The 66,745-nt window shown below is 31.9% G+C and overlaps 4 protein-coding genes across 5 annotated transcripts; all 4 read left to right on the top strand.

Annotated features, from left to right (window-relative positions):
* The first annotated feature begins 31,054 nt into the window (after positions 1-31,054).
* LOC143254097 (acetylcholinesterase-like) lies at positions 31,055-35,891 on the top strand. Its single transcript, XM_076508870.1, has 3 exons — positions 31,055-31,192; positions 33,395-34,901; positions 35,608-35,891. The coding sequence occupies exons 2-3, from the start codon at positions 33,415-33,417 to the stop codon at positions 35,789-35,791; spliced, it is 1,671 nt and encodes a 556-aa protein (XP_076364985.1). The 5' UTR covers positions 31,055-31,192; positions 33,395-33,414; the 3' UTR covers positions 35,792-35,891.
* Positions 35,892-39,856: 3,965 nt separating this feature from the next.
* Positions 39,857-41,848, top strand: LOC143251501 (uncharacterized). The gene is made up of 2 exons (XM_076502780.1): positions 39,857-40,762; positions 40,981-41,848. The coding sequence occupies exons 1-2, from the start codon at positions 40,666-40,668 to the stop codon at positions 41,202-41,204; spliced, it is 321 nt and encodes a 106-aa protein (XP_076358895.1). The 5' UTR covers positions 39,857-40,665; the 3' UTR covers positions 41,205-41,848.
* A 398-nt stretch (positions 41,849-42,246) lies between these two features.
* Positions 42,247-48,430, top strand: LOC143254098 (acetylcholinesterase-like). Of its 2 annotated transcripts, none has more exons than XM_076508871.1 (3): positions 42,247-42,672; positions 46,003-47,506; positions 48,150-48,430. In XM_076508871.1, exons 2-3 carry the CDS (start codon positions 46,023-46,025, stop codon positions 48,331-48,333), a joined length of 1,668 nt encoding a protein of 555 aa, XP_076364986.1. In that variant the 5' UTR covers positions 42,247-42,672; positions 46,003-46,022; the 3' UTR covers positions 48,334-48,430. The 2 variants fall into 2 exon arrangements, with proteins under 2 accessions (XP_076364986.1, XP_076364987.1); XM_076508872.1 differs by lacking the exon at positions 42,247-42,672 and adding an exon at positions 45,579-45,626.
* A 4,035-nt stretch (positions 48,431-52,465) lies between these two features.
* LOC143251502 (uncharacterized) lies at positions 52,466-54,637 on the top strand. Its single transcript, XM_076502781.1, has 2 exons — positions 52,466-53,183; positions 53,403-54,637. Exons 1-2 carry the CDS (start codon positions 53,087-53,089, stop codon positions 53,624-53,626), a joined length of 321 nt encoding a protein of 106 aa, XP_076358896.1. The 5' UTR covers positions 52,466-53,086; the 3' UTR covers positions 53,627-54,637.
* The last annotated feature ends 12,108 nt before the right edge of the window (positions 54,638-66,745 follow it).

Raw genomic sequence — 66,745 nt, forward strand, 5'->3', positions numbered from 1 at the left:
ATAAAATACAGTTGTTAAAGACAGGATAGAAATGTTCATATGTTAGCTATTCATTCTTCTGATAAAATACAGTTGTTAAAGACAGGATAGAAATGTTCATATGTTAGCTATTCATTCTTCTGATAAAATACAGTTGTTAAAGACAGGATAGAAATGTTCATATGTTAGCTATTCATTCTTCTGATAAAATACAGTTGTTAAAGACAGGATAGAAATGTTCATATGTTAGCTATTCATTCTTCTGATAAAATACAGTTGTTAAAGACAGGATAGAAATGTTCATATGTTAGCTATTCATTCTTCTGATAAAATACAGTTGTTAAAGACAGGATAGAAATGTTCATATGTTAGCTATTCATTCTTCTGATAAAATACAGTTGTTAAAGACAGGATAGAAATGTTCATATGTTAGCTATTCATTCTTCTGATAAAATACAGTTGTTAAAGACAGGATAGAAATGTTCATATGTTAGCTATTCATTCTTCTGATAAAATACAGTTGTTAAAGACAGGATAGAAATGTTCATATGTTAGCTATTCATTCTTCTGATAAAATACAGTTGTTAAAGACAGGATAGAAATGTTCATATGTTAGCTATTCATTCTTCTGATAAAATACAGTTGTTAAAGACAGGATAGAAATGTTCATATGTTAGCTATTCATTCTTCTGATAAAATACAGTTGTTAAAGACAGGATAGAAATGTTCATATGTTAGCTATTCATTCTTCTGATAAAATACAGTTGTTAAAGACAGGATAGAAATGTTCATATGTTAGCTATTCATTCTTTCTGATAAAATACAGTTGTTAAAGACAGGATAGAAATGTTCATATGTTAGCTATTCATTCTTCTGATAAAATACAGTTGTTAAAGACAGGATAGAAATGTTCATATGTTAGCTATTCATTCTTCTGATAAAATACAGTTGTTAAAGACAGGATAGAAATGTTCATATGTTAGCTATTCATTCTTCTGATAAAATACAGTTGTTAAAGACAGGATAGAAATGTTCATATGTTAGCTATTCATTCTTCTGATAAAATACAGTTGTTAAAGACAGGATAGAAATGTTCATATGTTAGCTATTCATTCTTCTGATAAAATACAGTTGTTAAAGACAGGATAGAAATGTTCATATGTTAGCTATTCATTCTTCTGATAAAATACAGTTGTTAAAGACAGGATAGAAATGTTCATATGTTAGCTATTCATTCTTCTGATAAAATACAGTTGTTAAAGACAGGATAGAAATGTTCATATGTTAGCTATTCATTCTTCTGATAAAATACAGTTGTTAAAGACAGGATAGAAATGTTCATATGTTAGCTATTCATTCTTCTGATAAAATACAGTTGTTAAAGACAGGATAGAAATGTTCATATGTTAGCTATTCATTCTTCTGATAAAATACAGTTGTTAAAGACAGGATAGAAATGTTCATATGTTAGCTATTCATTCTTCTGATAAAATACAGTTGTTAAAGACAGGATAGAAATGTTCATATGTTAGCTATTCATTCTTCTGATAAAATACAGTTGTTAAAGACAGGATAGAAATGTTCATATGTTAGCTATTCATTCTTCTGATAAAATACAGTTGTTAAAGACAGGATAGAAATGTTCATATGTTAGCTATTCATTCTTCTGATAAAATACAGTTGTTAAAGACAGGATAGAAATGTTCATATGTTAGCTATTCATTCTTCTGATAAAATACAGTTGTTAAAGACAGGATAGAAATGTTCATATGTTAGCTATTCATTCTTCTGATAAAATACAGTTGTTAAAGACAGGATAGAAATGTTCATATGTTAGCTATTCATTCTTCTGATAAAATACAGTTGTTAAAGACAGGATAGAAATGTTCATATGTTAGCTATTCATTCTTCTGATAAAATACAGTTGTTAAAGACAGGATAGAAATGTTCATATGTTAGCTATTCATTCTTCTGATAAAATACAGTTGTTAAAGACAGGATAGAAATGTTCATTCTTCTGATAAAATAGTTGTTAAAGACAGGATAGAAATTCATTCTTCTGATAAAATACAGTTGTTAAAGACAGGATAGAAATGTTCATATGTTAGCTATTCATTCTTCTGATAAAATACAGTTGTTAAAGACAGGATAGAAATGTTCATATGTTAGCTATTCATTCTTCTGATAAAATACAGTTGTTAAAGACAGGATAGAAATGTTCATATGTTAGCTATTCATTCTTCTGATAAAATACAGTTGTTAAAGACAGGATAGAAATGTTCATATGTTAGCTATTCATTCTTCTGATAAAATACAGTTGTTAAAGACAGGATAGAAATGTTCATATGTTAGCTATTCATTCTTCTGATAAAATACAGTTGTTAAAGACAGGATAGAAATGTTCATATGTTAGCTATTCATTCTTCTGATAAAATACAGTTGTTAAAGACAGGATAGAAATGTTCATATGTTAGCTATTCATTCTTCTGATAAAATACAGTTGTTAAAGACAGGATAGAAATGTTCATATGTTAGCTATTCATTCTTCTGATAAAATACAGTTGTTAAAGACAGGATAGAAATGTTCATATGTTAGCTATTCATTCTTCTGATAAAATACAGTTGTTAAAGACAGGATAGAAATGTTCATATGTTAGCTATTCATTCTTCTGATAAAATACAGTTGTTAAAGACAGGATAGAAATGTTCATATGTTAGCTATTCATTCTTCTGATAAAATACAGTTGTTAAAGACAGGATAGAAATGTTCATATGTTAGCTATTCATTCTTCTGATAAAATACAGTTGTTAAAGACAGGATAGAAATGTTCATATGTTAGCTATTCATTCTTCTGATAAAATACAGTTGTTAAAGACAGGATAGAAATGTTCATATGTTAGCTATTCATTCTTCTGATAAAATACAGTTGTTAAAGACAGGATAGAAATGTTCATATGTTAGCTATTCATTCTTCTGATAAAATACAGTTGTTAAAGACAGGATAGAAATGTTCATATGTTAGCTATTCATTCTTCTGATAAAATACAGTTGTTAAAGACAGGATAGAAATGTTCATATGTTAGCTATTCATTCTTCTGATAAAATACAGTTGTTAAAGACAGGATAGAAATGTTCATATGTTAGCTATTCATTCTTCTGATAAAATACAGTTGTTAAAGACAGGATAGAAATGTTCATATGTTAGCTATTCATTCTTCTGATAAAATACAGTTGTTAAAGACAGGATAGAAATGTTCATATGTTAGCTATTCATTCTTCTGATAAAATACAGTTGTTAAAGACAGGATAGAAATGTTCATATGTTAGCTATTCATTCTTCTGATAAAATACAGTTGTTAAAGACAGGATAGAAATGTTCATATGTTAGCTATTCATTCTTCTGATAAAATACAGTTGTTAAAGACAGGATAGAAATGTTCATATGTTAGCTATTCATTCTTCTGATAAAATACAGTTGTTAAAGACAGGATAGAAATGTTCATATGTTAGCTATTCATTCTTCTGATAAAATACAGTTGTTAAAGACAGGATAGAAATGTTCATATGTTAGCTATTCATTCTTCTGATAAAATACAGTTGTTAAAGACAGGATAGAAATGTTCATATGTTAGCTATTCATTCTTCTGATAAAATACAGTTGTTAAAGACAGGATAGAAATGTTCATATGTTAGCTATTCATTCTTCTGATAAAATACAGTTGTTAAAGACAGGATAGAAATGTTCATATGTTAGCTATTCATTCTTCTGATAAAATACAGTTGTTAAAGACAGGATAGAAATGTTCATATGTTAGCTATTCATTCTTCTGATAAAATACAGTTGTTAAAGACAGGATAGAAATGTTCATATGTTAGCTATTCATTCTTCTGATAAAATACAGTTGTTAAAGACAGGATAGAAATGTTCATATGTTAGCTATTCATTCTTCTGATAAAATACAGTTGTTAAAGACAGGATAGAAATGTTCATATGTTAGCTATTCATTCTTCTGATAAAATACAGTTGTTAAAGACAGGATAGAAATGTTCATATGTTAGCTATTCATTCTTCTGATAAAATACAGTTGTTAAAGACAGGATAGAAATGTTCATATGTTAGCTATTCATTCTTCTGATAAAATACAGTTGTTAAAGACAGGATAGAAATGTTCATATGTTAGCTATTCATTCTTCTGATAAAATACAGTTGTTAAAGACAGGATAGAAATGTTCATATGTTAGCTATTCATTCTTCTGATAAAATACAGTTGTTAAAGACAGGATAGAAATGTTCATATGTTAGCTATTCATTCTTCTGATAAAATACAGTTGTTAAAGACAGGATAGAAATGTTCATATGTTAGCTATTCATTCTTCTGATAAAATACAGTTGTTAAAGACAGGATAGAAATGTTCATATGTTAGCTATTCATTCTTCTGATAAAATACAGTTGTTAAAGACAGGATAGAAATGTTCATATGTTAGCTATTCATTCTTCTGATAAAATACAGTTGTTAAAGACAGGATAGAAATGTTCATATGTTAGCTATTCATTCTTCTGATAAAATACAGTTGTTAAAGACAGGATAGAAATGTTCATATGTTAGCTATTCATTCTTCTGATAAAATACAGTTGTTAAAGACAGGATAGAAATGTTCATATGTTAGCTATTCATTCTTCTGATAAAATACAGTTGTTAAAGACAGGATAGAAATGTTCATATGTTAGCTATTCATTCTTCTGATAAAATACAGTTGTTAAAGACAGGATAGAAATGTTCATATGTTAGCTATTCATTCTTCTGATAAAATACAGTTGTTAAAGACAGGATAGAAATGTTCATATGTTAGCTATTCATTCTTCTGATAAAATACAGTTGTTAAAGACAGGATAGAAATGTTCATATGTTAGCTATTCATTCTTCTGATAAAATACAGTTGTTAAAGACAGGATAGAAATGTTCATATGTTAGCTATTCATTCTTCTGATAAAATACAGTTGTTAAAGACAGGATAGAAATGTTCATATGTTAGCTATTCATTCTTCTGATAAAATACAGTTGTTAAAGACAGGATAGAAATGTTCATATGTTAGCTATTCATTCTTCTGATAAAATACAGTTGTTAAAGACAGGATAGAAATGTTCATATGTTAGCTATTCATTCTTCTGATAAAATACAGTTGTTAAAGACAGGATAGAAATGTTCATATGTTAGCTATTCATTCTTCTGATAAAATACAGTTGTTAAAGACAGGATAGAAATGTTCATATGTTAGCTATTCATTCTTCTGATAAAATACAGTTGTTAAAGACAGGATAGAAATGTTCATATGTTAGCTATTCATTCTTCTGATAAAATACAGTTGTTAAAGACAGGATAGAAATGTTCATATGTTAGCTATTCATTCTTCTGATAAAATACAGTTGTTAAAGACAGGATAGAAATGTTCATATGTTAGCTATTCATTCTTCTGATAAAATACAGTTGTTAAAGACAGGATAGAAATGTTCATATGTTAGCTATTCATTCTTCTGATAAAATACAGTTGTTAAAGACAGGATAGAAATGTTCATATGTTAGCTATTCATTCTTCTGATAAAATACAGTTGTTAAAGACAGGATAGAAATGTTCATATGTTAGCTATTCATTCTTCTGATAAAATACAGTTGTTAAAGACAGGATAGAAATGTTCATATGTTAGCTATTCATTCTTCTGATAAAATACAGTTGTTAAAGACAGGATAGAAATGTTCATATGTTAGCTATTCATTCTTCTGATAAAATACAGTTGTTAAAGACAGGATAGAAATGTTCATATGTTAGCTATTCATTCTTCTGATAAAATACAGTTGTTAAAGACAGGATAGAAATGTTCATATGTTAGCTATTCATTCTTCTGATAAAATACAGTTGTTAAAGACAGGATAGAAATGTTCATATGTTAGCTATTCATTCTTCTGATAAAATACAGTTGTTAAAGACAGGATAGAAATGTTCATATGTTAGCTATTCATTCTTCTGATAAAATACAGTTGTTAAAGACAGGATAGAAATGTTCATATGTTAGCTATTCATTCTTCTGATAAAATACAGTTGTTAAAGACAGGATAGAAATGTTCATATGTTAGCTATTCATTCTTCTGATAAAATACAGTTGTTAAAGACAGGATAGAAATGTTCATATGTTAGCTATTCATTCTTCTGATAAAATACAGTTGTTAAAGACAGGATAGAAATGTTCATATGTTAGCTATTCATTCTTCTGATAAAATACAGTTGTTAAAGACAGGATAGAAATGTTCATATGTTAGCTATTCATTCTTCTGATAAAATACAGTTGTTAAAGACAGGATAGAAATGTTCATATGTTAGCTATTCATTCTTCTGATAAAATACAGTTGTTAAAGACAGGATAGAAATGTTCATATGTTAGCTATTCATTCTTCTGATAAAATACAGTTGTTAAAGACAGGATAGAAATGTTCATATGTTAGCTATTCATTCTTCTGATAAAATACAGTTGTTAAAGACAGGATAGAAATGTTCATATGTTAGCTATTCATTCTTCTGATAAAATACAGTTGTTAAAGACAGGATAGAAATGTTCATATGTTAGCTATTCATTCTTCTGATAAAATACAGTTGTTAAAGACAGGATAGAAATGTTCATATGTTAGCTATTCATTCTTCTGATAAAATACAGTTGTTAAAGACAGGATAGAAATGTTCATATGTTAGCTATTCATTCTTCTGATAAAATACAGTTGTTAAAGACAGGATAGAAATGTTCATATGTTAGCTATTCATTCTTCTGATAAAATACAGTTGTTAAAGACAGGATAGAAATGTTCATATGTTAGCTATTCATTCTTCTGATAAAATACAGTTGTTAAAGACAGGATAGAAATGTTCATATGTTAGCTATTCATTCTTCTGATAAAATACAGTTGTTAAAGACAGGATAGAAATGTTCATATGTTAGCTATTCATTCTTCTGATAAAATACAGTTGTTAAAGACAGGATAGAAATGTTCATATGTTAGCTATTCATTCTTCTGATAAAATACAGTTGTTAAAGACAGGATAGAAATGTTCATATGTTAGCTATTCATTCTTCTGATAAAATACAGTTGTTAAAGACAGGATAGAAATGTTCATATGTTAGCTATTCATTCTTCTGATAAAATACAGTTGTTAAAGACAGGATAGAAATGTTCATATGTTAGCTATTCATTCTTCTGATAAAATACAGTTGTTAAAGACAGGATAGAAATGTTCATATGTTAGCTATTCATTCTTCTGATAAAATACAGTTGTTAAAGACAGGATAGAAATGTTCATATGTTAGCTATTCATTCTTCTGATAAAATACAGTTGTTAAAGACAGGATAGAAATGTTCATATGTTAGCTATTCATTCTTCTGATAAAATACAGTTGTTAAAGACAGGATAGAAATGTTCATATGTTAGCTATTCATTCTTCTGATAAAATACAGTTGTTAAAGACAGGATAGAAATGTTCATATGTTAGCTATTCATTCTTCTGATAAAATACAGTTGTTAAAGACAGGATAGAAATGTTCATATGTTAGCTATTCATTCTTCTGATAAAATACAGTTGTTAAAGACAGGATAGAAATGTTCATATGTTAGCTATTCATTCTTCTGATAAAATACAGTTGTTAAAGACAGGATAGAAATGTTCATATGTTAGCTATTCATTCTTCTGATAAAATACAGTTGTTAAAGACAGGATAGAAATGTTCATATGTTAGCTATTCATTCTTCTGATAAAATACAGTTGTTAAAGACAGGATAGAAATGTTCATATGTTAGCTATTCATTCTTCTGATAAAATACAGTTGTTAAAGACAGGATAGAAATGTTCATATGTTAGCTATTCATTCTTCTGATAAAATACAGTTGTTAAAGACAGGATAGAAATGTTCATATGTTAGCTATTCATTCTTCTGATAAAATACAGTTGTTAAAGACAGGATAGAAATGTTCATATGTTAGCTATTCATTCTTCTGATAAAATACAGTTGTTAAAGACAGGATAGAAATGTTCATATGTTAGCTATTCATTCTTCTGATAAAATACAGTTGTTAAAGACAGGATAGAAATGTTCATATGTTAGCTATTCATTCTTCTGATAAAATACAGTTGTTAAAGACAGGATAAAATGTTCATATGTTAGCTATTCATTCTTCTGATAAAATACAGTTGTTAAAGACAGGATAGAAATGTTCATATGTTAGCTATTCATTCTTCTGATAAAATACAGTTGTTAAAGACAGGATAGAAATGTTCATATGTTAGCTATTCATTCTTCTGATAAAATACAGTTGTTAAAGACAGGATAGAAATGTTCATATGTTAGCTATTCATTCTTCTGATAAAATACAGTTGTTAAAGACAGGATAGAAATGTTCATATGTTAGCTATTCATTCTTCTGATAAAATACAGTTGTTAAAGACAGGATAGAAATGTTCATATGTTAGCTATTCATTCTTCTGATAAAATACAGTTGTTAAAGACAGGATAGAAATGTTCATATGTTAGCTATTCATTCTTCTGATAAAATACAGTTGTTAAAGACAGGATAGAAATGTTCATATGTTAGCTATTCATTCTTCTGATAAAATACAGTTGTTAAAGACAGGATAGAAATGTTCATATGTTAGCTATTCATTCTTCTGATAAAATACAGTTGTTAAAGACAGGATAGAAATGTTCATATGTTAGCTATTCATTCTTCTGATAAAATACAGTTGTTAAAGACAGGATAGAAATGTTCATATGTTAGCTATTCATTCTTCTGATAAAATACAGTTGTTAAAGACAGGATAGAAATGTTCATATGTTAGCTATTCATTCTTCTGATAAAATACAGTTGTTAAAGACAGGATAGAAATGTTCATATGTTAGCTATTCATTCTTCTGATAAAATACAGTTGTTAAAGACAGGATAGAAATGTTCATATGTTAGCTATTCATTCTTCTGATAAAATACAGTTGTTAAAGACAGGATAGAAATGTTCATATGTTAGCTATTCATTCTTCTGATAAAATACAGTTGTTAAAGACAGGATAGAAATGTTCATATGTTAGCTATTCATTCTTCTGATAAAATACAGTTGTTAAAGACAGGATAGAAATGTTCATATGTTAGCTATTCATTCTTCTGATAAAATACAGTTGTTAAAGACAGGATAGAAATGTTCATATGTTAGCTATTCATTCTTCTGATAAAATACAGTTGTTAAAGACAGGATAGAAATGTTCATATGTTAGCTATTCATTCTTCTGATAAAATACAGTTGTTAAAGACAGGATAGAAATGTTCATATGTTAGCTATTCATTCTTCTGATAAAATACAGTTGTTAAAGACAGGATAGAAATGTTCATATGTTAGCTATTCATTCTTCTGATAAAATACAGTTGTTAAAGACAGGATAGAAATGTTCATATGTTAGCTATTCATTCTTCTGATAAAATACAGTTGTTAAAGACAGGATAGAAATGTTCATATGTTAGCTATTCATTCTTCTGATAAAATACAGTTGTTAAAGACAGGATAGAAATGTTCATATGTTAGCTATTCATTCTTCTGATAAAATACAGTTGTTAAAGACAGGATAGAAATGTTCATATGTTAGCTATTCATTCTTCTGATAAAATACAGTTGTTAAAGACAGGATAGAAATGTTCATATGTTAGCTATTCATTCTTCTGATAAAATACAGTTGTTAAAGACAGGATAGAAATGTTCATATGTTAGCTATTCATTCTTCTGATAAAATACAGTTGTTAAAGACAGGATAGAAATGTTCATATGTTAGCTATTCATTCTTCTGATAAAATACAGTTGTTAAAGACAGGATAGAAATGTTCATATGTTAGCTATTCATTCTTCTGATAAAATACAGTTGTTAAAGACAGGATAGAAATGTTCATATGTTAGCTATTCATTCTTCTGATAAAATACAGTTGTTAAAGACAGGATAGAAATGTTCATATGTTAGCTATTCATTCTTCTGATAAAATACAGTTGTTAAAGACAGGATAGAAATGTTCATATGTTAGCTATTCATTCTTCTGATAAAATACAGTTGTTAAAGACAGGATAGAAATGTTCATATGTTAGCTATTCATTCTTCTGATAAAATACAGTTGTTAAAGACAGGATAGAAATGTTCATATGTTAGCTATTCATTCTTCTGATAAAATACAGTTGTTAAAGACAGGATAGAAATGTTCATATGTTAGCTATTCATTCTTCTGATAAAATACAGTTGTTAAAGACAGGATAGAAATGTTCATATGTTAGCTATTCATTCTTCTGATAAAATACAGTTGTTAAAGACAGGATAGAAATGTTCATATGTTAGCTATTCATTCTTCTGATAAAATACAGTTGTTAAAGACAGGATAGAAATGTTCATATGTTAGCTATTCATTCTTCTGATAAAATACAGTTGTTAAAGACAGGATAGAAATGTTCATATGTTAGCTATTCATTCTTCTGATAAAATACAGTTGTTAAAGACAGGATAGAAATGTTCATATGTTAGCTATTCATTCTTCTGATAAAATACAGTTGTTAAAGACAGGATAGAAATGTTCATATGTTAGCTATTCATTCTTCTGATAAAATACAGTTGTTAAAGACAGGATAGAAATGTTCATATGTTAGCTATTCATTCTTCTGATAAAATACAGTTGTTAAAGACAGGATAGAAATGTTCATATGTTAGCTATTCATTCTTCTGATAAAATACAGTTGTTAAAGACAGGATAGAAATGTTCATATGTTAGCTATTCATTCTTCTGATAAAATACAGTTGTTAAAGACAGGATAGAAATGTTCATATGTTAGCTATTCATTCTTCTGATAAAATACAGTTGTTAAAGACAGGATAGAAATGTTCATATGTTAGCTATTCATTCTTCTGATAAAATACAGTTGTTAAAGACAGGATAGAAATGTTCATATGTTAGCTATTCATTCTTCTGATAAAATACAGTTGTTAAAGACAGGATAGAAATGTTCATATGTTAGCTATTCATTCTTCTGATAAAATACAGTTGTTAAAGACAGGATAGAAATGTTCATATGTTAGCTATTCATTCTTCTGATAAAATACAGTTGTTAAAGACAGGATAGAAATGTTCATATGTTAGCTATTCATTCTTCTGATAAAATACAGTTGTTAAAGACAGGATAGAAATGTTCATATGTTAGCTATTCATTCTTCTGATAAAATACAGTTGTTAAAGACAGGATAGAAATGTTCATATGTTAGCTATTCATTCTTCTGATAAAATACAGTTGTTAAAGACAGGATAGAAATGTTCATATGTTAGCTATTCATTCTTCTGATAAAATACAGTTGTTAAAGACAGGATAGAAATGTTCATATGTTAGCTATTCATTCTTCTGATAAAATACAGTTGTTAAAGACAGGATAGAAATGTTCATATGTTAGCTATTCATTCTTCTGATAAAATACAGTTGTTAAAGACAGGATAGAAATGTTCATATGTTAGCTATTCATTCTTCTGATAAAATACAGTTGTTAAAGACAGGATAGAAATGTTCATATGTTAGCTATTCATTCTTCTGATAAAATACAGTTGTTAAAGACAGGATAGAAATGTTCATATGTTAGCTATTCATTCTTCTGATAAAATACAGTTGTTAAAGACAGGATAGAAATGTTCATATGTTAGCTATTCATTCTTCTGATAAAATACAGTTGTTAAAGACAGGATAGAAATGTTCATATGTTAGCTATTCATTCTTCTGATAAAATACAGTTGTTAAAGACAGGATAGAAATGTTCATATGTTAGCTATTCATTCTTCTGATAAAATACAGTTGTTAAAGACAGGATAGAAATGTTCATATGTTAGCTATTCATTCTTCTGATAAAATACAGTTGTTAAAGACAGGATAGAAATGTTCATATGTTAGCTATTCATTCTTCTGATAAAATACAGTTGTTAAAGACAGGATAGAAATGTTCATATGTTAGCTATTCATTCTTCTGATAAAATACAGTTGTTAAAGACAGGATAGAAATGTTCATATGTTAGCTATTCATTCTTCTGATAAAATACAGTTGTTAAAGACAGGATAGAAATGTTCATATGTTAGCTATTCATTCTTCTGATAAAATACAGTTGTTAAAGACAGGATAGAAATGTTCATATGTTAGCTATTCATTCTTCTGATAAAATACAGTTGTTAAAGACAGGATAGAAATGTTCATATGTTAGCTATTCATTCTTCTGATAAAATACAGTTGTTAAAGACAGGATAGAAATGTTCATATGTTAGCTATTCATTCTTCTGATAAAATACAGTTGTTAAAGACAGGATAGAAATGTTCATATGTTAGCTATTCATTCTTCTGATAAAATACAGTTGTTAAAGACAGGATAGAAATGTTCATATGTTAGCTATTCATTCTTCTGATAAAATACAGTTGTTAAAGACAGGATAGAAATGTTCATATGTTAGCTATTCATTCTTCTGATAAAATACAGTTGTTAAAGACAGGATAGAAATGTTCATATGTTAGCTATTCATTCTTCTGATAAAATACAGTTGTTAAAGACAGGATAGAAATGTTCATATGTTAGCTATTCATTCTTCTGATAAAATACAGTTGTTAAAGACAGGATAGAAATGTTCATATGTTAGCTATTCATTCTTCTGATAAAATACAGTTGTTAAAGACAGGATAGAAATGTTCATATGTTAGCTATTCATTCTTCTGATAAAATACAGTTGTTAAAGACAGGATAGAAATGTTCATATGTTAGCTATTCATTCTTCTGATAAAATACAGTTGTTAAAGACAGGATAGAAATGTTCATATGTTAGCTATTCATTCTTCTGATAAAATACAGTTGTTAAAGACAGGATAGAAATGTTCATATGTTAGCTATTCATTCTTCTGATAAAATACAGTTGTTAAAGACAGGATAGAAATGTTCATATGTTAGCTATTCATTCTTCTGATAAAATACAGTTGTTAAAGACAGGATAGAAATGTTCATATGTTAGCTATTCATTCTTCTGATAAAATACAGTTGTTAAAGACAGGATAGAAATGTTCATATGTTAGCTATTCATTCTTCTGATAAAATACAGTTGTTAAAGACAGGATAGAAGTTAGCTATTCATTCTTCTGATAAAATACAGTTGTTAAAGACAGGATAGAAATGTTCATATGTTAGCTATTCATTCTTCTGATAAAATACAGTTGTTAAAGACAGGATAGAAATGTTCATATGTTAGCTATTCATTCTTCTGATAAAATACAGTTGTTAAAGACAGGATAGAAATGTTCATATGTTAGCTATTCATTCTTCTGATAAAATACAGTTGTTAAAGACAGGATAGAAATGTTCATATGTTAGCTATTCATTCTTCTGATAAAATACAGTTGTTAAAGACAGGATAGAAATGTTCATATGTTAGCTATTCATTCTTCTGATAAAATACAGTTGTTAAAGACAGGATAGAAATGTTCATATGTTAGCTATTCATTCTTCTGATAAAATACAGTTGTTAAAGACAGGATAGAAATGTTCATATGTTAGCTATTCATTCTTCTGATAAAATACAGTTGTTAAAGACAGGATAGAAATGTTCATATGTTAGCTATTCATTCTTCTGATAAAATACAGTTGTTAAAGACAGGATAGAAATGTTCATATGTTAGCTATTCATTCTTCTGATAAAATACAGTTGTTAAAGACAGGATAGAAATGTTCATATGTTAGCTATTCATTCTTCTGATAAAATACAGTTGTTAAAGACAGGATAGAAATGTTCATATGTTAGCTATTCATTCTTCTGATAAAATACAGTTGTTAAAGACAGGATAGAAATGTTCATATGTTAGCTATTCATTCTTCTGATAAAATACAGTTGTTAAAGACAGGATAGAAATGTTCATATGTTAGCTATTCATTCTTCTGATAAAATACAGTTGTTAAAGACAGGATAGAAATGTTCATATGTTAGCTATTCATTCTTCTGATAAAATACAGTTGTTAAAGACAGGATAGAAATGTTCATATGTTAGCTATTCATTCTTCTGATAAAATACAGTTGTTAAAGACAGGATAGAAATGTTCATATGTTAGCTATTCATTCTTCTGATAAAATACAGTTGTTAAAGACAGGATAGAAATGTTCATATGTTAGCTATTCATTCTTCTGATAAAATACAGTTGTTAAAGACAGGATAGAAATGTTCATATGTTAGCTATTCATTCTTCTGATAAAATAAAAGACAGGATAGAAATGTTCATATGTTAGCTATTCATTCTTCTGATAAAATACAGTTGTTAAAGACAGGATAGAAATGTTCATATGTTAGCTATTCATTCTTCTGATAAAATACAGTTGTTAAAGACAGGATAGAAATGTTCATATGTTAGCTATTCATTCTTCTGATAAAATACAGTTGTTAAAGACAGGATAGAAATGTTCATATGTTAGCTATTCATTCTTCTGATAAAATACAGTTGTTAAAGACAGGATAGAAATGTTCATATGTTAGCTATTCATTCTTCTGATAAAATACAGTTGTTAAAGACAGGATAGAAATGTTCATATGTTAGCTATTCATTCTTCTGATAAAATACAGTTGTTAAAGACAGGATAGAAATGTTCATATGTTAGCTATTCATTCTTCTGATAAAATACAGTTGTTAAAGACAGGATAGAAATGTTCATATGTTAGCTATTCATTCTTCTGATAAAATACAGTTGTTAAAGACAGGATAGAAATGTTCATATGTTAGCTATTCATTCTTCTGATAAAATACAGTTGTTAAAGACAGGATAGAAATGTTCATATGTTAGCTATTCATTCTTCTGATAAAATACAGTTGTTAAAGACAGGATAGAAATGTTCATATGTTAGCTATTCATTCTTCTGATAAAATACAGTTGTTAAAGACAGGATAGAAATGTTCATATGTTAGCTATTCATTCTTCTGATAAAATACAGTTGTTAAAGACAGGATAGAAATGTTCATATGTTAGCTATTCATTCTTCTGATAAAATACAGTTGTTAAAGACAGGATAGAAATGTTCATATGTTAGCTATTCATTCTTCTGATAAAATACAGTTGTTAAAGACAGGATAGAAATGTTCATATGTTAGCTATTCATTCTTCTGATAAAATACAGTTGTTAAAGACAGGATAGAAATGTTCATATGTTAGCTATTCATTCTTCTGATAAAATACAGTTGTTAAAGACAGGATAGAAATGTTCATATGTTAGCTATTCATTCTTCTGATAAAATACAGTTGTTAAAGACAGGATAGAAATGTTCATATGTTAGCTATTCATTCTTCTGATAAAATACAGTTGTTAAAGACAGGATAGAAATGTTCATATGTTAGCTATTCATTCTTCTGATAAAATACAGTTGTTAAAGACAGGATAGAAATGTTCATATGTTAGCTATTCATTCTTCTGATAAAATACAGTTGTTAAAGACAGGATAGAAATGTTCATATGTTAGCTATTCATTCTTCTGATAAAATACAGTTGTTAAAGACAGGATAGAAATGTTCATATGTTAGCTATTCATTCTTCTGATAAAATACAGTTGTTAAAGACAGGATAGAAATGTTCATATGTTAGCTATTCATTCTTCTGATAAAATACAGTTGTTAAAGACAGGATAGAAATGTTCATATGTTAGCTATTCATTCTTCTGATAAAATACAGTTGTTAAAGACAGGATAGAAATGTTCATATGTTAGCTATTCATTCTTCTGATAAAATACAGTTGTTAAAGACAGGATAGAAATGTTCATATGTTAGCTATTCATTCTTCTGATAAAATACAGTTGTTAAAGACAGGATAGAAATGTTCATATGTTAGCTATTCATTCTTCTGATAAAATACAGTTGTTAAAGACAGGATAGAAATGTTCATATGTTAGCTATTCATTCTTCTGATAAAATACAGTTGTTAAAGACAGGATAGAAATGTTCATATGTTAGCTATTCATTCTTCTGATAAAATACAGTTGTTAAAGACAGGATAGAAATGTTCATATGTTAGCTATTCATTCTTCTGATAAAATACAGTTGTTAAAGACAGGATAGAAATGTTCATATGTTAGCTATTCATTCTTCTGATAAAATACAGTTGTTAAAGACAGGATAGAAATGTTCATATGTTAGCTATTCATTCTTCTGATAAAATACAGTTGTTAAAGACAGGATAGAAATGTTCATATGTTAGCTATTCATTCTTCTGATAAAATACAGTTGTTAAAGACAGGATAGAAATGTTCATATGTTAGCTATTCATTCTTCTGATAAAATACAGTTGTTAAAGACAGGATAGAAATGTTCATATGTTAGCTATTCATTCTTCTGATAAAATACAGTTGTTAAAGACAGGATAGAAATGTTCATATGTTAGCTATTCATTCTTCTGATAAAATACAGTTGTTAAAGACAGGATAGAAATGTTCATATGTTAGCTATTCATTCTTCTGATAAAATACAGTTGTTAAAGACAGGATAGAAATGTTCATATGTTAGCTATTCATTCTTCTGATAAAATACAGTTGTTAAAGACAGGATAGAAATGTTCATATGTTAGCTATTCATTCTTCTGATAAAATACAGTTGTTAAAGACAGGATAGAAATGTTCATATGTTAGCTATTCATTCTTCTGATAAAATACAGTTGTTAAAGACAGGATAGAAATGTTCATATGTTAGCTATTCATTCTTCTGATAAAATACAGTTGTTAAAGACAGGATAGAAATGTTCATATGTTAGCTATTCATTCTTCTGATAAAATACAGTTGTTAAAGACAGGATAGAAATGTTCATATGTTAGCTATTCATTCTTCTGATAAAATACAGTTGTTAAAGACAGGATAGAAATGTTCATATGTTAGCTATTCATTCTTCTGATAAAATACAGTTGTTAAAGACAGGATAGAAATGTTCATATGTTAGCTATTCATTCTTCTGATAAAATACAGTTGTTAAAGACAGGATAGAAATGTTCATATGTTAGCTATTCATTCTTCTGATAAAATACAGTTGTTAAAGACAGGATAGAAATGTTCATATGTTAGCTATTCATTCTTCTGATAAAATACAGTTGTTAAAGACAGGATAGAAATGTTCATATGTTAGCTATTCATTCTTCTGATAAAATACAGTTGTTAAAGACAGGATAGAAATGTTCATATGTTAGCTATTCATTCTTCTGATAAAATACAGTTGTTAAAGACAGGATAGAAATGTTCATATGTTAGCTATTCATTCTTCTGATAAAATACAGTTGTTAAAGACAGGATAGAAATGTTCATATGTTAGCTATTCATTCTTCTGATAAAATACAGTTGTTAAAGACAGGATAGAAATGTTCATATGTTAGCTATTCATTCTTCTGATAAAATACAGTTGTTAAAGACAGGATAGAAATGTTCATATGTTAGCTATTCATTCTTCTGATAAAATACAGTTGTTAAAGACAGGATAGAAATGTTCATATGTTAGCTATTCATTCTTCTGATAAAATACAGTTGTTAAAGACAGGATAGAAATGTTCATATGTTAGCTATTCATTCTTCTGATAAAATACAGTTGTTAAAGACAGGATAGAAATGTTCATATGTTAGCTATTCATTCTTCTGATAAAATACAGTTGTTAAAGACAGGATAGAAATGTTCATATGTTAGCTATTCATTCTTCTGATAAAATACAGTTGTTAAAGACAGGATAGAAATGTTCATATGTTAGCTATTCATTCTTCTGATAAAATACAGTTGTTAAAGACAGGATAGAAATGTTCATATGTTAGCTATTCATTCTTCTGATAAAATACAGTTGTTAAAGACAGGATAGAAATGTTCATATGTTAGCTATTCATTCTTCTGATAAAATACAGTTGTTAAAGACAGGATAGAAATGTTCATATGTTAGCTATTCATTCTTCTGATAAAATACAGTTGTTAAAGACAGGATAGAAATGTTCATATGTTAGCTATTCATTCTTCTGATAAAATACAGTTGTTAAAGACAGGATAGAAATGTTCATATGTTAGCTATTCATTCTTCTGATAAAATACAGTTGTTAAAGACAGGATAGAAATGTTCATATGTTAGCTATTCATTCTTCTGATAAAATACAGTTGTTAAAGACAGGATAGAAATGTTCATATGTTAGCTATTCATTCTTCTGATAAAATACAGTTGTTAAAGACAGGATAGAAATGTTCATATGTTAGCTATTCATTCTTCTGATAAAATACAGTTGTTAAAGACAGGATAGAAATGTTCATATGTTAGCTATTCATTCTTCTGATAAAATACAGTTGTTAAAGACAGGATAGAAATGTTCATATGTTAGCTATTCATTCTTCTGATAAAATACAGTTGTTAAAGACAGGATAGAAATGTTCATATGTTAGCTATTCATTCTTCTGATAAAATACAGTTGTTAAAGACAGGATAGAAATGTTCATATGTTAGCTATTCATTCTTCTGATAAAATACAGTTGTTAAAGACAGGATAGAAATGTTCATATGTTAGCTATTCATTCTTCTGATAAAATACAGTTGTTAAAGACAGGATAGAAATGTTCATATGTTAGCTATTCATTCTTCTGATAAAATACAGTTGTTAAAGACAGGATAGAAATGTTCATATGTTAGCTATTCATTCTTCTGATAAAATACAGTTGTTAAAGACAGGATAGAAATGTTCATATGTTAGCTATTCATTCTTCTGATAAAATACAGTTGTTAAAGACAGGATAGAAATGTTCATATGTTAGCTATTCATTCTTCTGATAAAATACAGTTGTTAAAGACAGGATAGAAATGTTCATATGTTAGCTATTCATTCTTCTGATAAAATACAGTTGTTAAAGACAGGATAGAAATGTTCATATGTTAGCTATTCATTCTTCTGATAAAATACAGTTGTTAAAGACAGGATAGAAATGTTCATATGTTAGCTATTCATTCTTCTGATAAAATACAGTTGTTAAAGACAGGATAGAAATGTTCATATGTTAGCTATTCATTCTTCTGATAAAATACAGTTGTTAAAGACAGGATAGAAATGTTCATATGTTAGCTATTCATTCTTCTGATAAAATACAGTTGTTAAAGACAGGATAGAAATGTTCATATGTTAGCTATTCATTCTTCTGATAAAATACAGTTGTTAAAGACAGGATAGAAATGTTCATATGTTAGCTATTCATTCTTCTGATAAAATACAGTTGTTAAAGACAGGATAGAAATGTTCATATGTTAGCTATTCATTCTTCTGATAAAATACAGTTGTTAAAGACAGGATAGAAATGTTCATATGTTAGCTATTCATTCTTCTGATAAAATACAGTTGTTAAAGACAGGATAGAAATGTTCATATGTTAGCTATTCATTCTTCTGATAAAATACAGTTGTTAAAGACAGGATAGAAATGTTCATATGTTAGCTATTCATTCTTCTGATAAAATACAGTTGTTAAAGACAGGATAGAAATGTTCATATGTTAGCTATTCATTCTTCTGATAAAATACAGTTGTTAAAGACAGGATAGAAATGTTCATATGTTAGCTATTCATTCTTCTGATAAAATACAGTTGTTAAAGACAGGATAGAAATGTTCATATGTTAGCTATTCATTCTTCTGATAAAATACAGTTGTTAAAGACAGGATAGAAATGTTCATATGTTAGCTATTCATTCTTCTGATAAAATACAGTTGTTAAAGACAGGATAGAAATGTTCATATGTTAGCTATTCATTCTTCTGATAAAATACAGTTGTTAAAGACAGGATAGAAATGTTCATATGTTAGCTATTCATTCTTCTGATAAAATACAGTTGTTAAAGACAGGATAGAAATGTTCATATGTTAGCTATTCATTCTTCTGATAAAATACAGTTGTTAAAGACAGGATAGAAATGTTCATATGTTAGCTATTCATTCTTCTGATAAAATACAGTTGTTAAAGACAGGATAGAAATGTTCATATGTTAGCTATTCATTCTTCTGATAAAATACAGTTGTTAAAGACAGGATAGAAATGTTCATATGTTAGCTATTCATTCTTCTGATAAAATACAGTTGTTAAAGACAGGATAGAAATGTTCATATGTTAGCTATTCATTCTTCTGATAAAATACAGTTGTTAAAGACAGGATAGAAATGTTCATATGTTAGCTATTCATTCTTCTGATAAAATACAGTTGTTAAAGACAGGATAGAAATGTTCATATGTTAGCTATTCATTCTTCTGATAAAATACAGTTGTTAAAGACAGGATAGAAATGTTCATATGTTAGCTATTCATTCTTCTGATAAAATACAGTTGTTAAAGACAGGATAGAAATGTTCATATGTTAGCTATTCATTCTTCTGATAAAATACAGTTGTTAAAGACAGGATAGAAATGTTCATATGTTAGCTATTCATTCTTCTGATAAAATACAGTTGTTAAAGACAGGATAGAAATGTTCATATGTTAGCTATTCATTCTTCTGATAAAATACAGTTGTTAAAGACAGGATAGAAATGTTCATATGTTAGCTATTCATTCTTCTGATAAAATACAGTTGTTAAAGACAGGATAGAAATGTTCATATGTTAGCTATTCATTCTTCTGATAAAATACAGTTGTTAAAGACAGGATAGAAATGTTCATATGTTAGCTATTCATTCTTCTGATAAAATACAGTTGTTAAAGACAGGATAGAAATGTTCATATGTTAGCTATTCATTCTTCTGATAAAATACAGTTGTTAAAGACAGGATAGAAATGTTCATATGTTAGCTATTCATTCTTCTGATAAAATACAGTTGTTAAAGACAGGATAGAAATGTTCATATGTTAGCTATTCATTCTTCTGATAAAATACAGTTGTTAAAGACAGGATAGAAATGTTCATATGTTAGCTATTCATTCTTCTGATAAAATACAGTTGTTAAAGACAGGATAGAAATGTTCATATGTTAGCTATTCATTCTTCTGATAAAATACAGTTGTTAAAGACAGGATAGAAATGTTCATATGTTAGCTATTCATTCTTCTGATAAAATACAGTTGTTAAAGACAGGATAGAAATGTTCATATGTTAGCTATTCATTCTTCTGATAAAATACAGTTGTTAAAGACAGGATAGAAATGTTCATATGTTAGCTATTCATTCTTCTGATAAAATACAGTTGTTAAAGACAGGATAGAAATGTTCATATGTTAGCTATTCATTCTTCTGATAAAATACAGTTGTTAAAGACAGGATAGAAATGTTCATATGTTAGCTATTCATTCTTCTGATAAAATACAGTTGTTAAAGACAGGATAGAAATGTTCATATGTTAGCTATTCATTCTTCTGATAAAATACAGTTGTTAAAGACAGGATAGAAATGTTCATATGTTAGCTATTCATTCTTCTGATAAAATACAGTTGTTAAAGACAGGATAGAAATGTTCATATGTTAGCTATTCATTCTTCTGATAAAATACAGTTGTTAAAGACAGGATAGAAATGTTCATATGTTAGCTATTCATTCTTCTGATAAAATACAGTTGTTAAAGACAGGATAGAAATGTTCATATGTTAGCTATTCATTCTTCTGATAAAATACAGTTGTTAAAGACAGGATAGAAATGTTCATATGTTAGCTATTCATTCTTCTGATAAAATACAGTTGTTAAAGACAGGATAGAAATGTTCATATGTTAGCTATTCATTCTTCTGATAAAATACAGTTGTTAAAGACAGGATAGAAATGTTCATATGTTAGCTATTCATTCTTCTGATAAAATACAGTTGTTAAAGACAGGATAGAAATGTTCATATGTTAGCTATTCATTCTTCTGATAAAATACAGTTGTTAAAGACAGGATAGAAATGTTCATATGTTAGCTATTCATTCTTCTGATAAAATACAGTTGTTAAAGACAGGATAGAAATGTTCATATGTTAGCTATTCATTCTTCTGATAAAATACAGTTGTTAAAGACAGGATAGAAATGTTCATATGTTAGCTATTCATTCTTCTGATAAAATACAGTTGTTAAAGACAGGATAGAAATGTTCATATGTTAGCTATTCATTCTTCTGATAAAATACAGTTGTTAAAGACAGGATAGAAATGTTCATATGTTAGCTATTCATTCTTCTGATAAAATACAGTTGTTAAAGACAGGATAGAAATGTTCATATGTTAGCTATTCATTCTTCTGATAAAATACAGTTGTTAAAGACAGGATAGAAATGTTCATATGTTAGCTATTCATTCTTCTGATAAAATACAGTTGTTAAAGACAGGATAGAAATGTTCATATGTTAGCTATTCATTCTTCTGATAAAATACAGTTGTTAAAGACAGGATAGAAATGTTCATATGTTAGCTATTCATTCTTCTGATAAAATACAGTTGTTAAAGACAGGATAGAAATGTTCATATGTTAGCTATTCATTCTTCTGATAAAATACAGTTGTTAAAGACAGGATAGAAATGTTCATATGTTAGCTATTCATTCTTCTGATAAAATACAGTTGTTAAAGACAGGATAGAAATGTTCATATGTTAGCTATTCATTCTTCTGATAAAATACAGTTGTTAAAGACAGGATAGAAATGTTCATATGTTAGCTATTCATTCTTCTGATAAAATACAGTTGTTAAAGACAGGATAGAAATGTTCATATGTTAGCTATTCATTCTTCTGATAAAATACAGTTGTTAAAGACAGGATAGAAATGTTCATATGTTAGCTATTCATTCTTCTGATAAAATACAGTTGTTAAAGACAGGATAGAAATGTTCATATGTTAGCTATTCATTCTTCTGATAAAATACAGTTGTTAAAGACAGGATAGAAATGTTCATATGTTAGCTATTCATTCTTCTGATAAAATACAGTTGTTAAAGACAGGATAGAAATGTTCATATGTTAGCTATTCATTCTTCTGATAAAATACAGTTGTTAAAGACAGGATAGAAATGTTCATATGTTAGCTATTCATTCTTCTGATAAAATACAGTTGTTAAAGACAGGATAGAAATGTTCATATGTTAGCTATTCATTCTTCTGATAAAATACAGTTGTTAAAGACAGGATAGAAATGTTCATATGTTAGCTATTCATTCTTCTGATAAAATACAGTTGTTAAAGACAGGATAGAAATGTTCATATGTTAGCTATTCATTCTTCTGATAAAATACAGTTGTTAAAGACAGGATAGAAATGTTCATATGTTAGCTATTCATTCTTCTGATAAAATACAGTTGTTAAAGACAGGATAGAAATGTTCATATGTTAGCTATTCATTCTTCTGATAAAATACAGTTGTTAAAGACAGGATAGAAATGTTCATATGTTAGCTATTCATTCTTCTGATAAAATACAGTTGTTAAAGACAGGATAGAAATGTTCATATGTTAGCTATTCATTCTTCTGATAAAATACAGTTGTTAAAGACAGGATAGAAATGTTCATATGTTAGCTATTCATTCTTCTGATAAAATACAGTTGTTAAAGACAGGATAGAAATGTTCATATGTTAGCTATTCATTCTTCTGATAAAATACAGTTGTTAAAGACAGGATAGAAATGTTCATATGTTAGCTATTCATTCTTCTGATAAAATACAGTTGTTAAAGACAGGATAGAAATGTTCATATGTTAGCTATTCATTCTTCTGATAAAATACAGTTGTTAAAGACAGGATAGAAATGTTCATATGTTAGCTATTCATTCTTCTGATAAAATACAGTTGTTAAAGACAGGATAGAAATGTTCATATGTTAGCTATTCATTCTTCTGATAAAATACAGTTGTTAAAGACAGGATAGAAATGTTCATATGTTAGCTATTCATTCTTCTGATAAAATACAGTTGTTAAAGACAGGATAGAAATGTTCATATGTTAGCTATTCATTCTTCTGATAAAATACAGTTGTTAAAGACAGGATAGAAATGTTCATATGTTAGCTATTCATTCTTCTGATAAAATACAGTTGTTAAAGACAGGATAGAAATGTTCATATGTTAGCTATTCATTCTTCTGATAAAATACAGTTGTTAAAGACAGGATAGAAATGTTCATATGTTAGCTATTCATTCTTCTGATAAAATACAGTTGTTAAAGACAGGATAGAAATGTTCATATGTTAGCTATTCATTCTTCTGATAAAATACAGTTGTTAAAGACAGGATAGAAATGTTCATATGTTAGCTATTCATTCTTCTGATAAAATACAGTTGTTAAAGACAGGATAGAAATGTTCATATGTTAGCTATTCATTCTTCTGATAAAATACAGTTGTTAAAGACAGGATAGAAATGTTCATATGTTAGCTATTCATTCTTCTGATAAAATACAGTTGTTAAAGACAGGATAGAAATGTTCATATGTTAGCTATTCATTCTTCTGATAAAATACAGTTGTTAAAGACAGGATAGAAATGTTCATATGTTAGCTATTCATTCTTCTGATAAAATACAGTTGTTAAAGACAGGATAGAAATGTTCATATGTTAGCTATTCATTCTTCTGATAAAATACAGTTGTTAAAGACAGGATAGAAATGTTCATATGTTAGCTATTCATTCTTCTGATAAAATACAGTTGTTAAAGACAGGATAGAAATGTTCATATGTTAGCTATTCATTCTTCTGATAAAATACAGTTGTTAAAGACAGGATAGAAATGTTCATATGTTAGCTATTCATTCTTCTGATAAAATACAGTTGTTAAAGACAGGATAGAAATGTTCATATGTTAGCTATTCATTCTTCTGATAAAATACAGTTGTTAAAGACAGGATAGAAATGTTCATATGTTAGCTATTCATTCTTCTGATAAAATACAGTTGTTAAAGACAGGATAGAAATGTTCATATGTTAGCTATTCATTCTTCTGATAAAATACAGTTGTTAAAGACAGGATAGAAATGTTCATATGTTAGCTATTCATTCTTCTGATAAAATACAGTTGTTAAAGACAGGATAGAAATGTTCATATGTTAGCTATTCATTCTTCTGATAAAATACAGTTGTTAAAGACAGGATAGAAATGTTCATATGTTAGCTATTCATTCTTCTGATAAAATACAGTTGTTAAAGACAGGATAGAAATGTTCATATGTTAGCTATTCATTCTTCTGATAAAATACAGTTGTTAAAGACAGGATAGAAATGTTCATATGTTAGCTATTCATTCTTCTGATAAAATACAGTTGTTAAAGACAGGATAGAAATGTTCATATGTTAGCTATTCATTCTTCTGATAAAATACAGTTGTTAAAGACAGGATAGAAATGTTCATATGTTAGCTATTCATTCTTCTGATAAAATACAGTTGTTAAAGACAGGATAGAAATGTTCATATGTTAGCTATTCATTCTTCTGATAAAATACAGTTGTTAAAGACAGGATAGAAATGTTCATATGTTAGCTATTCATTCTTCTGATAAAATACAGTTGTTAAAGACAGGATAGAAATGTTCATATGTTAGCTATTCATTCTTCTGATAAAATACAGTTGTTAAAGACAGGATAGAAATGTTCATATGTTAGCTATTCATTCTTCTGATAAAATACAGTTGTTAAAGACAGGATAGAAATGTTCATATGTTAGCTATTCATTCTTCTGATAAAATACAGTTGTTAAAGACAGGATAGAAATGTTCATATGTTAGCTATTCATTCTTCTGATAAAATACAGTTGTTAAAGACAGGATAGAAATGTTCATATGTTAGCTATTCATTCTTCTGATAAAATACAGTTGTTAAAGACAGGATAGAAATGTTCATATGTTAGCTATTCATTCTTCTGATAAAATACAGTTGTTAAAGACAGGATAGAAATGTTCATATGTTAGCTATTCATTCTTCTGATAAAATACAGTTGTTAAAGACAGGATAGAAATGTTCATATGTTAGCTATTCATTCTTCTGATAAAATACAGTTGTTAAAGACAGGATAGAAATGTTCATATGTTAGCTATTCATTCTTCTGATAAAATACAGTTGTTAAAGACAGGATAGAAATGTTCATATGTTAGCTATTCATTCTTCTGATAAAATACAGTTGTTAAAGACAGGATAGAAATGTTCATATGTTAGCTATTCATTCTTCTGATAAAATACAGTTGTTAAAGACAGGATAGAAATGTTCATATGTTAGCTATTCATTCTTCTGATAAAATACAGTTGTTAAAGACAGGATAGAAATGTTCATATGTTAGCTATTCATTCTTCTGATAAAATACAGTTGTTAAAGACAGGATAGAAATGTTCATATGTTAGCTATTCATTCTTCTGATAAAATACAGTTGTTAAAGACAGGATAGAAATGTTCATATGTTAGCTATTCATTCTTCTGATAAAATACAGTTGTTAAAGACAGGATAGAAATGTTCATATGTTAGCTATTCATTCTTCTGATAAAATACAGTTGTTAAAGACAGGATAGAAATGTTCATATGTTAGCTATTCATTCTTCTGATAAAATACAGTTGTTAAAGACAGGATAGAAATGTTCATATGTTAGCTATTCATTCTTCTGATAAAATACAGTTGTTAAAGACAGGATAGAAATGTTCATATGTTAGCTATTCATTCTTCTGATAAAATACAGTTGTTAAAGACAGGATAGAAATGTTCATATGTTAGCTATTCATTCTTCTGATAAAATACAGTTGTTAAAGACAGGATAGAAATGTTCATATGTTAGCTATTCATTCTTCTGATAAAATACAGTTGTTAAAGACAGGATAGAAATGTTCATATGTTAGCTATTCATTCTTCTGATAAAATACAGTTGTTAAAGACAGGATAGAAATGTTCATATGTTAGCTATTCATTCTTCTGATAAAATACAGTTGTTAAAGACAGGATAGAAATGTTCATATGTTAGCTATTCATTCTTCTGATAAAATACAGTTGTTAAAGACAGGATAGAAATGTTCATATGTTAGCTATTCATTCTTCTGATAAAATACAGTTGTTAAAGACAGGATAGAAATGTTCATATGTTAGCTATTCATTCTTCTGATAAAATACAGTTGTTAAAGACAGGATAGAAATGTTCATATGTTAGCTATTCATTCTTCTGATAAAATACAGTTGTTAAAGACAGGATAGAAATGTTCATATGTTAGCTATTCATTCTTCTGATAAAATACAGTTGTTAAAGACAGGATAGAAATGTTCATATGTTAGCTATTCATTCTTCTGATAAAATACAGTTGTTAAAGACAGGATAGAAATGTTCATATGTTAGCTATTCATTCTTCTGATAAAATACAGTTGTTAAAGACAGGATAGAAATGTTCATATGTTAGCTATTCATTCTTCTGATAAAATACAGTTGTTAAAGACAGGATAGAAATGTTCATATGTTAGCTATTCATTCTTCTGATAAAATACAGTTGTTAAAGACAGGATAGAAATGTTCATATGTTAGCTATTCATTCTTCTGATAAAATACAGTTGTTAAAGACAGGATAGAAATGTTCATATGTTAGCTATTCATTCTTCTGATAAAATACAGTTGTTAAAGACAGGATAGAAATGTTCATATGTTAGCTATTCATTCTTCTGATAAAATACAGTTGTTAAAGACAGGATAGAAATGTTCATATGTTAGCTATTCATTCTTCTGATAAAATACAGTTGTTAAAGACAGGATAGAAATGTTCATATGTTAGCTATTCATTCTTCTGATAAAATACAGTTGTTAAAGACAGGATAGAAATGTTCATATGTTAGCTATTCATTCTTCTGATAAAATACAGTTGTTAAAGACAGGATAGAAATGTTCATATGTTAGCTATTCATTCTTCTGATAAAATACAGTTGTTAAAGACAGGATAGAAATGTTCATATGTTAGCTATTCATTCTTCTGATAAAATACAGTTGTTAAAGACAGGATAGAAATGTTCATATGTTAGCTATTCATTCTTCTGATAAAATACAGTTGTTAAAGACAGGATAGAAATGTTCATATGTTAGCTATTCATTCTTCTGATAAAATACAGTTGTTAAAGACAGGATAGAAATGTTCATATGTTAGCTATTCATTCTTCTGATAAAATACAGTTGTTAAAGACAGGATAGAAATGTTCATATGTTAGCTATTCATTCTTCTGATAAAATACAGTTGTTAAAGACAGGATAGAAATGTTCATATGTTAGCTATTCATTCTTCTGATAAAATACAGTTGTTAAAGACAGGATAGAAATGTTCATATGTTAGCTATTCATTCTTCTGATAAAATACAGTTGTTAAAGACAGGATAGAAATGTTCATATGTTAGCTATTCATTCTTCTGATAAAATACAGTTGTTAAAGACAGGATAGAAATGTTCATATGTTAGCTATTCATTCTTCTGATAAAATACAGTTGTTAAAGACAGGATAGAAATGTTCATATGTTAGCTATTCATTCTTCTGATAAAATACAGTTGTTAAAGACAGGATAGAAATGTTCATATGTTAGCTATTCATTCTTCTGATAAAATACAGTTGTTAAAGACAGGATAGAAATGTTCATATGTTAGCTATTCATTCTTCTGATAAAATACAGTTGTTAAAGACAGGATAGAAATGTTCATATGTTAGCTATTCATTCTTCTGATAAAATACAGTTGTTAAAGACAGGATAGAAATGTTCATATGTTAGCTATTCATTCTTCTGATAAAATACAGTTGTTAAAGACAGGATAGAAATGTTCATATGTTAGCTATTCATTCTTCTGATAAAATACAGTTGTTAAAGACAGGATAGAAATGTTCATATGTTAGCTATTCATTCTTCTGATAAAATACAGTTGTTAAAGACAGGATAGAAATGTTCATATGTTAGCTATTCATTCTTCTGATAAAATACAGTTGTTAAAGACAGGATAGAAATGTTCATATGTTAGCTATTCATTCTTCTGATAAAATACAGTTGTTAAAGACAGGATAGAAATGTTCATATGTTAGCTATTCATTCTTCTGATAAAATACAGTTGTTAAAGACAGGATAGAAATGTTCATATGTTAGCTATTCATTCTTCTGATAAAATACAGTTGTTAAAGACAGGATAGAAATGTTCATATGTTAGCTATTCATTCTTCTGATAAAATACAGTTGTTAAAGACAGGATAGAAATGTTCATATGTTAGCTATTCATTCTTCTGATAAAATACAGTTGTTAAAGACAGGATAGAAATGTTCATATGTTAGCTATTCATTCTTCTGATAAAATACAGTTGTTAAAGACAGGATAGAAATGTTCATATGTTAGCTATTCATTCTTCTGATAAAATACAGTTGTTAAAGACAGGATAGAAATGTTCATATGTTAGCTATTCATTCTTCTGATAAAATACAGTTGTTAAAGACAGGATAGAAATGTTCATATGTTAGCTATTCATTCTTCTGATAAAATACAGTTGTTAAAGACAGGATAGAAATGTTCATATGTTAGCTATTCATTCTTCTGATAAAATACAGTTGTTAAAGACAGGATAGAAATGTTCATATGTTAGCTATTCATTCTTCTGATAAAATACAGTTGTTAAAGACAGGATAGAAATGTTCATATGTTAGCTATTCATTCTTCTGATAAAATACAGTTGTTAAAGACAGGATAGAAATGTTCATATGTTAGCTATTCATTCTTCTGATAAAATACAGTTGTTAAAGACAGGATAGAAATGTTCATATGTTAGCTATTCATTCTTCTGATAAAATACAGTTGTTAAAGACAGGATAGAAATGTTCATATGTTAGCTATTCATTCTTCTGATAAAATACAGTTGTTAAAGACAGGATAGAAATGTTCATATGTTAGCTATTCATTCTTCTGATAAAATACAGTTGTTAAAGACAGGATAGAAATGTTCATATGTTAGCTATTCATTCTTCTGATAAAATACAGTTGTTAAAGACAGGATAGAAATGTTCATATGTTAGCTATTCATTCTTCTGATAAAATACAGTTGTTAAAGACAGGATAGAAATGTTCATATGTTAGCTATTCATTCTTCTGATAAAATACAGTTGTTAAAGACAGGATAGAAATGTTCATATGTTAGCTATTCATTCTTCTGATAAAATACAGTTGTTAAAGACAGGATAGAAATGTTCATATGTTAGCTATTCATTCTTCTGATAAAATACAGTTGTTAAAGACAGGATAGAAATGTTCATATGTTAGCTATTCATTCTTCTGATAAAATACAGTTGTTAAAGACAGGATAGAAATGTTCATATGTTAGCTATTCATTCTTCTGATAAAATACAGTTGTTAAAGACAGGATAGAAATGTTCATATGTTAGCTATTCATTCTTCTGATAAAATACAGTTGTTAAAGACAGGATAGAAATGTTCATATGTTAGCTATTCATTCTTCTGATAAAATACAGTTGTTAAAGACAGGATAGAAATGTTCATATGTTAGCTATTCATTCTTCTGATAAAATACAGTTGTTAAAGACAGGATAGAAATGTTCATATGTTAGCTATTCATTCTTCTGATAAAATACAGTTGTTAAAGACAGGATAGAAATGTTCATATGTTAGCTATTCATTCTTCTGATAAAATACAGTTGTTAAAGACAGGATAGAAATGTTCATATGTTAGCTATTCATTCTTCTGATAAAATACAGTTGTTAAAGACAGGATAGAAATGTTCATATGTTAGCTATTCATTCTTCTGATAAAATACAGTTGTTAAAGATCATTGTTGGTTGGAAGATAGTCAGAAGTGAATGAGACCTTGGACGTCTTCGTCAAATTTTGTCGTAAAGGAATAGAACCTTACACCTCAGTTTACCTTTCAGGAACTGATGCAGTTGTACCAGTTAAAGATGGAAACACACCTACTTAAGCCTCTTCCACTGAGTGTTTGTTTATGATATTTTCATTAACCCTTGTATGTATACAACAAACAATACCTTTTTTTCTATTGTTCAAATATAATAAAGTACCAATAGTTTATTAACCTAAACTTTGAAGATATTAATAAGAAAGAAAAAAGACTTACAACTTATACAGGTTGATATGGTTTCCATAGCAATTATCTTCCCATCTTAACTAAAGAGTCTCTGGTGTTCAGCCACAGAGTTATCGACGAGTATTGAAAAGCGAGTCTCTAGGTGAGTCTGTGTTATCAATATGATAGTTATATAACGTATTGTTTCAATGAAGCATCTAAAGATCACATTATAATTAACGTAACTTATGTGAGAAAAGAATGAAACAATAAATTTCGAATTCATTTATTACGTAGAACTAAAAAGAATCGTGCATATGACACCTGAATTTTGTAACAGGTTAAAATGTTAACCGTTATGGTAGAGGTGATCTTTCTGTTGTTTTATCCAGATAACTTTATCTTATTCGATTTCTTAATCTTTCCCTAAACGTAATTATTAACTTTGCCCTTATACGTACACTTCACATCTAATGCTTGTGAAATGTTTATCGAAAAACATAGAGAAAAGTGTTTTATTTGTGTGTTTATAAATTATTTCCATATTCCACATGTCTCTATTTCTTTATGGTATCTCACTATCTGTTGCTCGTTGTTGAACATGAGAATTCATATCGCTAAAAGTTCGATGTTTGATTCCTAAGTAATCACATCACACATAAGTCACTGCCGGATTCAGTGTGTATGTGATGGGGGGATACCTCAACTTTAAATCACCCTATGAAGGGGTATCCAGCATGGGGACTCAAATGGTTTCAATCCGATTCTGCTTAGCAACAAACAAGTTCGTAGTACTTATTTTTGTCTCTACATAAAAAGTCGGGTACGATTCACCACGGTGTGCACAGCACATAGCTCAGTGCAAGTTTGCTCCAGACAAATGAACAAAACTAGATGCAATTTTGTATCCATCTGTATAAGGTTTTATGCTATTTTAATGCAGTTATTCTACTGACAAAGACATTAGTAATTTTATTTTAAACAATTTATCTTAAAATCTATATGCTATATATTTGATGCTATTCAAAACTGCATGAAACTCCTATTAAATCTAGGGTTACCACAAATCGAGTAAAAATGGTTATAGAACCACGTGGTCCATTTCTTAACCAAGTATTAAATGTATCAACGTATAATATCAAAATCAATACAGATAATGTCTCTAATAAATACGACTAGAAACTTCACGTTTATAGCCTTCCTTCTGTTAAAAGTGTAATCTCTAATACTTCAATTATATCAAGAATAACCTTCCTTCTTATCGAAAGTCTAAACATTGTGAAGTTAATCTTTGTTGTTGTTAAGTACAGATAGAGGGCGCGACTGAAGAGGGAGAATGTTTCAAAAGTTAAACATTTTTATGGATTTGTGAAGTTATTTCATATTATAATTTCTAGTAATTTGGGCCATGTGCACTTTTTAACATAATTTACTTCCCCAAAACAATATTTTAACTACCAGGGTTTACAGGTTTCTAACAAGACAGTGAGGTACACATTACACGTTATAATAACTCGTAAAACCTCACGTTATAGTTACAGTAATCTAACACTTAGACTGTGATTACGAACTTTAAGTTGTAACAAATCGAAGCACCTTACGTTAATGTTCACGGACACATGTTAACTGGAAAAAATTAATTCACATTAAATTTAAATCAACATTTTGACTGCAGAAAATAACTATTAACAACTGCAGCAGTTGTATCAAGAATAATAATAAAATAAATTCAAAATATTTAGAATATAGTAACATGTAGCTTTAGGGTTAAAGTTTCACTCTTTGTGAAGCTTTTAAAATAATGTCTTATGACACAAAACATTGATAATAATAACCAATCAAAATCATTGTACAAGTTCAGTTTATTCTTCCAATTATTTACTGACCAATCAATGTAACTGTTAAAATTCACCTTATTCACTTTAGTAGTTTTGTTTCATCTTTTTCAAAATTAAACTGAATTGTAACTTCGTTGTTTAAATACCTTGATCATCGTTTTTATAAAACATTAATCCATGTTTTTAAACAGTCTCATGAGATTTGAATTTCTGCGCTATTAGTCCATAATTTAACAGTGATAGCAGATAGGGAAGGCAGCTGAACAACAATACACACCTCCAACTTTTACCAAATAAAAAGTAAAACTGACCATCACATTACAACGCTCAAACAGCTGAAAGTGCAAGCACGTTCCATGCGCGGGAAATCGAACCTGCGACACACAGATTGCGAGTCGAGCACCCTAACCATCAAATGACATTCTAAAGTGATTTATAAAGTCAACGCATACTGAAATTAAAGTTCAAACTAAAGTAATGTCTTTATTTACTTGTTGGTGTTATACACTCTCCAATTTTCTATACAGCTGCCAAGTGAGGGTACGAGATGATTGGAACCACGTCAGTAATTCTATACTTCATATTTCATCTGGAGCTGATAACAGCTGCAAACACTGTCCACACAACGTCTGGCCTGGTTCGTGGATTGACCACATACACTGCAACAGGAAAGACTATAGATGTGTTCTGGGGAATTCCTTATGCAGAGCCACCTACTGGTCGTCTAAGGTTTCAACGTCCTCAACACAAACAGCCTTGGGAGGGAGTTCTAAATGCTACCACTAAACCAAACACTTGCATCCAGATCATTGACTTCTCTTTTGCAAACTCTGTTGAAACTAATAGGTGGAATAACAAACACCCTACCTTCAGTGAGGATTGTTTGTACCTCAACATCTGGGTTCCACATCCCCAGCCACAGAAGGCACCTGTCATGGTCTGGATTCACGGAGGAGGTTTTTACACTGGTTCGTCAACTCTGGATGCTTATGATGGTGGAATATTGTCCTCTGAAGAGAATGTCATCGTTGTTTCCATGAATTATCGTCTAGCAAGCTTGGGTTTCCTTTATTTCAACCGATCAGACGCGCCTGGTAACGTTGGACTTTTTGACCAAGTCATGGCTTTGGAATGGATAAATAAAAACATTGCACACTTTGGCGGTGACTCTGAGAAAGTGACAATTTTCGGAGAAAGTGCTGGATCCAGTTGTGTGAACTTACACCTTTTATCACCTTTAAGTAAAGGACTATTTAACAACGCAATAATGGAAAGTGGATCAGTTTTTAACTCTTGGAGTTTTCGCGATCGTGAAACTGCCATAAATCAAGGATTGCTTTTAGCAAAAGCTTTAAACTGTTCTAACGACCCTAGAGCTTTGAATTCCACAATGGAATGCCTTAGAAATAAGGATCCATTTGATCTAGTAAAACATGAGTTCATCGGATTGAACTTCTTGGAATTTCCTTTCACTCCTGTTGTTGATGGAATATTTCTCCCAGATATCCCGGAAAAACTATTGAAAGAGAACAGTACTAAGAAACCAAATCTCTTAGTAGGAAACAACAAAAATGAAGGATCTTTGTTTTTGTATTTTGAATTTCCAGAAATATTCACCAAAGAAGAAGTTGGTGTCACTCGGAAAGAATTCCACAGTTTAGTGGATAAAATAATTTACGATAAAAATGATCTCCAAAGAAAGGCTATAATTTTTCAGTACACGGATTGGTTAGAAGAAGACAACATCTACAGGAACAGGGACATGTTGATTGATTTGGTGAGCGATAAATTCTTCACATGTGATTCTATTAAATTTGCCCATACTTACTCAGAACTAGGTAATGATGTCTTTATGTACTTATTTACTCACATACCTTCTGTTAGACCTTGGCCTCGCTGGATGGGCGCTACACATGGTGACGAAATATTCTTTGTGTTTGGAGCACCTTTGAACTCTCTTCTTGGCTATAGCACCGAGGAAAAAGAACTTTCCAGAAGAATAATGAAACATTGGACAAACTTTGCTAAAACAGGGTGAGAACCGACTTCTGTTTATTTAGTATATATATCTAAGTAGAATTTAAACTCATTGGACCTTCCATTAGATGACATAATTAAGTATAACTTCAATTAATAAAGTTTCCAAGTGGCTAAGTGCTAAACTTGAGGACTTGTAACAATAAAATAAAGGTTCGATCCTTGTGCAATTTTGCCCTTAATGAAACAAATAAGTGTTAGAAAAACTATTCAAGGATTAGGGTTTCCCAATTCGACTTCAAATGAATACATTTGAACATTCTGTGTATCATACCTATTTTAATTGCTTCGAACTGAATTTCGAATTTTGCACAAAACTACACAAGGGCTATTTGTGTTAACCGTCCATAATTTGGCAGTGTAAGAACAGAGGGCAGGCAGGTAGTCATCACCACCCATCGCCAACTCTTGGGCTACTCTTTTACTAAAGAATAGTGAAATTGACCGTCATATTATAACGTCCCCACGGCTGAAAAGGCAATTTTGGTGTGACAGGAGATGGAACCCGCGACTCTCAGATTACGAGTCGAATGCCTTAACCACCTGGCCGTGCTGGGCCTAATTGCTTCGACCAAAATTTAACACTATTGTTTTGAAACAAAAGTTAGCATAGAATTATGATTTGAACAAAATAGATTTCAAAGAATACTGCTTCATAATAAAGTTTAAGTATGCAATTAATTACTATTTTTGTTATCCACAGCGATCCTTCTATCATTTCGGAGGAGTTCAACAAGACAACACATTGGCCAAGACACACTTTCAGATGGCGTCACTACCTGACGTTGGATACTCACGTCAGTACTGTTGGAAGAGGTCCTAGGGCCCAACAGTGTGCTTTTTGGACGTTATATTATCCATCACTTCTTGAAAAGACTTGTGCGTAACGTTTGCTTCTTTTCTCATTTCAGATGAAGAATCATTTCTTCGTAAAGATTATATTGATTTTTATGAAACAATAAATAAAACTTATCAACACCAGAATAACTGCGTTACTTGTATTTTTTATGCGAGTCTTTTGGTTCACGTGTTTAGACTATGCAGTTTGCCCATTTGGAATAACTGCATTACTAACAGTTTGGGCTATCGGATTTAACGTGACATCGCAAATCAAGGAAGACTCAACGCTCATTAAACCTGCAACAAATAACGGTTAGTCACCAAGATGATCTCCAGAAAATACTGTTAATCAGCATTTATGGTTCTACACCGTCTCAGTACCAATTTTAAACAAATTATCACTAGATTACTGGTGTTTTAATCCAAAGTTTGACCTTGTGGTTGAAGTTATGGGCTGCTTTTCGTGAGGTTCAAAGTTTATCTATTTCTTTCTGAAATTTTACATTAAAACTGCCTCATGAGAAAGGGAGAGATTAAAATCAACGACAAGAAGAATGCTAATTTAACTTGAAAATGCCAAAAAAGTTGCTCTTGGAACGACGGTATAAAGTTAGAAGGTACAACTTTTCTTCATGGGCCCTGGCTAGGCCTGAAATCCGGAGGTCAAAACTCTTCGTTTTGGGTCTCTTAAGCGTTGAGATAACCCATCTGCCAGATATAATAATATAATAATTCAGGTTTAACAGTTGAAATAGTAAATTTTTCTATCGATAGAAAACCAGCAGTAGGTCCTTGTTATAATCGTTATAACAATTCTTATGAATTGTTTAAGTTTATGACCTTTTATGGTTTATTAATTAAAGTATAAGACAGAAATTTCTTCATGGAATTTAATATCATTCAAAATATAATAAGGCCTAATGCACGCTTCTTTGGAATTTAATACATTGTAAATATACATGTAATAGCTATATATATTTTAAGACTACCGGATTATTTGTTTAAAACCTAAACAAAGAAGAAATAAGAGAAAATCATCAAATTTATCAGAAAAACTAAATTAAAATGAAGAAAATCAACCATATTTTATAGTTTAAACTATACGAACTTTTTTATTAACCTTACTAAGACCTGTGTGTCCCTTCAAACTTGAGTCTGGACTGAACTTCTGTTTATATTATGTTGATAACGTGACTGTCACGTGTACCCTGCAACCCTATAAACGATTGGGACAAACACGTTTGCAATCAGTTTAACGGATATGTGGAAGGTTCAAGGTGTTGGAAAGAGTCGTGATAGGGGTAAGCGTCTAGCAGGTGTCATGGTGAACTGAGACAGTTTCTTTGGTAGGCTCTTCCAAAATATCAATTATTTGAGTTAAACAGCAGTGGAAAAAGTTAAATAACATGTTTGCTGTGAGAGGGAGTTATGATTGCAAGTGTGTAGTGTCGAAGAAAGAGAGAGAGGTAATATGGTTACACAAAATGGTCAAAGTCCAGCTGTCATCACACAATACGTCAACTGACAGACCTTCAGTGTACAATAATTATAATCCACGCACACCTGAAGTCGCACATTGCAAAGAATGCTGTAAGAAATGGACTACGGCAGTAGGAGGCCATTCCTAGTGGTCCAGTGGATTTTATTACCAAGAAGAAGAAATCTTGAGTGGTGTAAAGTGCGTGAACCAATAAGGAGTGATGAAAGTTGACTTGGTTCGACGAATTACTTTATTCTTTTTATCACAGAAGACAGATTTGGAACAAGCAAAAAGAATAACTAATTAGGTAACAACTGTCCTGGTTTCTGGTGTTAAAGTGATGTTTCACTATACCTTGGACTCTTTGATCAGTTTAGAAGACACAGTCATGTCTTATGAAGTGCGTCCAATGATGTTTAATCCCACCTTTCAAAAATCTGTCCTCTGGTGATGAGGCCAAGAAGATTGTTCAAATTGAAACCAATAAACACAGTACTTGTCACAAACACGAAGTCTGTTTGTGAACGAGAGCAAGACCGTGTTTTCTTATAGTAGTCCAAGAAAAGCGGTGAGAATGAAATCCAAGAGGTACATGTTTGTTTGTTTTTCCCGGCGTTTTCATTGGTCGTTTATTTGATTATTTTACAAAAGAATAATTTCGAAAATAATAATTGGATTAAAAATAATAAAACAAATAAGATGATAATAAATTTTTTGTTCTTTCCTTTTTGAATCATTTATCTAAATGTTCCATCTTCTTCCACTGTCTATATTGGAGGTCGAGGTACCATGATGTTTGTTATTTGAAAACAGTTTGTTTTGTTTTGAATTTCACGCAAAGCTACAGGAGAGCTATCTGTGCTAGTTGTCCCTAATTTAACAGTGTTACACTATAGGAAAGGTAATAAGTTATCAAAATCCACCGCCAATTCTTGGGAAAATATTTTACTATCGAATATTGGGATTGACCATGACTTTATAACGCCCCACACACCTGATAGAGCGAGCACGTTTAGTGTTACGGGGGTTCGATCTCACGACCCTCAGATTATGAGTCGAACGTTTTAACCAGCTGGCCTTCTGAAAATGGTAACGAAAGGTTAAATCCCGTTTGAATCTTCCAAGCGTAAAACAAGTGCATCGTAACAAGAAACTTTAATGTTAGTTGGGTTTTTCTTAACATTTTCACGCAAGGGTTATCTGCGTAGGCACAGTTGGCCAACTTAACCTACCGCCAGCCATTGATGGGTTTTTCCTTATAAAGGTGAACAGTGAGATTTCACAGTTGTTTTAATAACGTGCCCACAACTCTTTAACATCAGCAGTAGCTCTTACTGATCTAAATTCATCTTTGATCTCTAATATCTGAAAGAGGTACTCTGTATACAAGTTTTCCTAAAAAACAACTACCACGTCAGCAAATAAAAAATAACTTCGATAAAAATTACACAAACGACCTCTGTGTTGATATGGGAAAATGTCCACCTGAGTACCTGAATCCTGTTTAGATAAGACAGTGCAGAGAAAATAAACTGAAGGTTTGTTACAAAAGAACATGTACGATGCTGAAAACCAAATTCCTTCTTCTAACACCCCATTGGTAAGCACGAGGGCTAAAATTCGGTTTCGATACATAAGTTGGACAGAACAAAAATAAACCATTTTGTAGTTTAGCTTTTAAAGACGTGTAAACACAATCCTTTCAATTCCCTTACGACAAAGCGGCAAGTTTCAAGTTATATCGCTAAACATCAAGTTTCGATACCAGTAGTGAGTGCAGCACAATTGACCCATTATGTAGCTTAGTTTTAAAGAAAAGTAAACAGAACCATCCAAACGTTACAATATCAAGAATAACATTTCGTCTTGTTAAAAGTCTCATCATTGTAAAGTTAATCTTTGTTGTCAGTAAGTACAGATAGAGGGCGCGACTGAAGAGGGAGAATGTTTGAAAAGTTAAACATTTTTATAGATTTGTAAAGTTATTTAATATTATAATTTCTAGTATTTGGGTTAGATAATATAAAAATAACTAGATACAGTAATTCTGGTAAACAAAAGTAAGACGGTTCAAGTTTTAACTTAAATTTCAGTGGTGTAAATTTTACTACAACCTTAAAATAATCTCAGGGTGTAACATTACTTTAGGCTTAGGTATATTTCACCTAACGAGTAAATCGAAAAATATATTGTTTTATTTAATAAGTACAATCCAAAAGGTGGTTTATTGTCTTTGGATGTTTTAAGAATTAACTTGTTATGCTATTTTTCTAAGTTTTATGTAAGTAAAGACAAACCTTATTACTTTTGTGTAAATACAAAGCAGTGATAAAAATATAATTGGTTCTTAAACGTTAAGTATAACAATAGTCGTTAATGATAGGCTACTGGTAAATCAGTCCAATGAATATTACTTTAATTACTTGTATAGTAGTCAAATTAGTCAAATTATAGAAGAAAGAATGTTCATGTTAAGTTTTGAGAATCATAGTTTATGATACTCTCAAATCTAAATCTACCGTGATCTACAAAATCGTCATAGCTAAATTTCTGATCTGGTACAAATCACCTAATAAAGATCCATTATTAGTCTCAACACTAGCGCCACCTGTTCCAAGTGATTGTGGATGAGGGGTGTTATTTTTCCGCGACTTCAGGATGCTCAGAAGCATTTGCATCAAAAACATTTTTTGGAGGACTCGAACACCTTTGGAATTGGTGCCCATAGGCTGAAGTTAATGTGCCATTTATATATTTATTTAATTACGATCTACAACTTCGACTACAAATTAATTTATTGGCTGAAAAAATACATTAAAGCAGTGTTTCAATAGTTGTTACAACTTTTGACAAATGTTTCTATTGTAGTGATCACGTGATCGCCACCTAGTGAAAAATACTTTGATCTCATTATTATTATTATTAATTTGTTACTCCAATTATCTCTTAAACAGATTGCACAACGCAACAAAACTTTAACCTTTTTTTGTTCCTGGACAGAAAGTTTTATTTCCCAATTTCTTATGCCTAAAGTAAATGGAAAAGACCTATTTTTCTCTTCAAACTTTGCTTTTGCGACCTGGGTTGTAAAATTTTCAAATTTACTCATTTTTTTCAGAACATTCCAAGTACATTCAGTGCTGAGTAGCTGATGAAGAATATTCTCGAACTTCCAAGAATTTTCTAGTGTTATAGAACTTACGCGAAGTTTCAAGAACCTTTTAGAATTTTCTAGAGCTTTCCATAGCAATATATATACAGAGGCTCACTACTCACAACTTCACTTTAGTTCTAGATTTCCAAGTGAACACATAGACCTACCTGATTTTATCAGAGATGGCATCAAGAAGCTGCAAGCATTCTCCAGATGCATTCTGCTATATGTGTGGTTAAATTATCAAAACAAGAGCGAAAACGTTCTCTGTGACAGCATCTGCTAAAATGTGTAAAGCCTATAAGGTGTATTTCGGCATGCCTGTCAGGGATCAAGACAAACCCTGGGTATTTTACCTGAAAGCACTGCAGAAAACTCTAGAAGGTAAGACTGACAATTTTTGCTTGCTTGAATGCTAAGATTTTATATTATACAAAGTTTAGATCTTTTAAAATATAAATATCCTTTAATTTATTATTTTCTTAAATTTCCAATAGTACAGAAAAAATATCACATAAAATATTTTGCACAAACCTCTTACACAATAGTTGTGCATGAAATAAATTTGTTCTTCATAATTATTTTATTTTGCTCTTTTGCAGGATGGTGCAGAGGGGAAAAGAGAACCATGAAGTTCGTTATTCCAAGAATTTGGCGTGAACCAAGTGACCTCTCAAGCAATTGCTACTTCTGTATGATGGACACTTTCAAACGTCAGGCTGGCAAGAATGCATCTGCTGTCATGTATCCAAACCTTCCATTATCCATCACCACAGTGCCACACTGCCCTGAGTTCCCTGTACTTACTCCGCCGAAAAGAAAGTAACCATCCTCAGAAAAGAACAAAACATCAGAAGAGAAGGCAGACATTGAAGATCCAGATTACTATTTCAGAGGTGCAACTGGTGAGAGAAACCCATACAATCGCAACTACAGAGACCTCAATGACTTGATCAGATTAACAAAGTCGAATGCTGAGCTTTTGACATCAAGGCTCAAGGAGTGGAATTTGTTAGATGAAAGTGTGCAAGTCGCACGTCAGAGGAAGCTTCACCGATATTGTTCAAGCTTCTTCACTCGTCAAGATGGGCTCTGCTTCTGTCACAATGTATCCGGTCTGTGCAAGATGAATAGAATTGCCTGTAACCTGAATGAGTGGCGCCTCTTCATTGAGAGCTCATCCAGAAGCCTCAAAGCTGTGCTGCTCCATAACGGGACTAAGTATCCGTCTTTTCTCCTGGCTCATCTGGTGCACCTCAAAGAGCAAGGCGAATGCTTCCACCAAGATATACTGGACTTTGAACGCTGCTACCAAGGAGCGTATAACGAAAACATGATGAAAGACTATATTTGGGGGGCTGATACGTGAAAGTTATTTATATTACAGTCGCAAATCTCGAAAAACTACTCACTTCTAAACATTTTTCTTCATTTTGGTATAACTTTAGTATAAATACATGTAAATCTTGATTCATATGTTGGTTTATTCAGACCTTACGTAAATGAAAATTGCAAACTTGCCAATTTTTACACCGAAAATAGGTTGATTTCTAAATTTTATTATACAGGTCACAAAAGCAAAGTTTGAAGGGAATAATGGCCATTTTCTGTACTTTCACAACATAAGCAATTAAGAAATAACACGTACTATCCAGGAACAAAACTTGTGTTACATTATGTTATATGTATTATTTACACACAGGTAAGAAATATAACTCAACTGAATTCAAGGATACTGTACTGTAGTATCCCACATTACACAACTTATTGGCTTTGTAAGAGGAACAGTGTCAAAGGTTGTTATTACAGCATGTCGATAATGTAAGAGGAACATGTCAAAGGTCATTACAGTATGGCGATAATCTCGTGCGTCTGGTCATTGTTGGTTGGAAGATAGTCAGAAGTGAATGAGACCTTGGACGTCTTCGTCAAATTTTGTCGTAAAGGAATAGAACCTTACACCTCAGTTTACCTTTCAGGAACTGATACAGTTGTACCAGTTAAAGATGGAAACACACCTACTTAAGCCTCTTCCACTGAGTGTTTGTTTATGATATTTTCATTAACCCTTGTATGTATACAACAAACAATACCTTTTTTTCTATTGTTCAAATATAATAAAGTACCAATAGTTTATTAACCTAAACTTTGAAGATATTAATAAGAAAGAAAAAAGACTTACAACTTATACAGGTTGATATGGTTTCCATAGCAATTATCTTCCCATCTTAACTAAAGAGTCTCTGGTGTTCAGCCCCAGAGTTATCGACGAGTATTGAAAAGCGAGTCTCTAGGTAAGTCTGTGTTATCAATATGATAGTTATATAACGTATTGTTTCAATGAAGCATCTAAAGATCACATTATAATTAATGTAACTTATTATGTGAGGAAAGAATGAAACAATACGTTTCGAATTTATTTATTATGTAGAACTATTGAAAATCGTGTTTATGACACCTGAATTTTGTAACAGGTTAAAAATGTTAACCGTTATGATAGAGGTGATCTTTCTTTTGTTTTATCCAGATAATTTTATCTTATTCGATTTCTTAATCTTTCCATTTACGTAATTATTAACTTTCCCTTTATATGTACACTTCAGATCTATCGCTTGTGTTTATCGAACAATATATAGAGAAGTGTTTTATTTGTGTCTTTATAAATTATTTTCATATTCCACATGTATCTATTTCTTTATGGTATCTCACTATCCGATGCTCGTTGTTGAACATGAGAATTCATATCGATGTTCGATTCCTAAGTAATCACATCACACATAGCCCATTTATTGTTACTGCCGGATTCAGTGTGTATGTGATGGGGGGATACCTCAACTTTAAATCACCCTATGAAGAGGTATCCAGCATGGGGACTCAAATGGTTTCAATCCGATTCTGCTTAGCAACAAACAAGTTCGTAGTACTTATTTTTGTCTCTACATAAAAAGTCGGGTACGATTCACCACGGTGTGCACAGCACATAGCTCAGTGCAAGTTTGCTCCAGACAAATGAACAAAACTAGGTGCAATTTTGTATCCATCTGTATAAGGTTTTATGCTATTTTAATGCAGTTATTCTACTGACAAAGACATTAGTAATTTTATTTTAAACAATTTATCTTAAAATCTATATGCTATATACTTGATGCTATCTCAAAACTGCATAAAACTCCTATTAAATCTAGGGTTACCACAAATCGAGTAAAAATGGTTATAGAACCACGTGGTCCATTTCTTAACCAAGTGTTAAATGTATCAACTTATAATATCAAAATGAATACAGATAATTTTTGTAATAGAGGTTATTGAATTGCTTACAACAATAACTAGGAAACAGCTGTCTCAGTAATCTACATATTATAAACAACTATTTGCTTCCTTCCTTTGAACTTATAACTCTTTTTAGTAAAATATCTTTATCAGGCCTTTACTTGAACGTTCATGATGTAAAATTTATCATCCACTTTTAACTATATTTTACAATGATCCTTGAGGGAGACTGTTTATAAAAAAGTAAAAAGGAATTTAAAGTCTTCAAATTACACAATGAAAGTAACTAATATATATATATATATTGATCAATGAAAGTGACTAATATATATATATATTGATCAATGAAAGTAACTAATATATATATATTGATCAATGAAAGTAACATATATATATTGATCAATGAAAGTAACTTATATATATATATATATATCAATGAAAGTAACTTATATATATATATATATTGATCAATGAAAGTAGCTAATATATACATATATGTTGATTTATTATGACCATGTATAGATATCACAATCACTATACACAGACAAGTATCGTTTTACATTTCGATACATAGATGACTCCCTTGCTGATACAGCGGTAAGTCAACAGATTTACAACACTAAAATTCGGAGTACGATTCCCTTCGGTGGATTCAGCAGATAGCCCCATGTGGCTTTGCTCTAACAAAAGACACAACAGACACACACATACACGAGCGATTTAATCTCTAAAATAAGTAAACTGTTTTTTTTTTTCCATTTTAACCTAAAAATCTGAACTTGAAATCACTAATAAAACAACATTACTGTCAATTCTTCTCCTAGATATGTCATTCATTAACGAAAGTTAGACATTTGTTGTAAAAGAAATGACTTGAAACTTCACCTTTAGGGCCTTCCTTCTATTAAACGTTTAATCTCTAATACCTCATTTACATATAATCATTAAATAAATATAACTTTACAACAAATAAATATGGTTACAATTGTAATGTAAAAGAAGTTTTTTTATTTAAAAGTACAGCTACTTCCTGTGTTGAACTTTTCATCCAATCACCTTACTGACATTGGCACATTCAAGGATGGTCGGGGCCCAAAATGGCCAGATGTTTAGAACATTGGACTCGTAATATGAGGATTGCAAGTTCCAATCCCCGTCACACCAAATATGCTCGCCATTTCAGCCGTGGGAGCACTGTAACGTGACGGTCAATCCCACTATTCGTTGGTAAAAGAGTAGTCCAAGGGTTGGCGGTTGGTGGTGATGACTAGCTGCCTTCCCTCTCGTCTTATACTGCTGAATTAAGGACGTCTAGCGCAGATAGCCCTCGTGTAGCTTTGCGCAAATTTCTAAAAACAAACAAACAAGTACGTTCACTGGACCTTCTAGAAATTTCAAATAAGTTCATCCGTTGTTATGCAGGAGATTCTTACACACGTTGGTGTTGAAGTTCAGACAAACTCAGTATTCTGTTGGTTCAACACTATTTTAATGGTAGTACACGTTTATACATCACTCATGACTGGAAAGGTTTGTCTTTTTTTTTTCGGCACTCTTTGTATTTCCGCGTTTTTTCATCGCATTGTTTGTTATATACATTCTTACATCTTTTATGCCATTTGTTTGTCAATAAGACAGCAGTACGTTTACGAACCGATAACACTGAAATCCTTGACTCTGTTCCACAAACGTTTTGTTAGCTCTGCACAGATAAACAACAGTATTATCTTTAGATAACTGATTCTACCTATTTCAGCGACTGGTGCTTAGTATGGTTTAGCGTCTAATCTTCTCGAATATGAATCCATGAATTTGATGGTACAAGGTTGGGTTAAGGTTCAGGAATGGATATGCGCAGGTAACCCTCTTCAAATCAAACACGTATTAAATACTTGTGATGTTAGATAACCAAGTCAGATAGGTGGCGTAAGCCGTAAGTGATATGACAACCAATCGTGTCAGATGTATTTCAGATTTTGTAAGGAAAGTGTGACAAATTTTCACTGGGAAGTTTTGTTTGTTATTAATACATACACTATTATAAAGACCTGTTACAACAGCTCTTGAAGGTTTTACTAAATAATTGTCATTTTAAAAAATCATGACGCTGTCAACCATGTGCACTTTTTAACATAATTTACTTCCCCAAAACAGTATTTTAACCTCTAGGGTTTACAGTTTTCTAACAAGACAGTGAGGTACACATTACACGATATAATAACTCGTAAAACCTCACGTTATAGTTACAGTAATCTATAACCATCTATAACTAAACTTTAGTTTAGTTAAATTCAAACTAAAGTGATGTATTTATTTACTTGTTGGTGTTATACACTCTCCAATTTTCTATACAGCTGCCAAGTGAGGGTACGAGATGATTGGAACCACGTCAGTAATTCTATACTTCATATTCCATCTGGAGCTGATAACAGCTGCAAACACTGTCCACACAACGTCTGGCCCGGTTCGTGGATTGACCACATACACTGCAACAGGAAAGACTATAGATGTGTTCTGGGGAATTCCTTATGCAGAGCCACCTACTGGTCGTCTGAGGTTTCAACGTCCTCAACACAAACAGCCTTGGGAGGGAGTTTTAAATGCTACCACTAAACCAAACTCTTGTTTCCAGGTCGTCAACACCGCTATCACAAACTTCTCTATACCTACTAGTTGGATTATAAATACTCCCCTTAGTGAGGATTGTTTGTACCTCAATATCTGGGTTCCACATCCCCAGCCACAGAAGGCACCTGTCATGGTCTGGATTCACGGAGGAGGTTTCTTCATTGGTTCATCAACTCTGGATGCTTATGATGGTGGAATATTGTCCTCTGAAGAGAATGTCATCGTTGTTTCCATGAATTATCGTTTAGCAAGCTTGGGTTTCCTTTATTTCAACCGATCAGACGCGCCTGGTAACGTTGGACTTTTTGACCAAGTCATGGCTTTGGAATGGATAAATAAAAACATTGCACAATTTGGCGGTGACTCTGAGAAAGTGACAATTTTCGGAGAAAGTGCTGGATCCAGTTGTGTGAACTTACATCTTTTATCGCCTTTAAGTAAAGGACTATTTAACAACGCAATAATGGAAAGTGGCTCAGTTTTTAACTCTTGGAGTTTTCGCGATCGTGAAACTGCCATAAATCAAGGACTGATTTTAGCAAAAGCTTTAAACTGTTCTCACGACCCTAGAGCTTTGAATTCCACAATGGAATGCCTTAGAAATAAGGATCCATTTGATCTAGTAAAACATGAGTTCATCGGATTGAACTTCTTGGAATTTCCTTTCACTCCTGTTGTTGATGGAATATTTCTCCCAGATATCCCGGAAAAACTATTGAAAGAGGACAGTACTAAGAAACCAAATCTCTTAGTAGGAAACAACAAAAATGAAGGATCTTTGTTCTTGTATTTTCAGTTTCCAGAAATATTCACGAAAGAAGACGTTGGTGTCACTCGGAAAGAATTCCACAGTTTGGTGGATAAAATAATTTACGATAAAAATGATCTCCAAAGAAAGGCTATAATTTTTCAGTACACGGATTGGTTAGAAGAAGACAACACCTACCGAAACAGGGACATGTTGATTGATTTGGTGGGCGATAAATTCTTCACATGTGATTCTATTAAATTTGCCCATACTTACTCAGAACTAGGTAATGATGTCTTTATGTACTTATTTACTCACATACCTTCTGTTAGACATTGGCCTCGCTGGCTGGGCGCTACACATGGTGACGAAATGTTCTTTGTGTTTGGAGCACCTTTGAACTCTCTTCTTGGCTATAGCACCGAGGAAAAAGAACTTTCCAGAAGAATAATGAAACATTGGACAAACTTTGCTAGAACAGGGTAAGAACCGATTTCTGTTTATTTAGTATATATATCTAAGTAGAATTTGAACTCATTGGACCTTAAATTACATGAGATAATTAATAAAGTTTCCAAGTGGCTAAGCGGTAAACTTGAGGACTTGTAACGATAAAATAAAGGTTCGATCCTTGTGCAATTTTGCTCTTAATGAAACAAATAAGTATTAGAAAAACTATTCAAAGATTAGGGTTTCTCAATTCGACTTCAAATGAATACATTTAAACATTCTGTGTATCATACCTATTTTAATTACTTCGAACTGAATTTTGAATTTTTGAATTTTGCACAAAACTACACGAGGGCTATTTGTGTTAACCGTCCATAATTTAGCAGTGTAAGATAAGAGGGAAGGCAGGTAGTCATCACCACCCACCGCTAACTCTTGGACCACTTGGGCTATGTTTGGTGTGACGAGAGATGGAACCCGCGACCCTCAGATTACGAGTCGAATGCCTTAACCACCTGGCCGTTCTGGGCCTAATTGCTTCGACCAAAATTTAACACTATTGTTTTGAAACAAAAGTTAGCATAGAATTATGATTTGACCAAAATAGATTTCAAAGAATACTGCTTCATAATAAAGTTTAAGTATGCAATTAATTACTATTTTTGTTATCCACAGCGATCCTTCTATCATTTCGGAGGAGTTCAACAAGACAACACATTGGCCAAGACACACTTTCAGATGGCGTCACTACCTGACGTTGGATACTCACGTCAGTACTGTTGGAAGAGGTCCTAGGGCCCAACAGTGTGCTTTTTGGACGTTATATTATCCATCACTTCTTGAAAATACTTGTGCGTAACGTTTGCTTCTTTTCTCATTTCAGATGAAGAATCATTTCTTCGTAAAGATTATATTGATTTTTATGAAACAATAAATAAAACTTATCAACACCAGAATAACTGCGTTACTTGTATTTTTTTATGCGAGTCTTTTGGTTCACGTGTTTAGACTATGCAGTTTGCCCATTTGGAATAACTGCATTACTAACAGTTTGGGCTATCGGATTTAACGTGACATCGCAAATCAAGGAAGACTCGACGCTCATTAAACCTGCAACAAATAACGGTTAGTCACCAAGATGATCTCCAGAAAATACTGTTAATCAGCATTTATGGTTCTACACCGTCTCAGTACCAATTTTAAACAAATTATCACTAGATTACTGGTGTTTTAATCCAAAGTTTGACCTTGTGGTTGAAGTTATGGGCTGCTTTTCGTGAGGTTCAAAGTTTATCTATTTCTTTCTGAAATTTTACATTAAAACTGCCTCATGAGAAAGGGAGAGATTAAAATCAACGACAAGAAGAATGCTAATTTAACTTGAAAATGCCCAAAAGTTGCTCTTGGAACGATAGTATAAAGTTAGAAGGTACAACGTTTCTTCATGGGCCCTGGCTAGGCCTGAAATCCGGAGGTCAAAACTCTTCGTTTTGGGTCTCTTAAGCGTTGAGATAACCCATCTGCCAGATATAATAATATAATAATTCAGGTTTAACAGTTGAAATAGTAAATTTTTCTATCGATAGAAAACCAGCAGTAGGTCCTTGTTTTAATCGTTATAACAGTTCTTATGAATTGTTTAAGTTTATGACCTTTTATGGTTTATTAATTAAAGTATAAGACAGAATTTTCTTCATGGAATTTAATATCATTCAAAATATAATAAGGCCTAATGCACGCTTCTTTGGAATTTAATACATTGTAAATATACATGTAATAGCTATATATATTTTAAGACTACCGGATTATTTGTTTAAAACCTAAACAAAGAAGAAATAAGAGAAAATCATCAAATTTATCAGAAAAACTAAATTAAAATGAAGAAAATCAACCATATTTAATAGTTTAAACTATATGAACTTTTTTATTAACCTTACTAAGACCTGTGTGTCCCTTCAAACTTGAATCTGGACTGAACTTCTGTTTATATTATGTTGATAACGTGACTGTCACGTGTACCCTGCAACCCTATAAACGATTGGGACAAACACGGTTGCAATCAATTTAACGGATATGTGGAAGGTTCAAGGTGTTGGAAAGAGTCGTGATAGGGGTAAGCGTCTAGCAGGTGTCATGGTGAACTGAGACAGTTTCTTTGGTAGGCTCTTCCAAAATATCAATTATTTGAGTTAAACAGCAGTGGAAAAAGTTAAATAAAAATGTTTGCTGTGAGAGGGAGTTATGATTGCAAGTGTGTAGTGTCGAAGAAAGAGAGAGAGGTAATATGGTTACACAATACGTCAACTGACAGACCTTCAGTGTACAATAATTATAATCCACGCACACCTGAAGTCGCACATTGCAAAGAATGCTGTAAGAAATGGACTACGGCAGTAGGAGGCCATTCCTAGTGGTCCAGTGGATTTTATTACCAAGAAGAAGAAATCTTGAGTGGTGTAAAGTGCGTGAACCAATAAGGAGTGATGAAAGTTGACTTGGTTCGACGAATTACTTTATTCTTTTTATCACAGAAGACAGATTTGGAACAAGCAAAAAGAATAACTAATTAGGTAACAACTGTCCAGGTTTCTGGTGTTAAAGTGATGTTTCACTATACCTTGGACTCTTTGATCAGTTTAGAAGACACAGTCATGTCTTACGATGTGCGTCCAATGATGTTTAATCCCACCATTCAAAAATCTGTCCTCTGGTGATGAGGCCAAGAAGATTGTTCAAATTGAAACCAATAAACACAGTACTTGTCACAAACACGAAGTCTGTTTGTGGACGAGAGCAAGACCGTGTTTTCTTATAGTTGTCCAAGAAAAGCGGTGAGAATGAAATCCAAGAGGTACATGTTTGTTTGTTTTTCCCGGCGTTTTCATTGGTCGTTTATTTGATTATTTTACAAAAGAATAATTTCGAAAATAATAATTGGATTAAAAATAATAAAACAAATAAGATGATAATAAATTTTTTGTTCTTTCCTTTTTGAATCATTTATCTAAATGTTCCATCTTCTTCCACTGTCTATATTGGAGGTCGAGGTACCATGATGTTTGTTATTTGAAAACAGTTTGTTTTGTTTTGAATTTCACGCAAAGCTACAGGAAAGCTATCTGCGCTAGTTGTCCCTAATTTATCAGTGTTACACTATAGGAAAGGTAATAAGTTATCAAAATCCACCGCCAATTCTTGGGAAAATATTTTACTATCGAATATTGGGATTGACCATGACTTTATAACGTCCCACACACCTGATAGAGCGAGCACGTTTAGTGTTACGGGGGTTCGATCTCACGACCCTCAGATTATGAGTCGAACGTTTTAACCAGCTGGCCTTCTGAAAATGGTAACAAAGGTTAAATCCCGTTTGAATCTTCCAAGCGTAAAACAAGTGCATCGTAACAAGAAACTTTAATGTTAGTTGGGTTTTTCTTAACATTTTCACGCAAGGGTTATCTGCGTAGGCACAGTTGGCCAACTTAACCTACCGCCAGCCATTGATGGGTTTTTTCCTTATAAAAGTGAACAGTGAGATTTCACAGTTGTTTTAATAACGTGCCCACAACTCTTTAACATCAGCAGTAGCTCTTACTGATCTAAATTCTTCTTTGATCTCTAATATCTGAAAGAGGTACTCTGTATACAAGTTTTCCTAAAAAACAACTACCACGTCAGCAAATAAAAAATAACTTCGATAAAAATTACACAAACGACCTCTGTGTTGATATGGGAAAATGTCCACCTGAGTACCTGAATCCTGTTTAGATAAGACAGTGCAGAGAAAATAAACTGAAGGTTTGTTACAAAAGAACATGTACGATGCTGAAAACCAAATTCCTTCTTCTAACACCCCATTGGTAAGCACGAAGGTTAAAATTCGGTTTCGATACATAAGTGGGACAGAACAAAAATAAACCATTTTGTAGTTTAGCTTTTAAAGACGTGTAAACACAATCCTTTCAATTCCCTAGCGACAAAGCGGCAAGTTTCAAGTTATATCGCTAAACATCAAGTTTCGATACCAGTAGTGAGTGCAGCACAATTGACCAATTATGTAGCTTAGTTTTAAAGAAAAGTAAACAGAACCATCCAAACGTTACAATATCAAGAATAACATTTCGTCTTGTTAAAAGTCTAATCATTTTATAGATTTGTAAAGTTATTTAATATTATAATTTCTAGTATTTGGGTTAGATAATATAAAAATAACTAGATACAGTAATTCTGGTAAACAAAAGTAAGACGGTTCAAGTTTTAACTTAAATTTAAGTGGTGTAAATTTTACTACAACCTTAAAATAATCTCAGGGTGTAACATTACTTTAGGCTTAGGTATATTTCACCTAACGAGTAAATCGAAAAATATATTGTTTTATTTAATAAGTACAATCCAAAAGGTGGTTTATTGTCTTTGGATGTTTTAAGAATTAACTTGTTGTGCTATTTTTCTAAGTTTTATGTAAGTAAAGACAAACCTTATTACTTTTGTGTAAATACAAAGCAGTGATAAAAATATAATTGGTTCTTAAACGTTAAGTATAACAATAGTCGTTAATAATAGGCTACTGGTAAATCAGTCCAATGAATATTACTTTAATTACTTGTATAGTAGTCAAATTATAGAAGAAAGAATGTTCATGTTAAGTTTTGAGAATCATAGTTTATGATACTCTCAAATCTAAATCTACCGTGATCTACAAAATCGTCATAGCTAAATTTCTGATCTGGTACAAATCACCTAATAAAGATACATTATTAGTCTCAACACTAGCGCGACCTGTTCCAAGTGATTGTGGATGAGGGGTGTTATTTTTCCGCGACTTCAGGATGCTCAGAAGCATTTGCATCAAAAACATTTTTGGAGGGCTCGAACACCTTTGGAATTGGTGCCCATAGGCTGAAGTTAATGTGCCATTTATATATTTATTTAATTGCGATCTACAACTTCGACTACAAATTAATTTATTGGCTAAAAAAATACATTAAAGCAGTGTTTCAATAGTTGTTACAACTTTTGACAAATGTTTCTATTGTAGTGATCACGTGATCGCCACCTAGTGAAAAAACACTTTGATCTCATTATTATTATTATTAATTTGTTACTCCAATTATCTCTTAAACAGATTGCACAACGCAACAAAACTTTAACCTTTTTTTGTTCCTGGACAGAAAGTTTTATTTCCCAATTTCTTATGCCTAAAGTAAATGGAAAAGACCTATTTTTCTCTTCAAACTTTGCTTTTGCGACCGGGGTTGTAAAATTTTCAAATTTACTCATTTTTTCAGAACATTCCAAGTATTCAGTGCTGAGTAGCTGATGAAGAATATTCTCGAACTTCCAAGAATTTTCTAGTGTTATAGAACTTACGCGAAGTTTCAAGAACCTTTTAGAATTTTCTAGAGCTTTCCATAGCAATATATATACAGAGGCTCACTACTCACAACTTCACTTTAGTTCTAGATTTCCAAGTGAACACATAGACCTACCTGATTTTATCAGAGATGGCATCAAGAAGCTGCAAGCATTCTCCAGATGCATTCTGCTATATGTGTGGTTAAATTATCAAAACAAGAGCGAGAACGTTCTCTGTGACAGCATCTGCTAAAATGTGTAAAGCCTATAAGGTATATTTCGGCATGCCTGTCAGGGATCAAGACAAACCCTGGGTATTTTACCTGAAAGCACTGCAGAAAACTCTAGAAGGTAAGACTGACAATTTTTTGCTTGCTTGAATGCTAAGATTTTATATTATACAAAGTTTAGATCTTTTAAAATATAAATATCCTTTAATTTATTATTTTCTTAAATTTCCAATAGTACAGAAAAAATATCACATAAAATATTTTGCACAAACCTCTTACACAATAGTTGTGCATGAAATAAATTTGTTCTTCATAATTATTTTATTTTGCTCTTTTGCAGGATGGTGCAGAGGGGAAAAGAGAACCATGAAGTTCGTTATTCCAAGAATTTGGCGTGAACCAAGTGACCTCTCAAGCAATTGCTACTTCTGTATGATGGACACTTTCAAACGTCAGGCTGGCAAGAATGCATCTGCTGTCATGTATTCAAACCTTCCATTATCCATCACCACAGTGCCACACTGCCCTGAGTTCCCTGTACTTACTCCGCCGAAAAAAAAGTAACCATCCTCAGAAAAGAGCAAAACATCAGAAGAGGAGGCAGACATTGAAGATCCAGATTACTATTCAGAGGTGCAACTGGTGAGAGAAACCCATACAATCGCAACTACAGAGACCTCAATGACTTGATCAGATTAACAAAGTCGAATGCTGAGCTTTTGACATCAAGGCTCAAGGAGTGGAATTTGTTAGATGAAAGTGTGCAAGTCGCACGTCAGAGGAAGCTTCACCGATATTGTTCAAGCTTCTTCACTCGTCAAGATGGGCTCTGCTTCTGTCACAATGTATCCGGTCTGTGCGAGAAGAATAGAATTGCCTGTAACCTGAATGAGTGGCGCCTCTTCATTGAGAGCTCATCCAGAAGCCTCAAAGCTGTGCTGCTCCATAACGGGACTAAGTATCCGTCTTTTCTCCTGGCTCATCTGGTGCACCTCAAAGAGCAAGGCGAATGCTTCCACCAAGATATACTGGACTTTGAACGCTGCTACCAAGGAGCGTATAACGAAAACATGATGAAAGACTATATTTGGGGGGCTGATACGTGAAAGTTATTTATATTACAGTCGCAAATCTCGAAAAACTACTCACTTCTAAACATTTTTCTTCATTTTTGTATAACTTTAGTATAAATACATGTAAATCTTGATTCATATGTTGGTTTATTCAGACCTTACGTAAATGAAAATTGCAAACTTGCCAATTTTTACACCGAAAATAGGTTAATTTCTAAATTTTATTATACAGGTCACAAAAGCAAAGTTTGAAGGGAATAATGGCCATTTTCTGTACTTTCACAACATAAGCAATTAAGAAATAACACGTACTATCCAGGAACAAAACTTGTGTTACATTATGTTATATGTATTATTTACACACAGGTAAGAAATATAACTCAACTGAATTCAAGGATACTGTACTGTAGTATCCCACATTACACAACTTATTGGCTTTGCAAGAGGAACAGTGTCAAAGGTTACTATAGCATAGTGATGATGTAAGAGGAATAGTGTCAATAATTATAATCCACGCACAACTGAAGATGATAATAAATTTTCTGTTGTTTCCTTTTTGAATCACTAATCTAAATGTTCCATCTTCGTCCACTGTCTATATTGGAGGTCGAGGTACCATGATGTTTGTTATTTGAAAACAGTTTGTTTTGTTTTAAATTTCATGTAAAGCTACAGGAGAGCTATCTGCACTAGTTGTCCCTAATTTAACAGTGTTACACTATAGGAAAGGTAATTAGTTATCACCACCCACCGCTAATTCTTGGGAAATATTTTACTAACAAATAGTGGGATTGATCATGACTTTATAACGCCCCACACAGCTGATACAGCGAACACGTTTACTGTTACGGGGTTTCGAATTCACGACCCTCAGATTATGAGTCGAGCGTTTTAACCAGCTGGCCTTCTGAAAATGGTAAGGAAAGGTTAAATCCCGTTTGAATTTTCCAACGTAAAACAAATGCATCGTAACAAGAAACTTTAATGTTAGTCGATGTTTTCTTGACATTTTCACGCAAGGGTTATCTGCCAACTTAACCTACCGCCAGCCATTGATGGTTTTTTTTTTCCTTATAAAAGTGAACAGTGAGATTTCACAGTTGTTTTAATAACGTGCCCACAACTCTTTAACATCAGCAGTAGCTCTTACTGATCTAAATTCATCTTTGATCTCTAATATCTGAAAGAGGTACTCTGTATACAAGTTTTCCTAAAAAACAACTACCACGTCAGCAAATAAAAAATAACTTCGATAAAAATTACACAAACGACCTCTGTGTTGATATGGGAAAATGTCCACTTGAGGACCTGAATCCTGTTTAGATAAGACAGTGCAGAGAAAATAAACTGAAGGTTTGTTACAAAAGAACAGGTACGATGCTGAAAACCAAATTCCTTCTTCTAACACTCCATTGGTAAGCACGAGGGCTAAAATTCGGTTTAGATACATAAGTTGGACAGAACAAAAACAAATCATTTTGTAGTTTAGCTTTTAAAGGCATGTAAACACAATCCTCTCAATTCCCTAGCGACAAAGCGGCAAGTTTCAAGTTATATCGCTAAACATCGTGTATCGATACCAGTGGTGAGTGCAGCACAATTGACCTATTATGTAGCTCTGTTTTAAAGAAAAGTAAACAGAACCATCCAAACGTTACAATATCAAGAATAACATTTCTTCTTGTCGAAAGTCTAAACATTGTAAAGAATAATCTTTGTTGTCATTAAGTACAGATAGAGGGCGCGACTGAAGAGGGAATGTTTGTTTGTTTGTTTTAAAAAAGTAAGTTTTAACTTAAATTTTAGTGGTGTAAATTTTACTACAACCTTAAAATAATCTCAGTGTGTAACGTTACTTTAGGCTTAGGTATATTTCACCTTACTAGTAAATCGTAAAACAAGAAAAATATATTGTTTTATTTAATAAGTACAATTCAAAAGGTGGTTTATTGTCTTTGGATGTTTTAAGAATTAACTTATTGTGCTATTTTTCTAAGTTTTATGTAACTAAAGACAAACCTTATTACTTTAGTGTAAATACAAAGCAGTGATAAAAATATAATTGGTTCTTAAACGTTAGGTATAACAATAGTCGTTAACAATAGGCTATTGGAATTTGATATTGAGAACTTATTTTCAGGCAACAAGTACAATGATTAAGACTAGTGTAGGAGTTAGGCATTCACTGTTTGTTAGGTGAAACAGATGCAATGAGTGAATTTTATTTAGGAACTCAGGACTGGCATGAATTTTGAAAGATGCGCTAGTAGTAAAGATGAGTATTTTGGATTTAAAGTTGAAGGAGAAGTTGGAGACTATCCTATTTAAAGAAGAGACAATACAGTGTAGACTGAAAGAAACGATAGCAGGATTTATTGTGGAGCTTAAACTTTTACATGCAAGGAATACATCAGTTAAGAAAGGCTTTCATGAAGTCATAAAACAATAATAATAGGAGTAAATGATGAGGAACTGTACGAGAGTCGGAGACAGATGTGGATGATAAAGAGGTTATAGGTGATTCCTTGGAAAGGCATGAGGATGGGATAGTCTGTGGGGCAAATAGGGTTTGTTTTGTTTTGTTTTATTTCGCGCAAAGCTACTCGAGAGCTATCTGCGCTAGCCGTCCATAATTTAGCAGTGTAAGACTAGAGGGTAAGCAGCTAGTCATCACCACCCACCGCCAACTCTTGAGCTACTCTTTTACCAACGAATAGTCGGATTGACCAAAACATTATAATGCTCCCACGGCTGAAAGGGCGAGTATGTTTGGTGAGACGGGGATTCGAACCTCGGATTACGAGTCAAACGCTTTTACCCATCTGGCCATGCCGGGCCACTAAAATGAATAATTTTATCGCTGTCCGTTTTGTTTTTGTTGTTTTATTTCGCCCAAAGCTGGTAAATAGGGTTTTTATTTTGGAATTTCGCACAAAGCTACTCGAGGGCTATCTGTACTAGCCGTCCGTAATTTAGCAGTACGAATAGAGGGAAGGCAAATAATCATCACCACCCACAGCCAACTCTGGGCTACGCTTTTAAAAACGAATAGTGGGATTGACTGAAACATTATAACGCCCCCACGGCTGGGAGGGCGAGCATATTTAGCGCTACTCGGATGCGAACCCGCAGATTACGAGTCCATGCCTTAACGCGCTCGGCCATGCCGGGCAGTAAAAAGGGAGAAAAGAATCAGATTATGTTACCAAGGGGCACAGGTAGATGATATAGTTGCAAGGGTAGGATATATAATAAAGGGGCTAACAGAGTGGCAGTTTTTGTGGTGCATATAGGGGCTAATGACGTAGGGAAAAATAGGTCAGAGGAGCTAATTAATAAGTACACAAGTGGTTAATAAAGGCCATAACATAATTTTTTTCAGGGATACTGCCTACAATTAACTGCGGGGATGATGTTATATGTAGGTTCATCATCTGCCACTCAATTCCTTAAGGAGCATAGGGCCGCAATCACTGCGGTTTCCGTAAGAGGGTTTTTAAGTGAGTAGGTTGTTAACCCACTGCACCTAGCCGTCCCTAATTTAGAAGTGTAAGACTAGAGGGAAGGCAGCTAGTAATCACCACCCACCGCCAACTCTTGGGCTACTCTTTTACCAACGAATAGTGGGATTGATCGTCACGTTATAACGTCCCCACGGCTGGGAGGGCGAGCATGTTTAGCGCGACGCGGACGCGAACCCGCGACCCTTAGATTAAGAGTCGCATGCCTTAACGCGCTCGGCCATGCTGGGCCATATGTAGGTTACTATAGGCTAAATACTAGGCTTAGATAAGTATGTAAGGATAAGCAAGTTGGCCAGTTTCACTTGTAGGATTAGTTTAGTGGAAAAAGTAGTAATAAGGATAGGCTTAACTGTCACTATTGTAATATTAGAAGTATAAGAAATAAAATAGATAGGCTTAACTGTTACTATTGTAATATTAGAAGTATAAGAAATAAAATAGATAGGCTTAACTGTTACTATTGTAATGTTAGGAGTATGAGAAATAAAATAGATACGCTTAACTGTTACTATTGTAATGTTAGAAGTATGAGAAATAAAATAGATACGCTTAACTGTTACTATTGTAATGTTAGAAGTATAAGAAATAAAATAGATAGGCTTAACTGTCACTATTGTAATGTTAGAAGTATAAGAAATAAAATAGATAGGCTTAACTGTCACTATTGTAATGTTAGAAGTATGAGAAATAAAATAGATAGGCTTAACTGTTACTACTTTGATGCTAAAGAAACAAAACATATGACTTTAGAGCATTAGTAGGAATGGAGGATTTTGATATAATGGGAATAATTTAAACATGGTTAAATGTAGATGATTTTGATGAAAGAAGTTTCTTTAAAATACAGGGCATTTAATAGGAAGACGATTTACTCCATTTTGTATATATATATAAAGAAAAGGATTTTAGTGGAAATTTGTTACACACCACCAGATGGTACTGATGAAATTAGAGAGATTAAGATTTCAGGTGTTAATGAGGTCATAATTATGGGCAATTTGAATTTCAAGCATATAGATTAGGAAATGCTTGAGTCAAACTGACGAAGACAGGTTTTTGGAAATGGTTCAGAATGGCTTTCTTCAACAATTAGTCAAGGAACCAACTAGAAACAATACTATCTTAGATTCATTGTTAACTTCAAACACGGAAATGATTGACAGCGTGGAACTCGTCAAACATCCGGATGCAAGCCATTATTGCTTGATTAGGTTTGATGTTCTACTGCATATGGAGATGAGGAATAATAATATTTTAACCACCAATTTCAAGAAAAGAAATTTTGATAGGATTCGACAACGATTATCTTTTGTTGTGAATTTTTGGTGGCTGGGTTATTGGGAGACACAGATCAGACGCCTAAAGTGTTTAAGGATACATTTTTAAATATTCAATGTAAACATCCCTTGTAGAATGAAAAGGATAGCTGCAAATAAAAAAAAAAAAAACAGGTTGACTCACAAATAATTTAAGGAGATAAAATTAAAGGAAAGCATCATAAATTTAAGAAATTTAAATTAACTGGTATGATAATAGAGTTAGAAGATTATAAAAATTAGTGAAACAGAACATTAGGATATCAAAAAAGGATGTGTGAGAAGTTAATTGTAAGGATTTCTTCAAATACATTGAGGGTAAACAAAACGTTAAAATGGGGTAGGACTCTTAATGAATGATGAAGGAAGGCTAGTATCTGATGATTATGAGTGGATTATTAAATTTCACTTTTTTTTCTTCAGTTTTTACTAATGAAGATTTACGCTGTATTCCACATTTTGAACAGTTGATAAATGTATATGATATCAAAGAAGATGACACCATTAGTTCTGAGCTGATTAAGAAAAATTTGGGAAATTTAAAAATGATAAGTCTCCTGGGCCAGATGGTATTACCTCAAGTGTTTTGAAGGGCGATAAAGAATAGATATGTGAGCCACTTACCAGTATTTGTTAGCATTCCTCGAATATTGAGCAGGTGCCAGAAGATTGGAAGATAGCTTATATAACTTCTCTTTTCAAGGAAAGTGATAAAAAGTATCCCACTAATTTTCGACCTTTCACCAGTTATGGGAAAATATTTAAAAAGTATGTTAAAAGATACTTTGCAAAGTCATTTAACAAAGTTCAAAATTTTAGTGCAGAGTCAACATCGTTTCACTAAAGGAAAATCTTGCCTTTCGCATCTTTTGACATTCTACGAAAAGGTTACTGTTTATTTGGATAAATATATTCGGTATATCAGAATTTCCAAAAAGCGTTTGACGTGGTGCCATATGAAAGGCTTGCAGAAATCATTTTACGAGTCTTTTATGTTGCACCTAGTGGGAAATAAGTTATCAAATTGGACAGAGGATGAAAGAAAGCAGAGGGCTGTTACAAATGGTGTTCAATCAAACTGGATTAATGTTGCAAAGAGGGTGCATCAGGACCCAGTTTTAGAATCATTGTTCTTTTTGATGGCATTACTTAGATGTTGCTGGTTGTGAAGAGGATGTTGCTGATTTATAAAAAAATTTAGTTAGTAAGTTGGATAAATAAATGACAGATGGGTTTTAATTATAATCAATGTGAGATAAAGCATATGGGTTGTCACAATTTGAATTATAGGCATACTTTGGATGGGAATAACCTTAACAGTGTTATGAAGGAAAGGGATCTTGGTGTAATGTTTGATCAATCTCTACAGCCATCAAAGCAGTGTGCTGTTGCTAGTGGTACAGCAAATAGGATTTTAAGTTGTATCTACAGACATTTTGTATATAAGGTTAAAGAGGTTATTATATCATTGTACAGGTCACTGGTTAGGCTACATTTGGAATATTGTGTTCAATCTTCGGTTCCTTACCTCAGGAAAGACATGGAATTATTGGAAATTGTTCAGAGAGGGGTTACTAGAATGGTGTCTGAGATGGAGGGGTTGAAATCTCTTAAATTGTTTTTTACTTGAAAAAAATAAATTAGAGGGAATCTGATTGAAGTGTTTAAGATTGTAAATGAAATTGATAATGTTAATGTGTTATATCTTTTTAATATTGAACAGTGAGAACAGTAGGACTAGGAGACACAAATATAAGTTTTGGCAGGTTAAAAGTCATATACAGTTAAGATAATTTTATTTTTCTAACGTGGTGGTTGGCTTTTGGAATGGGTTGCCTTCAGATGTTGTAGAAACAGTGAAGTTAAATAAGTTTAAGAAAAAGATTGATTCGTACATGAATGATAAGGACTGGTTTTAAGAGTTTTTATATATGCAAGTATTAAAAGTTTTTAATTTGTCATTTTTAAATCATTCTAATTTAGCTTAGAGAATGGAAGAGCCGAGGTGGACCAATGGGTCCCATGTTGTTCCAAAACGTAATGTTAAATCTACTCAGTAGGTTAGGTTATATATTATCTGGCTACGGTGGGTATCAAAACATAAATTTTAGTGCTCAGACTTACAGTTGAGCCACTAGGGGTGATCAATATGGATAATAGTGACAAACAAACACTGTTGCACATTTACTAAAACTATTTTATCTTCAGATGTTCCAAAACTTTCTCCAGTTTGCTCAATTGTGTAAATTAAATATATTTTCAACTTTTTTCTAAGATATTTTCAATATATACAAATTTTTAAATTCTGAAAGAAAACAAACGCTCATATCACTCAAACTTATCAAATCTTTGACGTAGCGATTACTCAAATCTTCGGGTTAAAGACATCTGATCTAATGCTACATAAAACGGTGTCAATGAATTCCCTAAAACAAAATCAGTTTGGGTTATATTATAACAGTCGGGCATCTGCTGCATGTGCTACAGAGAATCGACCCCATGATTTTAGTGTTGTAAGTCCGTAGACTGACCGTTATCTTATCGAGGGACCATATAACAAGTTTCGTATTATAAGTTACATTAAACAAATATTAACGATAAAATAGTCAGCATATAACAATGACGAAATCATATGAAAAGCTCAAATATCAAAAGGGAAACTAAAAAATTATAACCTTCATTAAAATTCAAAATTATGGTGTTTATAAAAGAAATCTACGCCAGTAATACACACACACACTAAATAAAAATATTCAAAATGAAACCTTTTGTAAAAAAAGAAAGGTACAAAAAGTATGATTGTTAAATGAAAAATGTCTCCCAAAAGTAAATAGACGAACAGCGGTTTATACACGTAACGAAGTGGTTTTAATTTGAGGGAACGCACTATAAGTTTCGACAAAACATTGATCTGCCCTCTTCAGATTCTATCGAAACTTATAGTATGTTCCCCCCCCAATACAAAACTCTTCGTTTTGAGTCTCCAAAGCATTGAGATAACCCATCTACCAGATATACTTCAGGTTTACCACATAACCCACTACCACTCACCTTCTTTTTTCAACACCTGGAAAAGTAACTTTTCCTATTGATAAATAACCAGCAGTAGGTCCTCGGGTCTCGTGTTTGGATAATTGTTTTTGTTATTGTATCCATATTTTTCTTTTTTGGCTTTCATTTCAATTGTATGGAAGATCTTAGTTTTATATATTGTTTCTCGTTTGTTAACATCTTCCACACATTCAAGATGGATTAGGCTTAAGATCACCTAATTGGTGTTTAAATAAACTACTGTGATAATATTTAAATTTCTGACAATGTATGCCAACAAAAACTGCCACCTTAAACTGTTCCCAAACCTAGAAATAAACTGGAGGGAAAGTGTGTGTGTGTTTGTTTTTTTCTTATAGCAAAGCCACATCAGGCTATCTGCTGGGTCTACCTCGGGGAATCGAACCCCTGATTTTAGCGTTGTAAATCCGTAGACTTACCGTTGGGAGTAAAAGATAGGGTGGCGTAACAGACATTTTTCTAACGTGATTATAAGACTTTATTACCATGGAATCTAGAAATTGACGTAGACATGGCAGTCTATGCGATAAATAATTAGCGTTTCTACTTCATATATATATATATGGATTACGTGTTGTTGTTAAAAGTTGTCTATGTGACTTGTTTATATACGTATAAATATTAATTTGTCATTTATTCCTTTTATGTCAGGTCGAACGTTGCGTTACGAACGCGTAGAAAACAAGTAAAAGTCAAGTGTCAATAAGACGGTAGCCTATGGCAACCACACCACAAACAAACGCGAGATGACTGGTACTTATTAATAAAACGATGGCACTTTAGTTGTGGCTACAGTTGTAATTCTGAGAAAATTGTAAAATAATACCACGAGATAAAACTGACATGAGTTGACGTGAGAGATAACACCAAACAACGTAATGTACGATAGTATTGTTTTATTACAAGGTACTTACTTTATCGAGTGTCTGCAAAGAATTTATAAAATTAGACTCCCTAAGGTTAAATATCAAGAATTCTCGAAGATGCACAAATACATGCTCACGAGGTGCGCCCGAGTAATAACTTATCACAGTAAATCTGAACCTAATATTCAAGTACTGTTTCTTTTTTAATTCAGCGCAAAGCTACACGACGAATATCTGCGCTAGCCGTCCATAATATAGCAGTGTAAGACAAGAGGGAAAACAGCTAGTCATCATCACCCACCGCCAACTTTTGAGCTACTCTTTTACCAACGAACTGCGGGATTGACCATCACTTTATAACGCCTCACGGCTGAAAGGGCGAGCATGTTTGGTGCAACAACTGAGGTAAACCGTCACATTATAACGCCGCCACGGTTGAAAGGGCGAGCATATTTGATATGACGGGGATTCGAATTCACGACCCTCAAATTGCGAAACGACCGTCCTAACCACCTGGCCAAGCCGACCACAACAGAATCTGATTAGAAACAGACACACACAAAAAACTGGAACTATGTCTTTATTTTTCAGGCATTTTAATACTGGGGAGTTTCTTCAGATGTATTTTTAATACAGTGGAGTTTCTTAAGGTGTATTTTTAATACAGTGGAGTTTCTTCAGGTGTATTTTTAATACAGTGGAGTTTCTTCAGGTGTATGAGGTGTTTTCGTCTTTTTCTAACACATAAATATTGAAGGCACATTTACTTTCGTGTAAAGAGAGCTCCACGTGTTTGAAAAATTCCACCAATAGGGGAAAAGGTTTCGAATTTAACGATTATCAGTATTTCATGCGTGTCCAATTTCGATACATTTGCTTCCTCCAAACGTTACCACAATGTTGCCCGCTTTTATTTAATGCATGTGTTATTTATCTAACCATTAAATTAGTTTAGGTTGTTCCTTACCGTTACGTTTTCAACCAAATTAGACAGCACACATTTCGATTATACAGGGTGTTCCAAAAGTCACTGTGCACTTATATACTTATTAACAGACTGTTTCAATATAGAATACAGAAGGTAAATATGAAAGACAGTTATAAACAATGTTGAAAGTGACCCCCGTTGGCATCAATACAGGCCTGTATCCTTCTTATTTTGTTTCTAAACACCACTATCAGTTGCTGGCTTGAAATAGACTGAATAGACATATTATTACAAAACTGCACAGTGTCTTTCCGAACACCCTGTATTACCTAATAGACACACTGGTTCAATTAAGCATTATATCTTAAGTTAGGCTTATCGGGAATGTTTTGGTAATATTGGTACTTTTTGTTTTCCAACACTTTACCAAAAATAAATGGGATTTGTATTCGTCCGTGCACTCTGTTGAAATTGGAGCGCGCTAAATTTCATTCGACTATCTAGATCCATTGTATAGTGATCTAGAATGGGATTCAGGGCTCGAACCCATTAAAGCGGTAGCTTTTGACTTTTCAGTATAATATCAATCATGGTTTTTCTATTCCGATTTTTCACGACACGAACAAGTCTAGTTTGCTAGCGCCAGCGAATGCCTTTGTGTATATACATATATATTCTAAAGACGGCTGGTATCGGTATTAAAACTTTAATTAAATGGAACAGGACAACATTTCGACCTTTTTAAGTCATCTTGAAGTTAACAAGTACAGTTTAAAACTGATCGTTGCAAACTTTTATAAACTGTCTTTGTTAACCTGAAGATGACCTAAAAAAGGTCAAAATGTTGTCTTGTACTATATTTTAATAAAAATTTTAATACCTATACCATACGTCTTGAGATACATTTTTTACTTCAAATGGATTTCTTGTCATCACGATAAGTTTTTGTTTGTTTTTGAATTTCGCACAAAGCTACACGAGGGCTATCTTCGCTAGCCGTCCCTAATTTAGCAGTGTAAGCCTAGAAAAAAGGCAGCTAGTCATCACCACCCACCGCCAACTCTTGGGCTGCTCTTTTACCAACGGATAGTGGGTTTGACCGTCACATTATAGTGCCCCCACGGCTGAAGGGGCAAGCATGTTTGGTGTGACGGGAATTCGAACTCGTAACCCTCGGATTTCAAGTCGAGTGCCTTAGCCACCTGGCCATGCCGGGGCCCATCACAAAAAGCATCATGAATTGTCCTGTATATAATTATGATATTACATTGCAATAACACTGGTATTAATTTAAGTTAGAGTGTGGTTTGCTGGCACACTACGACTTTCCAGTCTCAAAAAAAAAAGAACGCACACACAATCATTTCAGTTACATGTTATTCGAAGTACTTTGGCAGTGACGACGCCTATCACTGTCTATCAACATCATAAGGATAGTTTATCAGGGTGGTTAGATTAAATAGAGTTTGTTAAATTCTATCATGTGGAGATTTAAATTATTATCAGTATTACTACAATGTTATACAAACAATTAATTGGTTTGGACAGCATAGTTTCAAAGAGACAGTGGGCGTTTCTCAAATCAATAACACATAGTCCTAACTGCGTTTGGTTATTTATTTGGTTGCTAAGCATAAATCACTTCACCACATACGCTCATCTTTTCAGCCATTGAAACATTTATAATGTGACGGTCAATCGCTCTGTTTTCTTGGTGAAGAATAGCCCAAGATTTGGCAGTGGATGGGGTTGACTAACCGCTTCTAGCTTAAGTCCATGGTGCTAAATTAGAACTGGTTAGAATAAATAGCTCTTATTTTTATTTTGAAATTCCATTGGCACAAACTTGCTTTCCATGCAATTCCTAAATAAGGTTTCTGCAGATTATCTGATACATAAAAAAAACACCTAGAGAGTTACAAAGAACAAAAATGTGGTCAATTGTTAAAACACTTAATAACACATTTTTTGTAATAAAATCCATCACTATAATAGGATTTCTTTGTTTGTTTTTAATTTCGCGCAAAGCTATACGAGGGCTATCTGCGCTAACTGTCCCTAATTTTGTAGGGTAAGACTAGAGGGAAGACAGCTAGTCACCACCACCCACCGCCAACTCTTGGGCTACTCTTTTACCAACGAGTAATATTGACCGTCACATTATAACGCCTTCACCACTGAAAGGTTGAGCATGTTTGGTGTGACGGGGATTCGAACCCGCGACCCTCGGATTACGAGTCGAGTGCCTTAACCACCTGGCCATGCCGGGCCCTATAACAGGATCGATATTCGAAAAACGCGGTTCAATGATGATCAGTGCGACTAATAATAAAGTATTTAAAAAAACTTTTCAGAATTTCCTATTTTGACCTCAGCGACATCTGAGCAAAACAATCACTTCATAAACCCCAAAGTTCGCGACATCCCTGATTTAGATCTGCTAAATAATGGAAGTGACTACGAAGATTATAACGTCCCCATATTTGTAAGTGCAGAATGTAGTCATCGGCAAACCGCAACTTAAACCTTGGTCCTTTAGACCTGCACCACAATACACTGTTCAGTGGATCACATCTGGCCCATCCAAACTTATTATTCGTATAGAATATCATTCGCTGAATAATGGATTTATAGTTATTTATAATATTAACGTTTGTGCACCCTCACAGACAAAATCCTGCTTACAGTTACGGTTACTACTCACATCTGAAGTCATAATAGTAGTGACAGACACGGGAGTTACACAAGTCTTAAAGGTACTGCCGTGCTAGAAATTATCTGTTTGTTTGTTGTTAAGCACAAAGCTGCATAACGGGTTGTTTATTTTTTGCCCACCACGATTTTTAGCGTTAAAGCCTTAGGCCTAACGGCTGAGCCATGCTCACCAAAAACTCGTATTGAAAC

Source organism: Tachypleus tridentatus, chromosome 6, assembly GCF_004210375.1.
Source record: "Tachypleus tridentatus isolate NWPU-2018 chromosome 6, ASM421037v1, whole genome shotgun sequence".
Classification (NCBI taxonomy): domain Eukaryota; kingdom Metazoa; phylum Arthropoda; class Merostomata; order Xiphosura; family Limulidae; genus Tachypleus; species Tachypleus tridentatus.

Bases quoted from the DNA above. Each gene is read 5' to 3' on its own strand.
- LOC143254097 (XM_076508870.1), top strand. From the start codon at position 33,415: ATGATTGGAACCACGTCAGTAATTCTATACTTCATATTTCATCTGGAG. The intron at 34,902-35,607 runs GTGAGAACCGAC...TGTTATCCACAG, and splicing joins ACAAACTTTGCTAAAACAGG to CGATCCTTCTATCATTTCGG.
- LOC143251501 (XM_076502780.1), top strand. From the start codon at position 40,666: ATGTGTAAAGCCTATAAGGTGTATTTCGGCATGCCTGTCAGGGATCAA. The intron at 40,763-40,980 runs GTAAGACTGACA...GCTCTTTTGCAG, and splicing joins ACTGCAGAAAACTCTAGAAG to GATGGTGCAGAGGGGAAAAG.
- LOC143254098 (XM_076508871.1), top strand. From the start codon at position 46,023: ATGATTGGAACCACGTCAGTAATTCTATACTTCATATTCCATCTGGAG. The intron at 47,507-48,149 runs GTAAGAACCGAT...TGTTATCCACAG, and splicing joins ACAAACTTTGCTAGAACAGG to CGATCCTTCTATCATTTCGG.
- LOC143251502 (XM_076502781.1), top strand. From the start codon at position 53,087: ATGTGTAAAGCCTATAAGGTATATTTCGGCATGCCTGTCAGGGATCAA. The intron at 53,184-53,402 runs GTAAGACTGACA...GCTCTTTTGCAG, and splicing joins ACTGCAGAAAACTCTAGAAG to GATGGTGCAGAGGGGAAAAG.